General features: G+C 39.5%; 1 long non-coding RNA gene across 1 annotated transcript; it reads left to right on the forward strand.

Moving 5' to 3' along the window:
* Positions 1-954: 954 nt before the first annotated feature.
* LOC110343120 lies at positions 955-40849 on the forward strand. Its single transcript, XR_002385316.2, has 4 exons — positions 955-1011; positions 7680-7794; positions 34984-35048; positions 40010-40849. It is a non-coding gene; the product is annotated as an uncharacterized LOC110343120 (long non-coding RNA).
* The last annotated feature ends 31240 nt before the right edge of the window (positions 40850-72089 follow it).

Below are 72089 nucleotides of genomic sequence, written 5' to 3' on the forward strand. Positions count from 1 at the left end.
CCATCACAGGTTCACAGAGTGCTGAGTGCACCCTAGAGCATGTGGGATGTAGAAACATCCAGGAATGTGTAAGTCTTTGGAAACAGTAGATTAACACCAGCATGCACAAGTCGCAGGAGGGTCTTGGGTTAGGATGCTTGACCAGGAGGAAACTTTGGGGAAGCCCACATGGAGAGCTTTGCTGTGAAAGCAGTCATGTATAAATGTCGGTCGTGTTATCTGTTTATGCTCTAGACTTGTTGCTGAGAAGTATGAGTGTGTGTCACAGTGGTTGAGGACATGGAACCATGCTCCCTCGATTTAGACCTTTCCTTGCCACTTACTAAGTATGCCAATACATCACTCTATTACCTTGAATGAAGAACATAGTGGTACTGCTGTAATAGTGCTGGGAACAGGTAAAAACACTTTGTCCTAAGTACTGCCATTTTGACTTCAGACTCCATTTTATCTTAGGGTGAAACAAAGTTCAAATTCTCAAGCCCTAGGGGATCTGGGAACTTTCCGGTAGCTGACCAACTTCCCCCTTAAACAATAGAAACATTCTGTAATGCTTAGTTCTCTAAAACATTATGGCTGTTCCTAACAACGACAACAAAATGAATCTGATTGGTTGGACAGAAAAGGTTACATTCTGTGTGGATTGACAATGATGGAACACATAGGGAAAGCCTCTTCTAATCTTTGAATTCTGATTGGTGGAAAACTGTAACTGTGACTTGGCACAGATGTTTGTGGTTTTGTGTTTATAAATCCTGCTTCAACCCCTCCAAGATTTCAAGTCCTTGTCCTACAGCCCTGATCAATCAGCTACCCCGATTGCATAGTGAGGTATTAAAGACTTTGCTGTTTCATGATCCCATAGGTACGGTCTCTTTCCCTTCTTGTGGTGTACAAAGGATACTGTGTAACAATAGTGGTAGAGCAGGGTGTGGCACCATGTAGAATGTTTACCGCTCATCTCTCTGCTAGGTATGCTCCATGAAAGCTTTTGGAAGTTTGTATTCTGAGGTAGGAGATGGTTCTTGTTTTAAATCAACATACTTTCCAGGGTTATTAGGAGAGAAAACCAACTCACAGGTCATACTCTATTTCTGTACAACTCATTGTGGGTGCTGCTGTCTTCTTCATATTGAAATACATTTGCTTACATAGGTGAAGGTGCCTGTGGAGGCCAGGTGAGGTTGCAGGATTCACTGGAGCCCTTGTTTCAGGTGGTTGTAAGCTGCCATAGTAAGTACTGGGAACCCAACTGCTAGTCACTCAGCTGTCCCTCTAGCCCCTAGAACAGTGCCATCATGATAAATTATCAGTGTGTGAGCATGGCTGATATAAAGCCCAGCATTTGTATTTGTTCTAAGCAAAGTTTACTTTTTAAAACTTTTTTATTGAATCTTTAGGGGTTTCACATCATACACCCCAATTCTGTTCACCTCCCTGTCTCCCCAAAGTTACCCTTCATCTCTGCTGTAGCCAACCACGAAACAAAGCAAAAACAAAGTAAGTAAGCAAGCAAAGTCAATTTTCTTTGGCCCCAAATTCTGGCTTCACTGGTTTAATGAGCTTGGCATCTTTTTTTGATTGAATGAATTCATAATTAGAAGGTATAAATGAAAAAGAGGTACCTATCACCCAGAGTACAAATGGGAGACATGGTTTCCATGTCAATTCTTTTCAGTAGCCTTCTCCTGGACCGAACCACCCACTGCAAACACCAGACTGCTGTCTTTTTAAGGTGTATTTGATTACATATTTTATTTTCTCACTTAATTGCTTCGCTTTGTTTTTAACTCTAGCTTAGTGGGATTCTTTTAAGTGACTTCATAATATTGTATTTTATGGAGGTGTTGATCTTTTAAGGCTGCCATGTCAGATTCTTGATCTTTTTTGTAAAGCTGTGCATTATAAATAAAGCTGTGAGAACATCAAAAGAAAAGAAAGATTCCACTAATAACTATTTTTTATATCAGAGAGTGGACTATAACAAAACTAAAGGACACCTCTCACTTAATACCTTGTTTAAAGGTCTGGATGCCTCTAAGTAGTTTTAAAAGTCCCAATGGCATTGATAAGAATGGACATCTGAGGGTGGAGTATCTGAGGGGGACCCCCAAATGGCTGCCTTCCCTTATGAAGTTTGGGATAGTGTAGATCTTGTTGTGTCAGCTGTTGCATTGCCCTACAATGGGTGCAGAGACATATACCAAGGCCAAGTTCTCTATGCATAATGAAAGTCTGAATAAAGAGTCATGGGAGAAATTCTAGTGAGGCTGCCATCTCCTCTGTGGTACTGGGAGACACACCTGCTTGATGACTGTGATCCTATTCGTAAATATAGAGATGCCCTAAAACCAGGACAGCAATTTCAACTGGCTGCCATAGAAGTTGCATGGCCACTCCTATATGTAGTAAAACATAAGAGGGGGGCAAGATGTCTACCCAGTGGAAATTTGCTCATGTAAAAAAGGATGAGCTAAAGATATGTCTTGATGTTTATTATTGTTGGCAAGACACAAGGGGAAAAGGAGCACAAGGTAAAACTGTGCTAAAGAACTCTTTCTGGCATCCAAAAACTTGCATGGAATGAGTCTGATAGCAAAAAGAGAAAGAAATAATATAAAAATGACAGTAAAGAACTCAAGAAAGTGGAGTTTTCTACCCAGCTCTCCAGGACAGATAATGCTGTGTTCACCCACAAATTAAAGGGGTCAGTCTATCAGTGACCTCAGACTGTGATAGTGGCTTTGGTGAGTCCCATGAGAAAACATGAATTTTGTAAAGAAGTATTCAGCAGACATAAATGACTTAGACCAGCATGTGAACAAGTTCCAAAAAAGGGGAGATGTTTGAAGATCAAATATCTATGCTGGGTACATCTCTGTGCATCTAGAAAACCTGACTAGCAAAACTGGGTATGAGAAGTATGGGTGACTGTAACCTGTAATTCTCAATAACATATATTGCTTATTGCCTGAAGCTTTACATATAAAAATAAACAATCTTTTAACAGATGTGGCAGCATGAGGACAATGAAATTGTAACGGTATATGTATATGTAAATATCTTAATCAGAGGTAGAACTATATAGTGACAAAATATCCTTAAATGTATCAGCTTGCAAAATATCTTAACTTATGTATGTAGAAACATACATACATATAATATGATGAATTAACATTGTATTAGTGTGTAAAAACATTGTAAATAGAAAGAGGAACCTACACAATATAAGAAATATAATTTCAAGTTTGTAACGATACAAAAATAATTTTACGTAAATATCAATATACAAGAATCTATATCAATGTAAGTTGTCTATAACTAATAGTTGTTAAAATAATGTAAATGAGCTAAATATTGTAATTATAATACTAACCCAATAACTGTTTTGTTATATATAATTTTACTATGTTAAAGTTAAAACCTTTTTATTTTAGATAGGAAGAAGGAGATGATGGGGAATGTCCTTCTATATCTTTTATTAGTTGATGAATAAAGCTGTTTTGGCCAATGGACAGACAGAATTTAGCTAAGCAGGAATTCCAAAGAGGCAGGGAAAAGAAACACAAAGGAAAGGTGCTACATAGCCACCAGGGAGGTTGGACACCCAGGTATTCTCCAGTAAGACAAGGCTACATGGAGATACACACACACACAGACACACACACAGACACACACACACACACCTTAACATCAATTTGTTTGTTTCAAAGTGGTCTTTTCATTTTGCATTCTCTACAAAAGGAAACTTTCTCTTCAACACATCTTTCCTAGAATTTGGTGTGACCAATGCTTGCTTTAATGACCCCAATTGCTGTGTAGTGAGTGTGAATATTGTACTTTTCTAATAATTATAAGGGACAAGTGTCACTCATACATTTTTTCAGAGGGGAGTAGGATATTCTATTAACTTCTTTGTCATTTTCTTATGATTGGATTTTAAACTTACATTTTCATTCTCTTTGGGTTCTATAAGCTTTGTGTCACTAAAGACTGGAATATGCTGTCAGGTAGAACATGAGCAATGCCAATCCTTCCAGGGCTGCTTGATTTTCCAGTTTTGATGGATATGTAGACACATCTGTCTTGCAGAACTCATGGTATCACTCTTTTCTTTGAGTCCTAATGCTTTTTTGATAGATGAATGTATGTGCTGGTGTGTGAACAGTGTTGGTTTTCATGCTTCCGTGTGGCAGGTCTCATCACCTTCAAATGATGCCTCACCCATGCAATCCAATAGAAATGTATTTGAAACATGTGTGACTTACTCCTGAAGTCTGTTGGCTGCATAGTGAGAAGACTCTTGCACAGTTTCTTCTCCTTTCTAAAGAAATTTATTGAATTAATCAGTACTGATATTGGTGACCTCAAGAGGAATGAATTGGGATTGACTTCTGTAATAATTTAATGCTTTGGATTACAGTTTTGCTGTGAAAGTAAGGAAAGGGGGACTTTGATAGGCAGTGTCTTATTCTTTTGCATATTTATCTCCAGTACTTTTGGGTATAAATTTTGTATGTTGCACTTGACTGACATCTACAAGGATAGCATTCTATATCAGCACAGCAACACTCAGTTGATTTAAATACCCTTTAGGGATCATCAAGAGATAAACAGTCTGTCTCTAAAATGGACGAACTATTTCAAAAGGAAAGTTGTTGAACTTGATGTGAAAACTTCAGAAGATGTCATTGCTGTTTTTCTGAATATTACTGGGAAACTATTCTGAGTCTCTACTGTATTCATTCACATGTGTAGACTGGCAAATAAGATGTTCATATGTCTACAGAAAAACATCTAATCTGCATTTCAAATAACTTGTTAGACTATGTAAGGTTTTAATTTTTCCTGTTCAGCTGAGTACACTGACACATAAGCTTTGTTAAGTAAGTCAGCCTTTTTATTCATGTTTGTTCATTTCATATTATGTTCGGGTAGATCCTGAGGTCGCAATTAAAACATAGAATGGATATTAAATTTATATTTAGTTTATACTTCACTAAAGCAGGGATTTCTGTATCCAGCTAATATAACTAAGGAAGCTAGAAGCTGCATTTGTAAATTTACACATAAAGTTTGCACAACTGAGAAAATTATGGGAAACTTAAGGAGAACACATGTGTACATAAAGGATAGATTTGGATAGGAGGAGATAAAGAAGGGAGGAATTCCACACATAGCAAAGGACAGATTTCAAACAGAGTTAACACAGAAAGGCCTTTGGAATCCCTCCTCTAATTTTCAGCTTTTAGATCTGCAGTTAAGGTCCCTGAGGATAGCACATCCATCAAACATATTGACTTCTGTTTATCGAGCATTTGTTTTGCCTATGGCACTGTATTGTCTCTCCATGCTTGTACAGGTGCCCGATGTTCCTGCCAAGGACCAAGTCTCATGTTCCCTGTCCTGCTCAGAATATTGCCTTTTCCCTCTGTCTGACAATCATTCTTTTCATTCCATTGAATTTCCTCTAAGGAAACATGCTACGACTTCTCTCATTAAAGCAAAGAACATCAAAAGCAGGCTATGTTCCTATTAATCCAACAGTGGCTGACTATGAATGGAAAGGCCAAGAATCCAGAATTTGCATGATCTGCAAGGCTGGATGTCTCGGCTGGTCTTCAGTAGATGCTGGGATCCCAAAGAAGTAGGAAAGGACCCTAATGCCAGTGAAGAAATGCATTTGCTAGCAAGGTGAGAGCAAGCAGGCACAAAGAAAAAGCTTCCTTCTTCTACGTCGCTATATTGGCTCCCAGCACAAGGAGTAGCCGAGATTAAAGATGTGCCTTCCTGCTTAAAGGTCTAGATTAAAGACATGTGTCTTCCTAACTCAAAGATCCAGATTAGATCCTACTCAAATTAAACAAAAATCTCCTCTAATGTGTGCCCTCCTTTTTGGGGCTTTAATTCTAAATGTAGTAGAGTTAACAACCAGGAATATCCAACACATCATGTAACATGGATAATGCTCAAAACAATTCTATTAATGAAAACAAGCAAAATAAAAATTGGATCAAATAAGAAAAAGCGGAGTCATACTTAAGAGAAATGATCAACATGTCAGTCATCATTCACCCTGCATTTCAATTTTTCCTGGCATCTTTGAAAGAACACAGCGGCACTTGGCTCATGACAAATGTCTGAAAAGGACAAAACTTTGTGCTTTCTCCTAGAAATTGCAACACTGAATTTCATCTCCTCCTCTAGGAATGAACAAGCTCATCAGTAGACCCACAAGGCTGAAATAACTCAGGAGCACACCAAGCCTGGTAAACACCAGATGCTTGATTCGGAGAACCAGAGAGAGCAACTGGTCTTGCCACTTCTGGGTGGCACATTAAGTGACTCATGGGCTTCTACCCACAGAGACTCCTCCTGCTAATGTTCTGCTCTTCTTGATGCCGCTTTTTACCACATCATCTGTCAGAGCCGTGAGCAACTGACAGATTGCCTCAATGGATTCAAGACACTGTTGGCAGTCTGAGATAAAATCTGTCAACACTGGAGATTCCTCCCTTCCTGAAGTGTATGGCCTAGAGTGAGCAGTTAGGAAAGCAACCTTTATATGTTAGGATGTCAAATTTGTGTTAGGAGATGCTGAGAAGCAGTTGAGCCATGCAACAGGGGGAGGCAGATGCTGAGCCTCCCTATACCTATTTCCTTCACAACATCCTTGTCCTGCTCCGTGGTTTCCTTCAGTTCTTTCTTCAACACTGCCTTCTAAAGTGACTTCTTCCGTAGGACTGTGATAGTAGCTGCCAGTCATTCTTCATTATTGAAGGTCTTCTTCCCATTTCAGATAATTTTTAATGTTTTATTATTCCCCTTCACTGAAATGGCAGTCTTGGGCAAGTGGGGGCTTTTTTATTGTAGTTGAATCTCCAAGGCTTAGAGCATTCATAAACACAACTAGTGAGTACATTTTGGTGAATATCAAGTTGTAATAAACCACACATTTTAACGTCAGCTTTGCCTTGTATGGAAGATATTGCGCTCCATTCACCTTTTAGGTGAGAAATCAGGGCTCATGATATTAGTAAGTATTGGAGCTGTTTCAAGCACAACTGATCCCAGTTTTTGTTGTTGCTGTTAAATTTTGACTTGTAATTCTGGCTACTGAATATTATCTCTCACTGTGGAGGAGTCTTGGGATCACCATGGGGTCACAGTGTAGGCACCAACCAGCATGATGCTTGCACCCTAGGTACTCAGGCAGTACTGGATTCTCTACTCTTTGTCAGATGATTCCTCTTTACTTCTACTTCACTGTTTACTGTAAACTGTTCCAAATTATGTTTGAAATTAAAATGTTTAAAATCATGTTAACAAATTAACACTGGCTTATATACACCAGAAGAGTTTCTTGTATAAATACTCATGGCATGTACAGAAGGCTAGCTGGAGTCAGTTCTGGCGCAAAGAGCTTGTCACTTGCGATCATGAGAAAGTGTCTAGAAGTCTGTGCTACACAGATGAAATGCAATACTGACTGCCTACACAAAGGAAAACAGTGGAAAGATGAAGTAGAATAGCACTCTGAACACAACATTGAAACACGAAGTGGTTTTTAACAGACCAGATGGTGGGAAACAAATGAGTACTTAACATGCTGTAGTAGGAACAATGGGAGTTGGAGACCACATGGACCACGATGTTGATAACATTCTTATGTATTGTAGGTTCTAAATGTGAACATCCTGGGGAGAAGAACTTAGTCACCAGTCAGGGATGCTGAGAAACAGGAATCACTCAAATCGGTGGCTTCAACGAAGAGTGTTAGAAGAAAAGTAAAAGGTGAATATAAAAGAGAGATGGTAAATAGAACAAATAGAATAGTCACAGTATATGTGGTGATTTGAATAAAAGTGGCCCCCAAAGGCCCATAGGGAGTGGCATTATTAGGAGGTGTGGCCTTGTTGGAGAAGGTGTGGCTTTGATGGAAGAGGTATTTCACTAGGGAGTGGGCTCTGAGGTTTCAGATGCTCAAGCTAGGCCCAGTGAGTCAATCTCTTCCTCTTGCTTGTGTATCCAAATGTAGAACTCTCAGCTACCTCTCTAGCACCATGTCAGCCTGCATGCTACCATGCTTACCATGACAACAATGAACTAAACCTCTGAACTGCAAACCATTCCCAATTAAATGTTTTCCTTTATAAGACCTGCTGTGGTCATGGTGTGTCTTTACAGCAATAGAAACCCTTAAGAACACAGTATATGCTAATAAAAATTAATAATCAATAATACCCAACTATGAGTGTTTTGAGCTACAATAATGACTGCCATATAAGAAATACTCACAGATACATTATATGCTATGAGCAACGTGTAGAAGGAGACTTTCTCTGTCTATCTCAGTTCCACCAGACTGTTTTCTTCCCATCCACTGGGTCTCCACAGCTGCTATGAAATAACCACTCTGAGGCTTAATATCTGTTACAATCATTTGGCTAATGGCTTAGGCTTCTTACTGGCTAGCTCTCTCTTAATTATTACCCCATTTCTGGTAACCTGTGTATTACCATGTGGTCTTGGATTACTGGTGATATCCTGGCATCTTGCCTCCCCTGTGGATACAAGGCTTCTTTTCAAACCCACCTACTACCTTTGTTTATACCTGTTCAGATTTCTTGCCTGGCTTTACTTTGTTAAGCTATTGGCCAAAACAGCTTTATTCATCAACCAAAAAAAAATCACATAGTCTTAGCATATAGAAGAGCATTCCCCCCATGAAACATGGGAATGACCAACCACTGTATGGTCAGATTTAAAACTGACTCCACAAAATGAAACACACACATCATACTATTATCAATCCAAGAATCTATAGGTAGTCTGATTTTAGGCTCTGGGGGAGAACCTAATACCATCATGCTGCTAAATGATCACATTGTTTACACCAACTTCTAATGACTTATTATTATATGCATAGATCAATATATCTCACAACCCTCATTTGAGACACTGCCATTTGTAGTAGGTAGTGACTAATAAAGAAACCCACAACTGGCCAATTGTAGAGAATAAGGCTGTGGTATTCTTAGCCTTAAAGGGGAGGGACATACTCACATACATACATACATACATACATACATACATACATACATCACATTGATGCAGAAATAGGGAACAGAAACAGTATAAAAGCCAGAGATGGTGGATAACTACAAGAAAACAGTGTCTTCTGGACACAGCAGGACAGTTACACCTATGCACTGAGGAATTTTAATACCATGCCTAAAACCTGTGCAAGCCTAAGCCAGACCAAATCCTAGCATGGGAGTTCTCCATTTCTTCTATTCCTAGCCATGGAGTGTTTGACAACAGTTAGCTTCTACAAAAAGGAGAAACAGTTTTCTCTATGAGTGTAGTTCTTGGCAAGTTGAACACATTGCAGTGTGCATAATTCTTTGGAAGCACACATTGGTCTTGAAGACTTAAAAAAAAAGGATACAAATTTGGGTGAGGTAGATAGAGAAAGAAGTATATCTTGGAAGAGTTGAGGGAAGAAGGGTTGAATATGATCAAAACTATGTCAAAGAACTAATAAGAATTAATATTGAAAAAATATACTAGTAAAATTAAAACATCAAATCTGATCATCCAGAAGTAGCATTTGACCACATTTACCAGGCAATCTCTATCATCCTTCTACACATCATTGTGAGCACATAGTCTGTATATTTGTGTGTGTGTGTATTTTTAGACATATGTTTAATATATTGTAACTTAGATGATACATGTTATGAAAATATGAAAATAAAAAATTGGATTTTTACTTCAGCACTTCCTGTTTGTTAAGATATAATTTTAGGAGGACAACTTTTATTTTTAAGTGTTATTTGTAATTGTTCTTTTCCTCAATCTCTTGCTTGTATTTAACTCTTGTTAACTCTTACAATGTCTACCATTTATAGACAGGGTGACATTGGGATGGGAGTGTCATCAGAAGACCTATTCCTTCTTTTCCTAGCCATTGAGCTCTTGGCAATTGTTAGACAATCCTTAATCAAACTTGGGAGATCAGGAGAAGCAGAGCTCCCTGAGAATGGCGCACTGGAGCTCCTGTCAACATCAGAGATGAGGAAGGGACAATTATGTTCTCCCGAGGGTACCAGGGTCCATGGCCTGGGAGAGAGTTCATAGCTTCCCTCCAGAGAAGGAAACTTGTGGGTTATCATCTCAGTTTGCTTCTCTGTTGCTGTCATGACCAAAACAGAAACTTGGATATGAAAGGATTTATTTCCTCTAACAATGAGGTCACAATCCACCATTGAGGGAAGTCAGAGCAGGAACTCAATGTAGCAGCATGGAGGTTGAAATTGAAGCAGAGATCTTGGAGGAGCACTGTTTGCTGGCTTGTCTCCCATGGCTTGCTCATCTTCTTTCATATACAATGTAGGACCACCCATCTAGATACCATGCACAGTAGGCTGGCCTCTTCCATATCAACAATCATGAAGAAATTAAGAAAATGCCATGTAGACATGCCCAAAGGCTAATTTAATGGAGGCAGTTCTTTAATGGAGGTTCCCTCTTCCCAGATGACACTAGTTTGTGGGACGTTGGCAAAGAGTAACTGACACAATCATGCTTCGTAGGTATGTTGGCAAGCATCAGTGCATATGTGCAGATAAGCACCTCTCCAAATGACACTTCATTTTTTATTGTTTTAAGATAAGATTTTACATCATAGCCTAAACTGGTCTTAAACTTGTGGCAATCCCCTTGCCTCAGCTTTCCAAGTGCTGAGAGTACACGCGTGACTTACTATATCTGGATGAGACTTATACATATATTTTCAGATGATATTACCAAAGTTAGTAGACTCTAAACGTTAATAGGCAGTTCTATTTTAGCGCTATAGGCCTGTCATTTTGTTTTGATAACTGCTATCTACCCAGGGCTACTAAGTACTTGTGTCAAGAGCACGTTTTTTTAGATTTATTTTTTATGTGCATGGGTACCTGCATATATGTCTGTACCACGTATGTGCAGTGCTTGTGGAAGCCAGAAGACAGCTTAGATCCTCTGGAACTGGAGTCACAGTTGTGAGCAGCCATGTAAGTGCTAGAGACTGAACCTGGGTCCTCTGCTAGAACAGCCAACTGCTCTTAGCCACCAAGCCATCTCTCCATTTCCGCTACTGGACACTGGTCCAAATAGAGGTGTGTTGTATGTGTGAAATTTGTTTACTATACTTAAAGTTTTTCGCCTATGAAGAAGAGTAATCTAAGATACCTTAATAACTTTTAATGTTAATTTTATGTTGAAAACATATTTGGGACATTGAATTAATACATTGTGTACCTTCATGTGCTACAATAACTGTATAATTAAATGTGTAGTCTCATACATAGATACATATTGGATTGACATAATATTGAGTTCGGTTCTGATATTTCTTTTTGCTTCTTGGGAATGTGGATATTAAAACATCCTGTTGCCCATATAGCTCATATTGTGCTCTAACAAACAGCGGTACTCTGAGCTAGCGACCCAAAGTGGTTTTCTCTTTGAAGCAGCAGGGTACTTGGGAGCTTGTGTGAACTGAAGAGCATGAGGTTTACTCAGATAAAACGTCTCTTGTATCAAACTTCTCAAATGTGTTGTATGCACATTAATTGTGGAGAAGAACTGGTGTAGGGTTTGTGAATGACTTAATGGCTGCATTGTGTAGAGTGAAGCCTTTTCCTTGCCAGCAGCTTTGGTTTATCCCCCGACAGTCTCCTGGGCTCTGCCGTGTTGTAGTACCTAAATAACACACAAGACGCTGTATTAATTATGAAGCTGTTGGCCTTGCTTGTTTCTTACTGGCTAGCTCTGACTTAAGTATTCATCCCATAATTGTTAATCTAAGTATTTCTCTTACCGGTGAAGTTTCCGGGCTTCTTATCCCGATGGCGGTTACATCTTGACTTCATGTGTTTCTCCTATCCAGAGTCCTCCTTGACTATTATCCCACCTATCTTGCTTCCCTATTGGCCAACAGTGCCTTATTGACATATACACAGGACTTTCCTCATCATCTCCTCTTTTCTGTCTAAACAAAAAGAAAGGTCTTAACTTTAACAGAACAGTATCAAGTAAGAACATAGTTACAATATTTTCTCCGTCAACATTCAGCAAGATTTAAAGAAAATATCATCTATCCCATCCTTGTGAGTCCAAAGTCTGATATGTAGCTTATCTTTTATCATAACTAGGGAAAACTATAACTATCTGTCTTCAACTCCATCAAAGACCACAGAAGGATAATATATAAACACTAGAATTGACAGAGACATCTTGCTGCCTGGACAGACACCCGAAGTTTCTCTGTAATGTTGGGGCATCCATCTTCAGCCCATAGGCCATAATGTGTCCAGAAGACTTCTCAGCAAAGCAGGAAATTTCAAACTGTCCATCTGCATCAGCAGTCTGTCAGTCATTTTTCTGTGTCCTGCAGAAAGTCTCGTAGACTCTTCCATGAATCAGGAACCCTGAAGGACTATTTGAGTTCAGCAGTCACCTTCCTATGGGTCCTGAATGTCCAGTTTATACAGCAATAGTCAAACAGTCTAGGCAAGAGCAGTTTCTTGCCCAAATGGCTAATCTTGCCATGTTAAAAGCAAACTCCATAACTAGTTTCTTTGATGCCCATCTTCCTCTCAGATGTAATTGGTGCTGCCAGGAGCAGACATTTCTCATTATTAAGAAAAAACCTAAATCCTTTTAAATGCCATTTTCTGAAGGTCTTTGAAAGGTTTGAAGACTGTCTATCTATCTGTCTCAAATACATCTCTATATATCTAGAAAACCTAACTTACCTAACTATAAATTCTGACTATTATAAGTAGCTATCTATAGTCTGTATTTAATTATGCATTATGTTTTAAAAGAACAGTATAAGGACAATACTTAGTCAAGAGGAGAAATATACATATCACATAATTGACCTTGAATTTGTATCAATAAATGAAAAACCATACCCATACCAAGTATTCATTTCCATACCATAATTCCCTTTTTCTTTTAAAAAGAGATTGGTTGTGATCATCAACCAATAATAAGCAACCCCATTTAAATGAAAACAAAGATTTATAAGCAATATTGGTATTTGGATGTCGCTCATTCCAAATAAACATTTATAAGCAATATGGGGATTTGGACGTCACTCATTCCAAACTGCTTCATGCTGGAAGGGGGCACTGTTCACACCATGGGCATCATGACGAAACTCAGAAACCTGTAGAAGTCCCTATTTTCGGGATCTGTAAGGCTTCATCATCTTAGCTGTTTTAGATGTTGAATCACTTGGGCCATTGCTTCCAGGGGTCTTGGTTCATCAAACCACAGAAGCCTGGAAGGAATCCTTAGCTTTTCATCCTCTGTGGAAACATAAACTAAAACTCTTTTCCAAAGTAACACATCCTTATACTTAAATTTTGAAGTCAAGGCATTTTCAAAACATGTAAGTTGAGTTAATTCAGGAGCATTTATAATCAAGTGTACTTCAGTGGTTGTTCCTTCCTTAGCAATCAAAAAACTGAAAAACATTAGCATACAGTATCCAGACTCTCTGTGTATTTTCCATTTTTACGTGGCTTATTTATTTATCTATTATTATTCTATTTCTTTTACATATATTTATTTCTCTGAGACAGGGTTTCTCTTTGGAAACCCGCCTGCCTCTGCCTCTGCCTCTGCCTCTGCAGCAAATCCTACCGGCTTGCGCCACCACAGTTGACTTCTCTATTTACCACTATGCCGTTTCGTTTTCTCTCTCAGTCCTACGTATATTTTTAGACACACTGTAAACCTTTAGAGGTTTTTCTTCATCCAAGTCTGACTTTACTGTAAATCTTTATGTTTTTCTGGCCACGTGTCTCATCTGTAAAACCGTGGCTGTTTAAACTGCAGCTTTTCCAAGATGGCGGGCGTAAGCATGATTCAAGCTCATTGTCTCAGTCTATGCTGAGATCCAGCAAAAGCTGCCGGCTTGGATATGTGGTCACTGCCTCTTCCAGCTGTATGTACAACTTTTCAATCGTTAGCAGAGCCTCTTAAAAGAACCTTGCTGGGTTTTTTTGTTTTGTTTTATATGCTGAGTCAGAAAGACTCCCTTAAGTAAGCCACGAGAATCTCTGCTTGTCTCTAGCAAAACAGAGCCCACCTGAGAAAATGCTGCCACCAAGAACCCATGCTTTTCTCTGTTCTTTTGTTTCTAAAATTCCTTTAAAGCTTTTGTCATTCTACGTGGAATTCAATCCTGCTCCTGACAACCATTTATAGAATGAAGCCTTTTCCTTGCCAGCAGCTTTGGTTTACCCCTGCCAGTCTCCTCGGCTCTGCCACATTGTAGTCCCAAAATAACACACAAGACGCTGTATTAATTATGAAGCTGTTGGCCTTGCTTGCCTCTTACTGGCTAGCTCTGACGTAAGTATTTATCCCATAATTGTTAATCTAAGTATTTCTCTTACCAGATAAGTTTCTGAGCTTCTTATCCCTATGGTGGTTACATCTTGACTCCCTGTGTTTCTCCTACCCAGAGTCCTCCTGGACTCCTAGTCCCACCTATCTTGCTTCCCTATTGGCCAACAGTGCTTTATTGACATATACACAGGACTTACCCCATCAGCATTGAAGAGGATACTGCATCATGGAAATTAGTATACATGGAGAATTTATAGGGTAATAATATTTCTATGTCATAATTTTTGTATGGAGTGTGAAGCCAACATTTACTTTTTTCCTAATGTAAGTGCCATAGATGTACTATCTTATTGTATAAGGTAGAGATTTGGACAGACAATAAAGAATATGTCAAAATAAATATAAAATCCACATTAATAGAAGATGTTTGCAAAATCTTTGAAGCTATTGATCATATTCAATATTTTGATCAATACCCATATTGTAATTATAAAACAAGGTAGTACTAGGAGAAGATGAATATTAGATAAAATATGAGGAGGTGAGATGATTCTTAGCAACAGGATTAAAACATCAAGTTCTGACCAGCTGTTCCAGCAGGACCCGGTACAACAGGCCCTGCATAGGGGCCTGTGTTCCAGTGTCTGGGCACTGCCCGGGAATTGCACAGAGCTTCCAATCCTGGTGGGAGCCAAGTACCCTAGATTCAAGGTTTTCTCTCCCAACAATGAGACCAGGAAACCAGAGGAGCCAGGGAGACCAGGGGAGCAGCTGTTCTGGCTGGATCAGGTACAACAGGATCCTGCAAAGGGTCCAGGGGACCATGTGGGAGGCTAAGCACCCCAGATTCCTGGTCTTCTTCTCCACCCATGGGACCAGAAAGAGAACAAGGAATAGAAGAACTACCAGATTGTTGGACTTGCTAGCACCCACCAAAAGGGAACTCTTGTCCCCTAACCACCAGACCAGTAAGGGGCTCTTTCTGCACCCACTAGAAGAAGTGAGGGGAAAGAGACAATACAAAAACATACTCAGCAATAGAAAAACAAATATGACACCACCAGATTCTAGAGACTCCACACCAGCAAGACTCCAACATTCCAATGCAAATGAAGCAGAAGAGAATGACTTTAAAACCACTTTCATGAAAATGATAGAGGCCCTAAAAGAGGATATAGGAAAATCCCTCAAAGAAATGGAAGAAAAAGCCAACCAAAAAATGCAAGAAGTGGAAGAAAAAGCCAACCAAAAATGCAAGAAATGGAAGAAAAAGCCAACCAAAAAATGCAAGAAATGGAAGAAAAAGCCAAACAAAAAATGCAAGAAATGGAAGAAAAAGCAAACCAAAAAATGCAAAGAAATGGAAGAAAGAACAAACCAAAAAATTCATAAAAGGCAACAAATGGATGAAAAGATAAACTGAAAATTCCAAGAAACAATGCAAGGCTTGAAAACTGAAATAGAGACAATAAAAAAACACAACTGAAGAACAGGCAGGAAATAGAAAAACTGGGCAAACGGTCAGGTACTACCGATACAAGCATTACCAACAGAATACAAGAGATGGAAAAGAGAATCTTAGGTGTTGAAGATACACTAGGAGAAATGGATTCATCAACCAAAGAAAACCTTAAGTCCAACAAATCCTTAACACAAAACATCCAGGAAATATGGGACGCCATGAAAAGACCAAACCTAAGAATAATAGGTATAGAAGAAGGAGAAGAAAACCACCTCAAAGGTGTAGAAAACATATTCAACAAAATTATAGAATAAAACTTTCCCAACCTTAAGAAAGACATGCCAATGAAGGTACAAGAAGCTTACAGAACACCAAATAGAGTGGATCACAAAAAGTCCCCTCGCCACATAATAATCAAGACCCCAAATATACAGAATAAAGAAAGAATATTAGGAGCAGCTAAGGAAAAAGGTCAAGTAACATATAAAGGCAGACCTATCAGAATTACACCTGATTTCTCCATGGAAACTCTGAAAGCCAGAAGGTCCTGGATAGATATTCTACCAACACTAAGAGACCGTGGATGCCAGCCCAGATTACTATACCTGGCAAAGACAAAAAGGCAGCCCACAGAATGGGAAAAAATATTCACTAACCCCACATCTGACAGAGGGCTGATCTCCAAAATTTACAATGAACACAAGAAGCAAGTCTCCAAAACACCAAAGGATCCAATTAAAATCACTATAGATGGAGAAAACAAGATACTCCACGACAAAACTAGATTCAAGCAATACATATCCACTAACCCAGCCCTACAGAAAGTTTTGAAAGGAAAAATCAAACCCAAGGAAGTTAACTACAACCAGAAAAACATAGGCATTAGAGAATCCCTATCTACCAACAGCCAAAAGAACAAAGGGGTGAAATTCCACACATAAATCCACGAACAGCAACCATTCCCAATCAAGGAAGAATGAGCAATCAATGGTCATTAATATCACTCAACATTAATGGACTTAACTCACCCATAAAAAGACACAGGCTAGCAGAATGGATTTGAAGACAGAACCCATCCTTCTGGTGCATACAAGAAACACACCTCACCCTCAAAGACAGACATTACCTGAGAGTTAAAGGTTGGGAAAACATTTTCCAATCAAATGGGCCCAAGAAACAAGCAGGGGTAGCAATCCTAATATTTAACAAATTAGACTTTAAAATAAAATCAATCAAACCAGATGAAGGAGGTCATTACATACTCATCACAGGCGAAATCCACCAAGATGAAGTCTCTATCCTGAACATCTATGCCCCAAATACAATGGCATCCACATTGGTAAAAGAAACATTACTAAAAACTTAAATCACATATAAAGCCCCACACAGCTATATTGGGAGATTTCAACACACCACTCTCACCACTAGACAGGAATAACAGACAGAAACTCAACAAAGAAGCAAAGGGTCTAATAGAAGTAATGACCCTACTGGGATTAACAGACATCTATAGAATATTTCATCCACATAAAAAACAGTATACCTTCTTTTCACCACCACATGGAACCTTCTCAAAAATCAACCACATACTTGGCAACATATCCAATCTCAGCAGCTTCAAAAAAATTGGAATAACTCCACGCATCTTATCAGACCACCATGCTTTAAAATTAGAATTCAACAACAACACAAATTGCAGGAAACCTACAAACTGGTAGAAATTGAATAATGCACAACTGCACCATTTCTGGGTCAAAAAATAAATAAAAAAAGAAATTAAACACTTCCTAGAATTCAATGAGAATGAAGACACAACATACCCAAACCTATGGGACACTTTGAAAGCAGTGCTAAGAGGAAAGCTCATAGCACTACATGCCTACATGAAGGAACTAGAGAATAGTCCCATTAGAGAAATAACACAACTGAAAACTCTACAACAAAAAGAAGCAAACTCCCCCAGGAGGAATAAATGCCAGGAAATAATCAAATTGAGGGCTGAAATCAATGATGTGGAAACTAGGAAAACAATACAAAGAATCAATGCAACAAAGAGTTGGTTCTTTGAGAAAATCAACAAGATAGACAAACCTTTGCCCAAACTTACCAAACAGCAGAGAGTGAACATGCAAATTAACAAAGTCAGAAATGAAAAGGGGGACATAACAACGGACCCTGAGGAAATTCAGAGAATCTTCAGGTCATACTTTGAAAACCTGTACTCCTCAAAATTTGAAAATTTAAAGGAAATGGGGGGAGTCCAGGGAAGCAGCTGTTCCTCCGGCAGCATCAGGTCAACGGGCCGGCTTCCCGGCCTGTGTTCCAGTGCCTGCAGATTGCCTAGGAACTGCACAGAGCTCCCAATCCCGGCGGGAGCCAAGCACCCCAGACTCCAGATCTTCTCCCCCACCAACGAGACCAGGAAACGAGAGGAGGCTGGGAGTCCAGGGAAGCAGCTGTTCCTCCAGCAGCATCAGGTAAACAGGCCGGCTTCCCGGCCTGTGTTCCAGTGCCTGCAGATCGCCTGGGAACTGCACAGAGCTCCCAATCCCAATGGGAGCCAAGCACCACAGACTCCAGATCTTCTCTCCCACCAAGGAGACCAGGAAACCAGAGGAGGCAGGGAGACCAGGGGAGTAGCTGTTCCTACAACAGGACACAGCATAGGGTCCAGGGGACCAGGTAGGAGGCTAAGCGCCCCAGATTCCTGTTCTTTTTCTCCACCCACGGGACCAGCATTTGGACAAGGAATAGAAGAACCACCAGATTATTGGACTTGCTAGCACCCACCAAAAGGGAACTCTGGTCCCCAGACCAGTAAGGGGCTCTTTCTGCACCCACTAGAAGAAGAGATGGGAAAGAGACAATACAAAAACACAGTCAGCAACAGAAAAACAAATAAGACACCGCCAGATTCTAGAGACTCCACACCAGCAAGACCCCAACATTCCAATGCGAACGAAGCAGAAGAGAATGACCTTAAAAGCACTTTCATGAAAATAATAGAGGCCCTAAAAGAGGATATAGGAAAATCCCTCAAAGAAATGGAAGAAAAATCAAACCAAAAAATGCAAGAAATGGAAGAAAAAACAAACCAAAAAATGCAAGAATTGGAAGAAAAAACAAACCAAAAAAGGCAGGAAATGGAAGAAGAAATGAAGCAAAAAATGCAAGAAATGGAAGAAAAAACAAAGCAAAAAATGAAAAAAATGGAAGAAGAAACATACCAAAAAAGGCAGGAAATGGAAGAAGAAACAAAGCAAAAAATACAAGAAATGGTAGAAAAAACAAAGCAAAAAATGAAAAAAATGGAAGAAGAAACATACCAAAAAAGGCAGGAAATGGAAGAAGAAACAAAGCACAAAATGCGAGAACTGGAACAAAAAGCAAACCAAAAAATGCAAGAAATGGAAGAAAGAACAAACCAAAAAATTCATAAAAGGCAACAAACGGACAAAAAGATAAACAGAAAATTGCAAGAAGCAATGCAAACACTGCAAGGGTTGAAAACTGAAACAGAGACATTAAAAAAACCACAATCTGAAGAAAGGCAGAAAATAGAAAAGGTGGACAAACAGTCAGGCACTACCAATACAAGCATTACCAACAGAATAGAAGAGATGGAAGAGAGAATCTCAAGTGTTGAAGATACACTAGGCGAAATGGATTTATCAACCAAGGAAAACCTTAAATCCAACAAATCCTTAACACAAAACATCCAGGAAATATGGGACACCATGAAAAGACCAAACCTAAGAATAATAGGTATAGAAGAAGGAGAAGAAAACCACCTCAAAGGGGCAGAAGGCATATTCAACAAAATCATAGAAGAAAACTTTCCCAACCTTAAGAAAGACATGCCAATGAAGGTACAAGAAGCCTACAGAACACCAAATAGAGTGGACCACAAAAAAAAATCCCCTCACCACATAATAATCAAGACCCCAAACATACAGAATAAAGAAAGAATATTAAGAGCAGCTAAGGAAAAAGGTCAAGTAACATATAAAGGCAGACCTATCAGAATTACACCTGATTTCTCCATGGAAACTCTGAAAGCCAGAAGGTCCTGGATAGATATTCTACCTACACTAAGAGACCATGGATGCCAGCCCAGACTACTATACCCGGCAAAGCTCTCAATCACTATAGACGGAGAAAACAAGATATTCCATGACAAAACTAGATTCAAGCAATATGTGTCCACTAGCCCAGCCCTACAGAAAATTTTGGAATGAAAACTCCAACCCAAGGAAGCTAACTACAACCAGAAAAACATAAGCATTAGAGAATCCCTCTCTACCAACAGCCAAAAGAACAAAGGGGTGAAATTCCACACATAATTCCACCAACAACAACCATCGCAAATTGAAGAAGGATGAGCAATCAATGATCATTAATATCACTCAATATTAATGGCCTTAACCCACCCATAAAAATACACAGACTAGCAGAATGGATTCGAAGACAGAACCCTTCCTTCTGCTGCATACAAGAAACACACCTCACCCTCAAAGACAGGCATTACCTGAGAGTTAAAGGTTGGGAAAAGATTTTCCAATCAAATGGACCCAAGAAACAAGCAGGGGTAGCAATCCTAATATCTAACAATCTAGACTTTAAAATAAAATCAAACTAAAGAGATGAAGGAGGTCATTACATACTCATCACAGGTGAAACCCACTAAGATGAAGTGTCTATCCTGAACATCTATGCCCCAAATACAAAGGCATTCACATTCGTTATAGAAACATTATTAGAACTTAAATCTCATCTAAAGCCCCACACAGCTATATTGGGAGATTTCAACACACCACTCTCACCACTAGACAGGAATAACACACAGAAACTCAACAAAGAAGCAAAGGGTCTAATAGAAGTAATGACCCTACTGGGATTAACAGACATCTATAGAATATTTCATCCACATAAAAAAGAGTATACCTTCTTTTCACCACCACATGGAACCTTCTCAAAAATCAACCACATACTTGGCAACATATCCAATCTCAGCAGCTTCAAAAAAATTGGAATAACTCCACGCATCTTATCAGACCACCATGCTTTAAAATTAGAATTCAACAACAACACAAATTGCAGAAAACCTACAAACTCATGGAAATTGAATAATGCTCAACTGCACCATCCCTGGGTCAAAGAGGAAATAAAAAAAGAAATTAAAGACTTCCTCGAATTCAATGAGAATAAAGACACAACATACGCAAACCTATGGGACACTTTGAAAGCAGTGCTACAAGGGAAGTTCAAAGCACTAAGTGCTCACATGAAGAAACAGGAGAACAGTTATACCAGAGAATTAACATCACAGCTGAAAGCTCTAGAACACAAAGAAGCAAACTCCCCCAGGAGGAGTAGACGCCAGGAAATAATCAAATTGAGGGCTGAAATCAATAAAGTAGAAACCAGGAAAACAATACAAAGAACCAATGCAACGAAGAGTTGGTTCTTTGAGAAAATCAACAAGATAGACAAAACTTTGTCCAAACTTACCAAACAGCAGAGAGTGAACATGCAAATTAACAAAATCAGAAATGAAAAGGGGGACATAACAACAGACTCTGAGGAAATCCAGAGAATCATTAGGTCATACTTTGAAAACCTGTACTCTACAAAATTCGAAAATTTAAAGGAAATGGATGACTTCCTGGACAGCTATCACTTGCCAAAACTAAATCAAGAACAGATAAGCAATTTAAAAAGACCTATAACACCCATGGAAATAGAACCTGTCATTAAAAGTCTCCCAACCAAAAAAAGTCCAGGTCCAGATGGCCTCAGTGCAGAATTCTACCAGAAATTCAAAGAACAGCTTATACCAATTCTTCTTAAAGTGTTCCACACAATAGAAGCAGAAGGGTCTTTGCCAAACTCTTTCTATGAGGCTTCAATAACCTTGATCCCCAAGCCACACAAAGACACAATTAAGAAAGAGAACTTCAGACCAATATCCCCTCATGAACATTGATGAAAAAATACTCAATAAAATACTGGCAAATCGGATGCAAGAACACATCAAAACAATCATTCACCACGATCAAGTAGGGTTCATTCCAGGGATTCAGGGATGGTTCAACATACGAAAATCCATCAACGTAATCCACCATATAAACAAGCTGAAAAACAAAATCACATGATCATCCCACTAGATGCTGAAAAAGCCTTTGACAAAATCCAACACCCCTTCATGATAAAGATCTTGGAGAGATCTGGGATAACAGGGACATATTAAACATAATAAAAGCTATATACAGTAAACCAACAGCCAACATCAAACTAAATGGACAGAAACTCAACGCAATTCCTCTAAAATCAGGAACAAAACAAGGCTGTCCACTCTCTCCATTCCTTTTCAACATGGTACTTGAAGTTCTAGCTATTGCCATACGAAAACAAAGGGGGATCAAGGGGATACAAATTGGGAAGGAAGAGGTCAAACTTTCACTGTTTGCAGACAATATGATAGTTTACATCAATGACCCAAAGAACTCTACCAGGGAACTCTTACAGCTGATTAACACCTTCAGCAAAGTGACAGGCTACAAGATCAACTCAAGAAAATCAGTAGCCCTACTATATACAGATGATAAAAGGGCTGAAAGAGAAATCAGAGAAACATTACCCTTTACAATTGCCACAAACAACATAAAATACCTTGGGATAACGCTAACCAAACAAGTGAAAGACCTGTATCGTAAGAACTTTGAATCTTTAAAGAAAGAAATTAAAGAAGCCCTCAGAAAATGGAAAGATCTCCCATGCTCTTGGATAGGTAGGATCAATGTAGTAAAAATGGCAATCCTGCCAAAAGCAATCTACAGATTCAATGCAATCCCCATTAAAATCCCAGCACAATTCTTCACAGACCTTGAAAGAACAATAATCAATTTTGTATGGAAAATCAAAAGACCCAGGATAGCCAAAACATCCCTGCTCAACAAGGCAACATCCGGAGGCATCACCATCCCTGACCTCAAGCTCTGTTACAGAGCTATAGTCCTGAAAACAGCTTGGTATTGGCACAAAAATAGACAGGTAAACCAATGGAATCAAATTGAAAACCCGGGTATTAACCCACACACGAACGAACATCTGATCTTTGAGAAAGAAGCTAAAAATATACAATGGAATAAAGAAAGCATCTTCAACAAATGGTGCTGGCATAATTGGAGACTGGCATGTAGAAGAATGCGGATCGATCCGTGTTTATCGCCATGCACAAAACTTAAGTCCAAATGGATCAAAGGCCTCAACATAAATCCAGCCACACTGAACCTGTTAGAAGAGAAAGTGGGTGGTACCCTTGAACGAATTGGTACAGGAGACAGCTTCCTGAACATAACACCAGTAGCACAGATAGTGAGATCAACAATTAATAAAGGGGACCTCCTGAAACTGAGAAGCTTCTGTAAGGCAAAGGACACAGTCAGCAAGACAAAAAGGCAGCCCACAGAATGTGAAAAAATATTCACTAATCCCACATCTGACAGAGGGTTGATCTCCAAAATTTACAAAGAACTCAAGAAGCAAGTCTCCAAAACACCAAAGGATCCAATTACAAAGTGGGCTGCAGAACTAAATAGAGACTTTTCAATAGAGGAGTCTAAAATGGCTGAGAGGCACTTGAGAAAGTGCTCAACATCCGTAGCCATCCAGGAAATGCAAATCAAAACAACTCTGAGATACCATCTCACTCCTGTCAGAATGGCTAAAATCAAAAACACCAATGACAATTTATGCTGGAGAGGATGTGGTGAAAGGGGGACACTCCTCCATTGCTGGTGGGAGTGCCAACTTGTTCAGCCACTTTGGAAATCAGTATGGTGATTCCTCAGAAAAATGGGAATAAACCTACCACAAGACTCAGCAACTCCACTCTTAGGCATATATCCAGAAGATGCCCATTCATACAACAAGGATGTCTGTTCCACTATGTTCATAGCAGCACTATTTGTAATAGCCAGAACCTGGAAGCAACCTAGATGTCCCTCAACCGAAGAGTGGATAGAGAAAATGTGGTACATTTACACATTGGAGTACTATTCAGCAGAAAAAAACAATGGAATCCTGAGAATTGCAGGTAAATGGATGACACTAGAAGAAACCATCCTGAGTGAGGTATCTCAGTCACCAAAAGAGAAATATGGCATTTATTCTCTCATATATGGATTTTAGACATAGATCTGGGGAGTGCCAGCCTACAATCCCATGGCCAGAGAGTCTGGGAAACAGAACCTTCTCTCAGTGGCTGATGGAAGAAGAGGCAGACTCCCACGGCTAAGCACTGAGCTGAACTCAAGAAAGCCAGTAATAGAGAGGGAGGACTGATGAACAAAGGGATTAAGACTGGGCTGATTTAACCCCCAGAAACAGCTGACCTGACAAGGGTTAACTCTTGAATCCCAGGCTGATGCCTGGGAATCCAACATCGGACTGATCAAGACCCCCTGACTGGGGTTGTCAGTGAGGAGGCCTAGGTAGTCTATTGAGCCTTGGGTAGTAGATCAGTATTCATCCCAAGTCTACTCATGGACTTTGGACCCCCATACAACAATGTGAGATGCACTTTCAGCCTGAACTCTTGGGGGAGGGTCTGGGCCCTACCCTGGATGAAATGATAGACTGTGGACACCCCCATGGAGGCCCTCACTCTCCCTGGCAAAATGAGGGAGTATTGGGGGAGTAGGGGGAGGGCACAGGAGGAGGGGAGGGAAAAGGAGAGGGACCTGTAACTGACATGTGAAGCAACCTTGTTTCTAATCTAAATTTAAAATTAAAAAAAAAAGTCAAGTCCTATTTTTTTACAGGACTACTCTGAAGAATGGTTTCCTAGAATGTTCACCAGAGAGCAATGCCATATAAAATAGCCCATGATAGTTGTCATGGAATAGAGCCCAAGGATAGGTGATACTTATTCCTGAGTCCCCTTCAATCTACAATAAAAAGATTGATAAAAACCAGTAGTCAAGTATGAAGTTCACATCATTTAGAAAAGAAAACCAGGTGATACGAGTATTCCAGAGGAGGGCAGCAAAGCTAAGAAGACCGTGGAATAAACTCGGGCAGAAAGAACAGAGAATCCCATTTAACAAACTGCGTTGTGAATGTTTCTGTGTTGGAGGATCCCCTATTGTTATTTGACTTGCTAGAATAAGGAAAAGTGGAATTACACATAATTACATGCTTCTCTTGGTATTTATTTTCATTTGAAATGTTCATTGCAAGGTGTAGGGAAGTGGCATTTGACCTTACTGAGAAATTAATGCTTGGCTTCAAATGCCTGAACCTAGATGCTTACTTTATAAATCACATTGCTAGTTGCATCCATAATTGTATTGCTTTTGTTTGTTTATATTTTCGTAAAGGAGTGGCATGAAGTTATGGCTGGCAAACCAAAATGTGTGTTTATTGGAATATGCTCGTGGAAAGGAATGATAGTCAAGGATAATTTTATACTAGTAAATAGAAAAAGTTTAAGAATAATCGGGCTTTATAAAATATTTAATTTATGTTCTAATTTGTGAAAACAGACTGATTGGGCTGGGAAGCGAGAGTGCGGACAAGAGAGAAGGGAAGAGAGACATTTAACTCATTTTCTATTTAACCAGGAAGCATGGTATGCTGAGTGATGGCATGCTTTCTTTAGAGTTAACTTGAGAACTTATTCTGAGTCAAAAGGCTGTTTGCATTCTTCTTACAACTTCTAATTAGAAGAGTCTTTGAGTAATAAGTGAGTGTATTCTTTAGATGATGTCTGTGTGCTGCTATCAAACCATAAATTCTATGCTATAGATCTGTAAAAAAATAAGTGGAATAAATCTGAACATCTTAACATAAGGTAAGTGTATCAGTGCATCTTCAGATATACATACATCATCATATATCATAAGAGATTTACTTACGTGTCCATACTTTGTAGCAACTTGGTATAGTCATTCAAGTTCAAACATTTGAATGTAGGTGTTATTTGTTTGATTGTGTTTGGGGGGGACTGTGATTAACAGAAGATTCAGTAAAAAATCTACTCCAGATGAAATCGTAAAAATAAGGAAAGAAAAAACCTTTTAAACTGAAAGACAATAGTGAGTCCAGTGTGAATTTGATCTGCTTTAAATAGATGTGGATTGTACCTGATATGGCCAGGCATGCAATTGATCCTTGAATTCCAAATTTGTTTTCCAGAGTTTTCTTTTTGCTTTGCTCACTGGTATGAACTGGTATGAACCCCACTTGGGGTATTTCCCAGGTCCCCTACTTTTTCTCCAGCCCCTTCCATCAACTTGAGTAAGTTTTGCCCCTCTTTTTGAAGAGCTTTGTGTGTTTTCTAAGGCTGGGGCCAAACACCAAACCTCCCACTATGTGCCACAGCCCAAAGTTTCTGAAAATTTGAATTTCCCTGCATACCCATTTTTCCCTGTGCTCCTTGATCATATATATGGTCCTTGCATCCGGGACTCCAGCTTGAAGATTTTTAAAGTCTTGGTAGAGATTTGTATCCTTTATGTATATTTCATCAGTGTGCCTATTAGGATTTTTAACAACAATCTCAAATCACCCTAATTTTTACGAGGGTGTTTGGAAGATTGATTTTGTGAATTTCCATACAACTAGTGTGTGAAGAAAGGTTTGAGCCAGGGAAGCCAAGGAAACAGGCATGAGAGGTGTCTCTGGTAGAGGAACCTCACTCAGATCAGGTTTGAGCCTAGTTTTTCTCAAGTATAAAATGAAAACATGCAACGTGGTGTTAGGTAATCGTGCGGTCCCAAATGATGACAGTGCTGATGGCAATGACTGCCCCCCCCCCCCGCCCGGAGTTGGCTTTTGCTTGGTTGAACTCCCACCTGAGCTAGAGTTTGCTAGGAACAGAAATCTGAGGAGTTTTTCAGAAGCCCTTAACAGCTGGCTTAACACCGCTAACTGCAACTGTCAGCACATCTTCTGTCTGAAGCTCCCCAAGCTGACCACCTGGCTGTGGCAGCTTTGGCTCAGCCTCCCCCTACTGTATACCCATACAAGGCTAACAAGCTTTTGCCATGACTGCTATCCTCTATTATCTGAGGCACCTCTGCAGTTTTTAATAACCTGTTTTTCCTCTCCACGGAGAGTGGCTGTCTAGTGATTTCTTGCTTGAGGTGCCTCTGTACACAGCACAGCTGCTGTGAAGATCGGAAGCAAGTGATACCAAGAACTTCATTGAGTTTGATTATGTAAAAGTAACATGTTCTGCATAGCAAATGTTCCTGTGGAGAATGTTGGGTTTTTTCTTTTTTATTATAGTTTTATTATTTAAAACAATTTTTAAATTTGAATATATAGATATTTATTGTATTCTCCAGGAACATAAAATCAGTGAACTCATCTTCAAAAGAAAAAAATCTAGAAATACATTTGAATTAGAAGGTCTTTAATCTGGTGGAGATTAGATTGCTGTTACCTGATCTGTAGTCTACAGCTTTTTACCAGTTGATGAAATAAACACAGAACATTAGGACAATGTAATAGATGATTAAAATTCAGTGGGAAACATCAGAGCAAATTTCACTTAATAATAAGAGTGCTTTGTGACAGGTGCTGTTTAATGACCTACACATGTACAGGTATGTTGAGATAGACTTGATTGCTCTCATTGGCTGCTACAGTGAGTACAGACTTAGTTGGTAGAAAATGCAAGGGGTATGCAGTCACAAGGCTGGCCGAGATAAGTATCGTTGTGCATAATTTCACGCTTTTAGTGATATGATCCTGATCCAGTGACCTTTGTGAATTTGCAAATCATGTAGTCTTCATGATGATTACCAATAATTGATGCACAGAAGTGTTTTGGGAAGAGACAGTTATCAGTGTGGTTTAGTTGTGGAGACAGAAGCATTTCCTGTAACATGGAAGACTAGCTGAAATAAAAGAATTGTTGTTTTCCCCATAACTTATTGAGTGAGGCCCATGCTCTTGGATATGAAGGTGAATTTAGTTAAAGTGAAAAATCTAAGCCTGGTTTCCTTTAAAATATCAAATATGGAAGCATTAGGGATCTGTTGTGCCCAGAGGTTCTTAATTAGGCTCTCTCAGCCACAATTTTATTTTTCCCTTAAGCTATTTTCTTATTACACACACACACACTTTTTCATTGTTTATATAATCAGTCACCTTACCAGAATCATGGTTCACTCTAAACTATTGTGGTACCTCCAAAGAAGCTAGTTTATAATTTTTATGATTGTTGTCGTTACGTTAGGGAGTTGTAATTGCTATAATCTGTTTCTGTTTATAGGAATTAAATGAAATCTGTACTGTGGGTATCATTATTTGCATGTAATCTGAAATAGAAAGTACTGAAAAGAGGAATAGGAAGAAATAGTAAAGACTCAGCTTACATACTATATAGTCCATTATGGAAAAAAGGAATCTATTTTCTGACTTTTGGGGGCTAGAAGTGAACAAATATTCATTTACCCCAGATAAGGTACTAGCATCATACCAAAGAAATGATGTCATTCGAGTCTAGTTAAGTAAACTATTGAATTTATTGGTATTACATATGAAAGCATAGGTAGGAGGCTACTTGGGGGAGTATGGGTCAGAGGTTACCCACAGCTGTTTCACTGAAAAGCACATCCCAGCCTGAGTGATGCCTCACAAAACCAGCATCCACAGAGCTCCCTACCAACTGGCAGGCAACCCCACCAGAATCCCCTCTTCCCAGCAACATCACTGTTTAACCCCGAGGAGGGGGCCTTGTAAACCTTGTAACTTTCAGGACTTTCCTGAGCCTTGTAAACTTTATCACTTCCTGAGCCTTGTATGTGTGTTTCCTTTACTTTCTAAATCTCTATAGTCTCCCCCTCCTCTAAGAAAAAAGGTTTCGATTTGGAGAAAAGATCTACACAACAGAGCCAGGAACCTGAATATATATATGCCTTTTATGGTTTCCCACTGTAACTTTAATGGCATGTGCATTTTAAAAAAAAATTGTTTTCAACTTTAAATGTACAGTAGTGTTTTTTTTCAAGACAGGGTTTCTCTGTGTAGCTTTGGAGCCTGTCCTGTCACTCACTCTGTAGACCAGGCAAGTCTCAAACTCACAGAGATCGACCTCTGCCTCTGCCTCCCAAGTGCTGGGATTAAAGGTGTGTGCCACCACCACCCAGCCTAAAAGTACAGCATTTTAAAATATATCTTTGTTTTGTTGGTAGCTAAGAACTCATTTCAGAGTGTTGTTGAGAGCATCTTTTGGTCAAGGAAGGATAGGTCTAAGAGACTATGGTGAAGTCACAGCTTGACCGTAACCAGGAACAATAACAAAAAAGTGAAGCTGTGTCTTGACCAGCCAGTATCACCAACTGCATACAACTGGAGTTTCCTTTCATCATCTAAAGGAAAGGTGCAAAAGAATTCTCAGCAACTGAAAAACAAAACAAAACCCTTTTCTTTGAGTCAAGTCAGCTCCGGGTTTTCATCTTCGGGAGACTCATTCGTGATGCTTAGTAAAACAAATCCTATCTTCATGCTTATCTTTGGGAATGTCCTGAAGTCTTCAAATTTTCTTTGCTACAAACACATTTTCCTGGATACCGCAGCTGCTTGGATCTGGAAGCTTTAGCTGTCACATGAGTTCTATAAAGAAACAAAGCTTCCTTTACCCCTGTCACTAGGACTTTGTATGTCTGTGTCCATTGGCTTAAGACCATGCTGTCTGCAGTAAAAAAATTGACCTCTTCTTCCAAGACAGGTGCTGAATTATGAGATCTCTGGCTACAGAATGCCATTATTTTGTTAAACGGTTCACAATAAACAGTTCCTATGCAATGTGCAGATGTTTACTGAGGTCATTCTCATCATGCCTTGCAGTGTTTTAGTGAAATCTATCTAGACCAAATGTATGCCTAATAGTTTGAAAAGAATGTTTTCATTCACAGTATAGCTACATATATATTAAGTCTTGCAAGAGAGTAATTCATCTGGGTTTGCTTAGGGATGAAGAGGTAAATCTTTTACATCAAGGTCCTATAACTGACTTGATGAACGTTGCTGAGAAATCACCGACTTCTTTGGCCAAGCTTTGGAAAACAGGACTTACAAGATAGTTGTATGGCTTGATTAGCTGACTGTCAGTTTTTTGTCCTGCAGAAATCTGCAGACTTCAAGACACAGGCAAAACACCTGCCAAGAGGACATTTATATATGAAATACTTACTGCTTTTCATTCCCTCCTCATCCACATGGTAATTAACAAAGAGCTAGACTTTCTCAAAGACTTAATGGTGTGTGTGTGTGTGTGTGAGAGAGAGAGAGAGAGAGAGAGAGAGAGAGAGAGAGAGAGAGAGAGAGAGAGAGAGAAACTGGGGATAGTCACTGTTAGCCCCTGGAGGACACTGGTGGTCTGGCCCTCTCCTAAGGACCTTCAACTGCCCCATTCTACCCATAGAACGCTCTAACTGTGCTAACTTCCTCTACCCTACAGAGTAAAAACCCAGCCACTGGGCTTGAAATTCCACAAATCCCTACCCTGGAAAGCTCCACCTCACTATCTCCCCCCCCCCACTGAGAAAAACTATATGAACCCTGGCCTTTCCTTCTGCTCAGTTCTCTGCTGTTTCTCACCCAAGCAGAGGCAGTCACTCTCCTGTTTTTTTCTCCTCCCAATAAATCTTTTGTGTGACGTTTGATGTGCAGTGTGACTTTGTGGCATTTATTGGCTCCCAACCGCCAGGACACCTTCCCATTCAAGCTGTAACACTTAAGACATTGTGTGTTCAGACATGGGCAGTAGCTTTAACTCAGTATTTTAAGACAATGGAAATTAGTATATGTAAGGTGATTTTGAGTTTTAGGGCTCCTCGCTGTGGCTTTCCTTGTGTGAAAAAAATGTAAGGGAACCACCGTAACTTCCTCCTCTGTCTTTTTGTGGGGCAGAGCACTGAGAAACTATAGACATAATTTTTAAGGTGGAATTAACACACTGTGAAACATAGCATAAAACACTAACTTACAAATTTCTTTTTAGATGACCATGCCATATTTTGTCTGTTTTATTCAATCTCAAGATGGTCACTCTAATATACCCTAATTTTTTTTCTATATTTTCTTAATTTAAATTAGAAACAATCATATTTTACATATCTATCCCAGTTCCCTCTCCCTCCCATTCTCCCATGTTCCCCACCAAACCTCAACTCATTCCCATTTCTGCTCCCCAGGGAGGGTGAGGCCTTCCATGGGGGATCGTAAAACTCTGTCACATCAATTAGGGCAGGGCCAAGGCCCTACCCCATGTGTCTAGGCTGAGAGAATATCCATCTATGGGGAATGGACTCCCAAAGTCCATTTGTGCACTAAGGATAAATACTGTTCCACTACAAGAGGCCCCAAAGACTGCCCAGTTCTTCTGACACCAGATTCAGAGGACGTGGTTCAGTCCTATACTGGTTTCATAGTTGTCAGACTAGAGATCAAGAGCTTCCCCTTGTTTAGGACAGCTGTTTCTGTGGGTTTCCCCAGCCTGGTCTTTGCTCATCACTCTTCCATCTCTGCAACTGGATTCCAGTTCTGCTCAGTACTTAGCTGTGGGTTGGACCCATTCAGACAAATAACAGCTACAATGTACCTAAAACCCACAACCAAAAGACTACCAAATGAAACACCTCAAAGAAAAATCTCATAATTTATATACTGAGCCTGAAATATTAAGATATATTTTAGACACCTCTCACAAAAATTTCCTCAAACATTTTAATCTATTTTCTACATTCCTATGTCTTTTTTTCTTTTTCCAGTATTTCCAATAGAACATATGGAATGATTTATAATTTTATACTCATAAAAAGCCAGATAAAATTCCCAAAGAGAAAATGAAGTCTTTAGGGTGTTTTGTACACATTATTACTCTTCAGGGTATCTTTGTGGTTTCCCTTGCTAACAGGTTTTCATTACTTGTAACACATACAATAGTTCACATCATAAATTAGACACGAGGTATTTGTTACAGATTCCCTCTGACAGCCATATGCTACATGAATCATGAATACTTTACCAATGTTCCAGTGTGGAATGATAGGGACAGCACTGGCTGGAGATGAAACAGTGAATTTGATTTTCCAAATGTTTTAGATGAAAAATAAAAGCGGTTTGGGAGGGTGAAGTAAAGTATCCAGTCATAGACCTGGTAGGAGAGGCCATGGGCACCCACTCTTCTCCAGCAGCCTGTGCTTAGATGGTTCCCAACGTACTTCTTTTGTGCGGTGAGATTTACAAGGGAAGAAAACTTAATTTGACAATGCTTTAGAAGTTGGAGGGAAAGTAAAGGGAGAAGGGGAAAGTGAAAAGATGGAAAGAGAAACCCAGGTCAATCACTTTTTGAAATTATGACCTGGAAAGAAAATTTTGTCTTGGGAGGTTGTATGTGTGAGAGGGAGAGCAGGGAGAGGAGAGGAGAGGAGAGAGAGAGAGAGAGAGAGAGAGAGAGAGAGAGAGAGAGAGAGAGAGAGAGAGAGAGAGAGAGAGAGAGAGAGAGAGTATGCCATGTAGGAATTGCAGAGGCCAGAAAAGGGTATCATCAGATCCCCTGGAGCTGATGCTGTAGGCTTCTATAAGCCACCTGGCAGGAGTTCTCTGGAAGAGAAGTAAGTTTAAGTTCCCACCACTACGGAACCATTTCTCCAGTCCTGAGAGTCCTCTCTGTATACATAACCTAATGTTAAGGTGATAAGCCTTAATCTGATGTCAAATCAAGATGTTGGCAGCCATCTAAAAAGCCAGATAATGTGTGCTTTATTTATACTCTCAGCAGACTAAGGTGAGTTCCTGATGATAGGAAAGGCACACAGGTTCAGGATAAGCACTCTGTTGTCTCAGTGATCAAAACATCTGCCACCGATTAACAGCTAGAACCCATTTAAACCCATGTGACTGCTACACGCATGTGTGCAAGGAATGACCTACATTACATGCATATGCATGTAAATGTATGACATTTGCACACATTCATTGAAAGGTCTGATGATTGCAAGCTTAGTTTTTGTTGCCATCTTGCTATACTTTTTGAGCAAACTCCCTTCTTTTTTTTCTAGCCAGGAAATGAGGTTGAATCTTCCATGCCATTTGTAACCACATCTGTGAAATTTGTGAATCTGGAAAGTATATGCCTTGTAGATTTAGATTTTCTTTTGACTCCAGACTGCTCCAATAAATGGTGATTCTGTCTTGGGTTACCCGTTCCCACTTCATGCAGTTGCTTCTGTATCTTACTTCAGCAGATTCCAAGACTACCTCTAGCGGATGGCGACAACCAGACTAGCAGGTCCAGGTCCAGACAGATTAAATGTCTCACTCTAGAAATCAATGGCCAAATTGCAGGTTAAGTCACACGTTGATAGTTATTCCATGTACTGCTGAGAACTTTGAATCACATTTCTTCTGCAGAACTCCAATCTGAAGCAGAAGAGGTAGAGATGTGTTTTAGAAAAGTAAGCCAACAGCTCCTACTTTAAATTCTGAGTCATCCAGACAGAAGGCATACTTCTAATCGAAAGAGCAGAGAGGAAGAAAGCTTTGGGCTGTGTTTACAGAATTGAGCTCTGAACTCCAGAATTGGCTTCACTGTTTTAGAAAAATCTAAATGTCTCAAGCCCTGTCAGTTTTACCTGCAAAATGTGCCACTGTTGGAGGTTATTAGGAAGACAAAATAACATATATAGATAGCCCCACCAAGTGATTGTTAATAGTTAAAACACAGGTTCCGTTTTTTCAAATTCTTCATTGACACAGACTTCGATCTTTTGGTTGTAAATAAATGCTATAGTTTTAACCCCTATAATAATTAGAATGTTCATTTTTCAAAGCACAGGAAAAGCTGCTCTAAAAATTGGATTAAAAAAGAGAGATGTAAGCCAGTTGGGTGGTGGTGCATGCCTTTAATCCCAGCACTCAGGAGGCAAAGGCAGGTGGATCTCTGTGAGTTTGAGGACAGCCTGGTCTACAGAGTGAGTACAAGGAGAGGCTCCAAAGCTACAGAGAAACCCTGTCTCAAAAAACCAAAATAATAATAATACTACTAATAATAGGGATATAGTTATTTTATTTCTGTTTCTTGTAGCAACCCAGAATAGCAAAGAGTTCCTTGGTAAAAGATTGGTAGAGCTCTTAACCTTCTGTCTATGCTATGACAATGGGTCATCTTCCACCAGCAGAGGGTGGGAAAGAGACTTTAGCACACACACACACACACACACACACACACACACACACACACACACACAGGATTTTCAGTGCCCTTGTTAAATGGGTCACACAAAAATAGAAAGGAGGCTGGGAACTACAGAGTGGTTTTTGGGAGAAAGTCAATAGTTCAACTAAAACATTTACTACTTCAGAGGAAGGGGAAAACATATTATCATATGTTTATTATTACGTGCATATTATTTGTATGGGGAAAATAATCATTTCCTTTGTTAAAATGAATTTATATTAGGGGTATGCATTTATAGATTGGATATATTTTAACCCTAGGAAAATTCTTTAAAGGCAATATCTTCATTGTATTGTAGCCATATCTTTAAATGCCCTTTACAATAAGATAAACAACTTTAGTTTTGAGGTGTTTTATATATGTGTAGAAATGGTCATAGTAATAGGTGGATATTTGCAATTTTTTCTTTCACTCAACAGAGAGTAAGTGGCCAAGAGATGGTAGTGAACAAAGGGCATCAATTTCTCCCCTTGACCTCATGACTCTCCAGTAGGGGGAGCACATAATAAAATGAGGGACATTTCACAGACTGGGTAGTATATGATAGATGACAGAAGGGAGGAGCCCAAAAGGACTCACTCCATAAGCTGTCCTCTGGGCTGAGACCAAGGAGAAGGGAAGAAAGTTCAGTGCTGGCCCAGCTGGAAAGAATGCTGCTACATCAGAGGTTTGAGCAATGGCTTGTGCTCCAGCAAGCCTAAGGGGAGCAAGATAAGTCCAGGGTAGGACATACATACAAGAGTTGATCATATAGGGACTTCCAGGGGAGGAATTTGTTGGCTTCTAGTTGAGTATAGTGTTAATTTTATATGTGTTTTAAGGTGATTTCTTATATTTTGTTGAGCAGGGACTACTACACCACTGGATAAATCTGGAAAAGGAGTAAGGAGACCACTGCAACAACAAAGAGGGGTAAGAAGGAACACAGTGAGATGTGTTTGAATGGTAAATTGATTTGAAAAGCTTAGCATTCAGATTTATCTATGGATTTTTCTACATGATCCATAAGAAAGGGTACAGTAAATCTTAAAGGACTGAGCACTAGGCCACCAAAATAAGGAAAAATAAAGAGAGGAGACTGAATTGTAGGAACCACTGTGATTGAAGGAAAGGTAGGGAAATGGTGTCCTAGATGAGATGAGAAATGGCTACAGACAAGAAAAAGAAGTTCTATAGCATGGACCCTGAGGTTAATATCTAAATTTGTCAATAAAGGAGACCAATGATTTATCCATTTCCTCAGCATATGAATAAAATGTGGAATTCCATTAATGCCATTAACATGCTTTAAAAATTACAAAATATCACAGTGGGAATTAAGAAATGAGAAATAATCTAAGTATAGAAGATGCTCAATTTCCAGTTTATGCTGGAGAGGATGTGGAGAAAGGGTAAGGCTCCTTCACTGCTGGTGGAAGTGCCAACTTTGGAAATCAGTATGGAGATTCCTCAGGAAAATGGAAATGAGTCTACTACAAGACCCAGTCATTCCACTCTTAGGCATATACCCAAAAGATGCACATTCATACAACAAAGACATCTGTTCCACTATATTCATAGCAGCATTATTTGTAATAGAACCTGGAAGCAACCTAGATGCCCCTCAACTGAAGAATAGATAAAGAAAATGTGGTGAGTAGTATTCAGCGGAAAAAAAAAACCAATGGAATCTTGAAATTTGTAGGCAAATGGATGGCACTAGAAGAAACCATCCTGAGTGAGGTAACCCAGACACAAAAAGACAAACATGGTATTTACTCATATATGGATTTTAGACATGTATCAGGGGAGTGCCAGCATACAATTCCACTACCAGAGAATCTGGGAAACAGAACCTTCATCTAGTGACTGATGGAAGCAGAGGCAGACACCCACAGTTAAACACTGAATTGAACTCCTGGAATCCAGTGACAGACAGGGAGGAATGATGAGCAAAGGTGACAAGACTGGGCTTGTTTAACCCACAGAAACAGCTGACCTGAACAAGGGGGAGCTCTTGGACCCCCAGACTGATGACTGGGAGGACAGCATGGAACTGTTCCAGACCCCCTGAATGTGTGTGTGTCAGTGAGGAGGCTAGGCAATCTATTGGGCCTTGGGTAGTAGATCAGGATTTATCCCTGGCATACAAATGGACTTTGGGTGCCCATCCCACAATGAGGGATGCTCTCTCAGCCTGAACTCTTGGGGAAGGGCTTAGGCCTTGCCCTAAACCCTGAACGGGAAATGCCATACTTTGGAGATCCCCCATGGAGGGCCTCACCCTCCCTGGGGAACGAAGTAGGGATTGAGTAAGGTTTGGGGGGGCCTGGTAGGAGGGGCAGGAGAGGAGGGGAGGGAGAGGGAGCTGGAATTGACAAGTGAAGCAAGCTTGTTTCTAATTTAAATTAAAAAGAAAGATGTTCAATTTCAAGGCAGTATATACAGGTAATTCCAGGGCAGTTCAGGGGTTACAGTGTGCTCACCATGAGTGGTAGGATTCAAATTTTACTAAGTGTATACTTTCTGAGGATCTTGGAGACTGAGGCAGAGGAGACAGGCCATCCAGGGAGGTAGTCTCCTCCACTTGATTAATTTCTGATGGCCATTAAGCACCTGGAGCTGTTGCTTGGCCTTTTGCTTCTTATGCCAAGTGTCATCCATAGTGTTCTGCCCATTGGTGTTCAAGGAAGAATTCATAGAATCACATCTTCACGGTCTTTATAGCTACTTCTGAAATGTCACTTCTTGGGAGTCCTTTCTGCCTTTGGACTCAGGTTGGAAAGAGAGTCTAGAAAAGGGAATTTTAAGTCTGCTTTATGAGATTTTTAATTATTTTGATCTAAATTTTACATCTCCCACCCAAAACATACACTGTGATCCTTACCTGCCAAGGGTTTGGTATTAGAAGATGGGACTTCCTGAATAGTCCAGAAGGTCTTAAAAATAGGACTAGGACCTTGATGAAAAAGGCCACATAGGCAAATCACCCATTCCAATGCAGCAAGAAGGTACAGTCAGTCAGTCAACAGGAGCTAAGAATTCGGGTTCCTAGTGGCTACATCCTAAAAGGATGTTTTACCAGTTGTGGTCATCTGTCAGCCCAGTTTGGATGGCACATAAACGTTCCCTCTGTACTTATCTACCCAAAGTGTGATTACCAACTGGTAATGAAGTAGATGTCTATAGGTAATGCCAAATTCATAGTCTCTTTCACCAAAAACGAAAAGAATTGAAACGAATAACTTCCCAAGAAAATTACTTAAAGTTATAGTATATTACTTGGGGATGGATGTGTGTTCTATTGAACTTTGACATTCCCTAAGTGAACAGTTTAATAATTCTTTCATAGCTTATTTCAACTAATTTTTTCAACGAATGGGTCATATTTATAAAACTGTAGGTGAAAATAAAACAGTCTAAAATTGCATAACAAAATATTTTGTAAGTTTTTTTCAAAGAAGTAACACAATTTTTTTCCTGAATGTGTGCCATTAAAATGTAGATGGAGCAACATGTTGGATTCATTTAGAAGGGAAAGTGGGAAAATGTTACCGTGACCTTTCCCTGTAAACCTGACTGCCTTCCAAGTATTCTATTCACAAGCCTTCTTTGGCTTGAGCATTTATAAGACTAGCTTTGGGAGACTTTCTATTCTTGCCTGGTATAACATCCTGTGGTTCTATGTGTGTGGATATTTTGTTAATAGGCATCTATTCTGTTTTTCTTAAACATTAATGCAAGCTTGGATTTCAAAGGTTTACTTTAACTGTAAAATAACCAACCTTTCTGCAAATGTTATTGAGACCTTTAAAGCCCACTTCGTCACCAGCTGCGGATCACTTTTCAGAAGAATGGAAATAGCTCACACTCCCATTTGGTGACATAATGGAATTCAACTTCATTATATGGAAAAATGGAACACTCTATACATTTTTGCTTTATAGATAAAGGTTGGCATATAGTGTTTAAATAAAAGAAATTGATTCAAGATAACTTACATTTTATTTGGATTTAACTTTAGCCTGGCATTCCATATATTTTTAGAAAATCATATTTTCCACAGAGGGTGAAGCTCATTTCTTCCAAGTCTGAACTCTCTGCAGCTTCTCTTCCTCTAGGTATTTGCTTCTAAAATTTTATATAATATTTGAATTGAATTTTTGATGTGCATGCCTTTATTTCTTTCTGTAAGTTTTCTAGGAGTTTCATCCTCAAGAAACTTCATTTAAAGTAGGTCAAAGTCATGTATGCTTGGCCTAGACTTATAGCTTTATCATTGCAATCCCCTTAGTTTAAGAGTAATGGTATAGGCTTATATTAAAAAGAAGAAAGCCCTCATTTTAAGTACCCAGCTTTTTTTGGTGTGTGTGTGTGTGTGTGTGTGTGTGTGTGTGTGTGTGTGTGTGTAAATTCCTGAAATTCAGTTTCTTCAATTCTAAAATTTTCTTTTATCTATAAAAAAGAATTGCAGCTCTTTCATAGGTTGTTGCGTGGTTTATACAATAGTGCATTTAGAAAGATCTTCTCTTATGTCCATATTACTATCAAAAACATTATGGTTCCTTGTCTTTTACTGCTTTTAAATGGAATTAGTGCGAGTGTATATTTGTATATACATATCACATATCTAGACAGTCTGTTATCTATCTGCTGTGCAGCTTTTCTTGGAGAGACATGAACAGATGTCTATTTACTTCAGGACACCAATGAAAAAACCAAGGCAGTGATTTCCCCCAAGTTTAGCATAATGAATTGTGCAGGTTTGAGAAGTTACATTCAGGAGCATGAGTGAGCGATTGCTTAGAAGGGCATGGGTGTCTGAGAGCTAGCTCAATTGAAGAGCATGGCAATGACTAGGGAAGGCTTCATCCTGGGACCTGCTTGCACAGCGGCAAGCAGCTTGGCTTGAATCTCTTCTCTCCAGCAACTGCTCACTCCATTAATAACCTTTTTTTTTTGGTTTTTATGAGACAGGGTTTCTCTGTGTTGTTTTGGAGGCTATCGGTCCAGCCTGGCCTCGAACTAACAGAGATCCACCTGCCTCTGCCTCCCGAGTGCTCGGATTAAAGACGTGCGCCACCACTGCCCGGCTCCATTAATAACCTTAACGGGACATTATGAGTTTTACAATGTTTGGAAGCTTCCTGAGCTTAGAGATTTTATTTTCTGAGTCTAATAGCCTTGCCCCTCCTTCTAAAAAGGAAGTCCGAAGAAATAGCTCGTTACCATCTAGCTGTCTGTTTATATGTATGCAATGTATGTTTCTAGGGAAGAAACCTGGACTTTGGATTTAAAAATATGTGTAAATGTTTTCCTGCTTGCCTAATGCCTTTAAAGGTCAGGAGAGGATATTAGATCCCCTGAAACTGGAGTTATATGTAGTTATGAGCCACCATGGGGGTGCTGGAAATTGAGCCCAGGTCCTTTGGAAGAACAACCAGTGCTCTTGACCACTAAGCCATCTCTCCATTTTTATGCTGGTTTTGAACATAAGTATTTTGTTCTAATGTTGCAGTTCTCTTAGGAGTAGACCTCAACTGCAAGAGATGCCAGTATTATGATTCACATGGGCTGAAATAATTGCTGTTGATACTAAAAATGGTTAGAAATTTTCAGCTTCACTCAAAATTAAATTTGTTAGACTTTTAAATTTTAATTTAGACTTTATGAGTACTGAAAGGATTTCCAAGGCAGACAATAGTTGTTTATCATAAACCATCTAACCTTGTGTAGTTTCTTTCAAGTTCATGTACAGGTTCAGTGTTTCAAATTAGTCTTTCGTTTTATTGTAAGTTCATGACCTCAAAGAACGAAAATTAAACTCATGAAATTGGCTCTAGCTTCAACTTGAAAGCCAATTCCATATTTTTTCATGTCTTTTGTTTCCCTAGAAATATTCTATTTACTTCCTGGAATTTCTCAGAAGTCAGCGCAGTTTTGTTGTTCAAAGCTCAGAATCCACTACCACAAAGAAAAGAAGTATGCACCATCTTTTACTCAAACATGCTAATGCAATCCAGCGCTAAAGTCAGAGCTTTTGGATCAATAGAGGAAACACAGCAGCAGCTTACCAACGAACACCTGACACCAACCTGTGAAGGTTGATAAGAATTGTACAGTTACTATGATAACGTGCGATAAAGAATTTATGTTAGCTTTCGGGTTATTAAATTTTATTTACTCATATTATTAAAAGTTTGATGAATTTAGCATTATGAATAAATCAACTCATATAGTTCTATGAAATATGAAGCTATTTTTAAGAGGAAGAATGGACTCTCGCCTTTGTCTACTGAGGTTGGAGAATAGCCTTCTTAAAAAATGGCAGGTGGATTCTAACGGAGGCACAATCAAATGCTGTCTGGGAAATGGAAGCTCTGCAAAGTCCGAGCCCTGCGTGGAGGGATGGCTGCTGGGATGCTCTTCATTAGAGGGGATACTGGTGTCCCAGCCAGTGAAACAGTACAGGCATTCTGTCGCTACCCACAGGAGTTTACGCTTCTGGAGATTTTCAGGTATTGGATGGCATCTTCAACTCTCTTACAACTTTTCAGGGCGTCACACATGCATTCTACTCATTAGTGACTAATGGTCAGCAGGTTGGCTTAATTAAGATAAAACAGAACAGGTCCATTATTGGCTTTAGGAAGAAACAACACTGAGATCCATTTAGTAACAGTCTTGAGTAAAAGTCATTCACTTCAAAATAAAGTGAGCAAAATATTCTTAAATCTGACTCCACTTGCGTCTGCATGCAAAATCATCTGAAAACTGGTGCTTATTATTTTCATTTTCTGCAATATCTCCTAGTTGATCAACTGATTTCTGATTCTGTTGTTGGCTTCACAACAATCTCATTCCATTTGAAACAGGAAAACATTCTATGAAGGATCAGTAATTTGACCAAGGATAAATACTAACCTGCCAAGACATGTATAAACCTATTCTACAGAATAAGATTTGAAAAAGTCATGCTTCATACGTAGTTCTCATTGATTTCACTAGCACTCCACCAAGCAGGCAGCATAGCATCTGTGCTAGTTATAAGTTTGGTGTCCTTGACCACCCTCCCACCCCCTGGATTTCACTAGGTACAGTCTTTTAGAAGGAATTCAGTCAGTGAGTTTTCTGACTTTAGTCAGTTTTACTATGTAAGTTATAATGGTAACATGCTACTGTCAAAAGAGAAAAAATAAAAATTGGAATATTTACAAAAGAGATAGGCAAGTGGGTAGGCATTTAACTTAACCTGTACTGAGTTCAGTCTCCAAAGAAAGAGAAAGAGGGAGAGGGAGAAAACAAAAATGACATTGTGGTGGTTTGAATGCTCATGTGTCTGTATGCTGGGTCCTTAGTTAGAAATGTTTGGGAAGGATTGGGAAGTATGACCATGTTGGAGTAAGTATGGCATTATTATAAGGGGTGAGTCATTAGGGGTGGGCTTTAAGGTTTCAAAAGTCCACATCAGGCCCAGTCTCTCTCTCTCTCTCTCTCTCTCTCTCTCTCTCTCTCTCTCTCTCTCTCTCTCTCTCTCTCTCTCTCTCTCTCTCTTTCTCTCTGCCTTCTCTCTGCAGATAAGATGTAAATTCTCAGCTACTGCTCCTGCACTATGTCTGCTTGCCTGTCTACACATGCCCCATCACGATGATCATGTGCCCACCCTCTGAAACTGTCAGCAAGGCATGCTTCCCAAATGTTTCCTTTCATAAATTGTCTTGGTCATGCGATTTCATCACAGCAATAGAACAGTAACAAAGGCACTTTGATTTCCTCACATCAGGCGGTACAGTTTGCAGGTTGGTTTAAATAAATCAATTAAAAGCACTGTAGCAACGGTAAATAAAAGAGACCAGAGACCGATATTGGGGTTCAAGCTTCAAGCTGGAGATCAGAAGAGCAAAGCCGCTGGCTACTAGCTATTACCTTTACCTCAGCTCAGACCAAAGGGGAAATCCTCAGACTGCTCCCGACTTCGCTGGTCCTCAGATTCACTCAGACTGCTATGCTCTCCTCAACGTGGTTAGAGACTAATCCTTAGACCAAATGCCTCTACCTTTTATACCCCTCAAATTCTGGGATTAAAGACGTGAGCTCTGATTCACTCTCCTATAGCCCAGGGTGGTCTTGGACTCAGAGATCCATCTGTCTTTCTGCTGAGTCCTGGAATTAAAGGTGTCTAACTATATGGCCTGCTCTCTATAACTTGTGACTGACTTTGCTTTCTGAATCCTCGGGCAAGCTTTAATAAATCATAAATAATATATCACCACAAAGCACAGAATTTTTCTTTTTTCTTTTTACAAAAATAGTCATCAAAATATTTTGTGCTGCTGTAATTTTCTGCCCTTTTGAACAGTGTGTTATATATGTACCTCATTCTTTTTGTATATGAGTCCCATAATTTATTATTCAGCCGGTTCCTTAGAAGGGTGTATTCTTCTCCTCAATTTCTATTGTCCTCCATTTCCTCTTTACTAGTAATAAGTATGTAAACATTCTCTCTCTCTATATATATATGTATATATATATATACATATATATATATATATATATATATATTCTACTGCTTAAGATCCCTACGTGAGATTTCTAGGCCAGAATAACGTTAAAATTGCAACATATTTTTATATATTGCTGCAATAATGCTTGTATTGTCTTTGCTTTGTTTTGTATAGCTGCATTCTTAGTACACTGAGTTTATAGAAGGCAGACATTCTGTTAATCTTTAGAGACAACAAATACTTATTTGAAAATGAAAGTTTTGATTGGATATCTATATTAATGTGGCTATAGTTTTACTTCTCTATTTTCCTATACTTAATTTTAATTCACAATGTCACAGTGTCTTCTTGAATAATGAAGTCATTAACAATGGCCTCCTCTCTTCCAATGAGGAACCCTTGGAAATGTCACAAATTTCTTAAATGCTATCCTATTGCTTTGGCTATTTATTTAGTTTCTTTCTTATATTAAACTTCTATGTAGATTATTAACTTTTGATGGTCAAGAGTCATGTAAAATATTCTGTAGAGTTATTAGTGTTTTTATGCATAGGGTGCATGAATCCATTTATGTGCTTTGTATAAGTGTTGTGAAAGTATATTGTCCATATCTTCTAAATGGCCATTCTGTGTTGGGAACACAGTTAAAAGTGAAAGACAACAGCTTTCAAATGAGCTTTATATTAGAACCAAATGCTTTTTTCTCACCCTGTCTAATGGAATCAGACTCTGAGAGGGAGGCCTGTCCCTGATATCAAGTGAGGGAGGGTTAATACCCACTGCTGAATGGATAAGAGCTGTCTTTCTTAAAGTCATCTTTCTCTAGATAAATAAACAAATACAGAGTTTTTAATACCGATATGAGTTGAAATTTATATGAACAATAGGAGTTAGATGTCAATGCAAGTGATTCAGTTAGTTCACAGGCAGAATGAAACAAACTGGGTTTACTCTCAGTTATGAACTGAGTAGTATTCTGCCAAAATTCAGATCCACTGGAGTCTTTCTGACTTTATTTAGAAATAGGGTTGTGCAGATGTAATCAAATTAAACTGAAGTCATAGCAGATTGGTGTGTGTGTTGACTCAAATGACTTGTAAAAATAGGAGTGGAGATACACAAACACACTGAGAGAAAAAAGTCTTGTGAAGATGAAGGTGGAGATAAAAGAGACTCAAAGATTGTTGACAACTGCAGAAGCCTCAAGAGACAAAGGAGTCTTCCTCTGTAGAGCCCTCAAAGGACCATGGCCCTAGAACAGGGAGAGAACACATTCTTACAGTGTTAAGCCACTGTCAATCCTAGGAAACCAATATAATTACCAAACTTTTATTTGTATCCCCATGTGGCAAGTTATCATACCTTTAAAGGAGAAATTTTAAATCAACTTTATAGTAGAGGTCTTTTTCAAGGTGTAATGGCCAGGGCTGGAGAGATGGTTCAGCCGTTAAAGGCTAGGCTCACAACCAAAACTATAAGGTGTAATGGCCAAAACTGTCTCCTAGCGAAATTGTTTACTTAGTTACAATAGAATTTAATTTACTTTTGTTGAGTTTTCTAGGAATGCAATCAACCACACACAGATGCTCACAATAATGTTATTGTTTAGTAACTTGTGCTTTTTACTTTTTTCATGCTTTGTTAATCAGACCATAAAATAATATCACCTGTAATAAAAACTAATGCAAGAGTTGGAGAAATTGCTCAGTGGGTAAAATTCTTGCTGTCTAAGCATGACGACTTGAATTTGGATTCTTGGTAAACAGTTAAATTCCAGGCATGGCAGTGTGCATTTATAACCCAGTACAGGGAGAGAAGTGGGAAAAAGATGGATTCTAGAATTTGCTGGCTAGGTATCCCATCCAAGTCACTGAGTTCCAGGTCCACTAAAGGACACTTTCTCAAAAATAAGGTGGAGAGAGACAGAGTGGAAGACACTTAATATCAGCCTCTGATTTACACATATGCATGGATGGTACACCTATACACATATACAAAAGAAAAGAAACACAGGAAGCATGTATCAATTCTGCTTATTTTTATGACTAACAACAGTACTAAATCACATATAATAGTAATTGTCCTAAGTAAAGAACTTTCAGTGTTGAGAAAATACTCTTCTAGGATTCCTGGGTAACATGGTAGATTAAAGCCTCTCTAAAGAAACTGGGTGAAAGAAAATAGTCAACACACAACAATCAGTTCTCTTGAAAGAGACAAGATCATTAACCAGCAGGATATAGCCATGACTCAACAGCAAGAGAAGCTATAAAATCAGGCAAACTCACACAGAGTAAACAACATGCTATGGGATGATGAATAACGTGTCAATGGATAAGTCAAGAAGGGAATTTAAAACTTGCAAAGAAACAAGTGAAAATTAAAACACAATATACCCAAACCTATGAGAGAGAATGAAAGTAATCCTAAGAGGGCAGTTCATAGATGTATTGGAAAAACCAATGTGATCTTAAATAAATACCTTAATGATTCACCTTACAGCCTTGTCAAAGCAAGAATAAGGAAACATAAAAACAGATATGAAATAATTAATATCAGAGCAGCAGTTAACGGAATACAATTATATAGAATAAACGAAAGTTGTTTCTTTGAAAAAGTAAAGTATCACCAAATTTATGCCAAAGATAGCAAAAATATGAGAGACAAGATTCTGGATATATGTTACAGTTGTATAACTTGGTCTTCATGTGAGACTACTAACAGAGAGAGCAGGGCCTCTTTCTGACTGTGTTGTGTACATTTGGGACCCATTCCTCTTACGGAATTGCCTCGTTCAGCCTTCATTGAAGAGGAGCCTAGTCACTGCGAATTGATATACCATGTGTAACAAGAAAACCTGGAGACAGATATTGGGGTTCAAGCCGATGATCAGAAAAGCAAAGCAGCTCTTACTTCTACATCAGACTGAAAGGGCGATCCTGGCTCCACGAATCCTCAGTGTGGCTGGAGACTGAATGCCTAAGACTAAATGCTAGCTCTGAGACCCTGCTCCTGTCATGTATACCTCTCTAGTGCTGGGATTAAAGGCGTGAGCTCTGTTTATTTTTTCAGACTGATTCACTCTCATGTAGCCCTGGGTGGCCCTGAACTCACAGAGATCCATCTGCATGTGTCTCCTGGATCCTGGGATTAAAGGTGTGTGCCACTACTGCCTTCCTCTATGGCTGTGGTTAGCTTTGCATTCTGATCTCCAGGCAAGCTTTATTAGACCATAAACAATACATCACCCCAACCATGGCTGGTTGATATCCATGCTTGTATCTGAAGAGAAATAATGGAGGAGGAGTTGATGGAGGTGTGTATGGGGGGCAAGAACTGGGAGCAGAGGGCAAAAGGAGAAATTTTGGGGTGTAAAAACAAAAAGTAAATAATAACAACAACAACAAAGTTTCATATTAATAAATTTAGAGATGAAAAGGACAGTACAATAGATACCAATGAAATTCAGAAAGCCAAAAGCATAATTTTTTTCCTTTTGGTTTTTGAGACAGGGTTTCTCTGTGTAGCTTTGGAGCCTGTCTTAGACCTCTCATTATAGACCAGGTTGGCCTCAAACTCACAGAGATCTGCCTGCCTCTGCCACTTAAGTGCTGGGATTAAAGGCACGTGTCACCAAGCCTGGCCAAAAACTTTCATTATACAAAATTGGAAGGTCTACAAGAAATGAATGATTTCCTAGATACATGTTACTGATCAAAGTCAAACCAAGATGAGATAATAATTTAAACATATCTAAAACAGAGAAATAATGAAATTAAAGCAGTAATTAAAATTCTCTGAACTGCCGGGCGGTGGTGGCACAAGCCTTTAATCCCAGCACTTGAGAGGCAGAGGCAGGCGGATCTCTGTGAGTTTGAGGCCAGGCTGGACCGACAACCTCCAAAACAATACAAAGAAACCCTGTCTTGTAAAACCAAAAAAAAAAATTCTCTGAACTGAAAGTCAGGCTCAAATGGATTAACTATAGAATTTTACCTGCCTTTAAAAGAAGATAGAACAACAATCATTTAAATTATTCCACAAATTAGAAAATGAAGGGATGATTCCAAATTCTTTTTATGAAGGCATTATTACCATATACTAAAACCAAATAAAAACACAGACACAAAAATAGACCAAATGCCTCAATAGACATAGAAGCAAAACTGGTGAGCAACTCACATGCAAAATAAATTCAAGAATGTACCAAAATTATAGTTCACTGTGATAATGTCAGCTTCATCCCAGAAATGCAAAGATAGTTAACATAAGCAAATATAAATGCAGTATATTACATATGAACATTTAAGTACAGAAATCATATGATCTCAATGAAAGCAGAAAGGGCTTTTGACAAAATCAAACATCCCTTCATGAAAAGTCAGGAAGACACTCAGGATGGAAGGAGCATAGCGCAGTACAATAAAGCTATACATATAACAATTCTGTAGCTAACACCACCATGCTCAGCAGAGAAAAATTCCAAGTGTGTCCATTAAGATTAGAAGACAAAGTTGTCTATTCTCTTGTCTTCTACTCAGCATGAATTTTGAAGTCTTATCTAGAGCGACAAGCCAAGAGGAAGAAGTAAAAAGGATACAAGTGGGGAGAGAAGTTAGAGTATCCTTCTGTAGATAACACAATTTTATATAAAAGACCCCGAAGTTGCCAGTAGAAAACTCTTAGACCTGATGGACAGTTTCAATAAAATGGTTATGTGTTTGTTTAGTTTCTGTTGCAGTCATAAATGTTCTAACCAAAAGCTGCTTACTGGCTCCCCACAGCTTTCCCAGTCTGCTTTCTTAACTCAGAAACACCTGCCCAGGTGATACCACTCATAGTGGGCTGGGCCCTCCGACATCAGTCATTCATCAAGAAAATTCCCACAGGCCAGTCTGATGGAGGCAATTCATCAACTGAGGCTCCATCTTTCCAGGTGACGCTAGTCTGTGTCAAGTAAACAAAGAATAGGGCAGCACAGCAGGCTACAAAACCAATGCACAAAAATCAGTAATCTTCCTGTATACTAGTAACTGGTGCCAAGAAAGAAATCATAGACACAACTCCATCCACAGTTACCTTGAAATAACCCTAACCAAGCAAGTGAAAGACCTCTACAATCAAAACTTTGAAACTCTGAAGGAAGAAAGTGAAGAGTATGTTAGAAGATGGGGGGTACTCCCATGCTCCTGGGTTGGCCATCCTACCAAAAGCAATCTACATGATCAATAAAATACCTATAAAATTCCTGTATCATTCTTCATAGAAATAGAAAAAAGATCCTAAAATGTATGCAGAAGCACAAAAGATCCCAGGTAATAAGAGCAATCTTGTATAAAAAGAATTTTGCTGGAGGCAACACCATACCAGACTTCAAGCTGTAGTACAGAACCACAGCAAAAAACAATCCAGCGTGGCACTCGCGTGAAAAAAGAGACACACAGATCAATAAAATAGAACGGAGGACCCAGACAGAAATTCACACTGTACAGTTACAACCACTCACTACTTGACTAATATGTCAAAAATATATATTGGAGAAAGGCAGCCTTTTTAGCAAACGGTACCAGGAAATATGGATATGAATCTTAGAAGTATGAAATTAGATCCTTTCTCTCCCATAATTCATTCTATGATAAACAGAAGGAATGGAAGGATAGAGGGAGGCATATAACAACTTAAGGCTTCTTTTTGTCTCCTAGGACAAAATGATTTTTTTGAGACTGCTTGATGTCGTTGATTAGTAAGCCCAGATATCCTTAATTTCTGACCAGACAACTGTTCTTCCATAAGAAACTGAGAATGAGAAACTGCCCTCTGTGGTTTCCTTTGCCAGAGCTTTCTTTGTTCTGTGTTCTGCTGAATAATGAATGCTTGTTAGATTTGATCATACAGTCTGTGGGGGCTGTGGTTCTCTGCTTTCCATATTAAGTTAGTCTCTCTCTCTCTCTCTCTCTCTCTTTCCCTGGTGTATGTGTACGTGTGTATTTATGTATGTGTGTGTACATATGTATGTATGCTTTGTATGTATGTCCAATGAGTATGGGTGTTTGTGTTTGGGGTGTTTCAGCTCTCAGAAAACATTTTTTCACAGCAGGGTCTACTTCCTGTGTTCTCTGAAGATGAGAAAACATTGGCCATCATTTTGGACAGAAGAGCAAACTGCCATTGGGAGCCTGAGCTAAAAATAAAACCAGACATTATACACGGTCGTGGTTCTTGTCATATGGCATTACTGAGCTAATAGTCCTGTCACTTGCCCACCTTAAAATTAAACCAGTACTTCTGAAGGGAGGCCATATAGGAGCAACTCCTAAGTTCAGAATTTTGCTGCTGTCTGCTGCTACATGCCCGTGCCTTTCTCGTTCCCTCTCTTTTTCTCTAATTTCCATCTGTCTTGTCCTTTACTGCTAACCTTACTTGGGAATGCCTCACTCACCCTGAAGCTAGTTTTCAGGAGTCCATAGTGAGCCTACAGGTGCGGCTTCATGCTTCCAGAAATGATTCCTGCACTGGGCACTTCATCTCCTTGTTGGTGCCTCTATGTTTGCAAAGGTCCAAGGATTCTTTATGGAAAAGTTTCCAAGCCTTACAGATTCCAGCACTTATTAGGAGCTGTCATGTGTGACAAGCAGAAGACTAAGCAGGCAAGAGATGGCAGTCACTCTGTCCTCTCTTCTTGTCATTCAGCCAGGCCTTCCCTTTTGATGTTCCTCAGTTACGAGACAGAAATGTCTGGACACATGAATGGAGGTAAAGAGATACAGGAAGTGGCATCTAACACCTCTGTGATGTGGCCAGGAAAGCCTGAGAATGCTGTCCAGGTGTCCTCCAGTCACAGAAGCTTGGGACACAGTGTTCATCAGCTCACTTCAGGTTCGGTTTCATGTGCACCCTATCCACCATATCTAGGTGATGGTAGCCACAGGAGCAGTGAGAGAGGGGAGAAGGTCTTTACTGAGGCCTTCTTTAGATGGTGTGGGAATACCTCTCGAAAATGCCTAGAATTGAGCCAAATAAAAAAACTTAATAAATGAGACCAGGTGGTGGTGGCACACACCTTTAATCCCAGCACTCAGGAGGCAGAGGCAGGCAGATCTCTGTTAGTTTGAGGCCAGTCCGGTCTACAAAGTGAGTTCCAGGATAGCCAGGGCTACACAGAGAAACCCTGTCTCAAAAAGTTAAAAAAAAGATAAATAAAAACACAGAAGTAGAATTTTCTGTTTTTTTTCTGTTTTTTCTTTAATCTCCATTTCCCTCAACTTTTAACTTATTTTATTGCTGCTAAAGTAACAGCTATTATTGTTACTTTTAGGATGCCCAGTGGATACCAAACTTTACATGGGCCCAAGTCCCTTATATAAAGTAGTATGGTATTTTCATGTAGCTGACTCATACCCTCCTGTACACTTTTTAAATAAGTTGTACACTTGTGACTACACATAATATAATGTAAGTACTGTGTAGGTAATATCTATACTGCATTTTAAGAAGTGACATAAAAAGGTGTTTGTATTTTCAGTACATACACAACCATGATAGCTTTACCTACACAGTGCAAGGATGAAAGTCAAGGTAACCAGTGCTCCAACAGAGTGAATGATGAAGACAAGAGGCACGAGAGGAGGCCGTCTACAGACCAGCATGTCCCTCTGCACTTCAGTCACATGGGGTATTCACACACTGCTCCATGCTTGACAGACTCAAGTTTTGATTCTGTAAAATTTTAGACTTAAATAAAAACAGTTGGCTGAATATGAGTAAGAACGAAGAACTTATCATTATAGAAGGATGGCTATTCTCATTCTAGAAGTAACAGTATAACTTAAGACAGTTACAAGACTTGAAATATGTTTGCTTATTTATGTAGAAACCCTGATCAAGGTTCCATTCCTACCTGATGCATTCAAGATCTCTCTTTTCTTTCATAATCCAGAACAGTCATCTCTGTTTTATATTTACTCACAGTGGAAAATTTGGGAGGTCCAGTCCAGTCCAGATGATGGAGAATATTCCATATTTAAACTGTGACTCCACAGTTGGTAAGAACAGCACATGGGCAGTGTGATTCACTGTGGGGGATCTAATTTTAAGGTGGGGACCTTTCTGTCTCTAATCTTGTATAGAAATATAATCAAAAGGAACATACCATCCCTTAAAAGACTATCCATCTACTTATGGGTAGAATGGATTCTGAGATACTTATTTTCTTGTAAGTTGCAATTTAGTTCAAACAAATGGCTAAATATTCAAGGACAGAGAGAATGGAGGGAAATCAGCACAGTTTGGAAGAGGTGGTTAGGCTCAATACTGACTCTGCTGCCATCTTTTCTTCTTGGATTGCTTGCTTTGGTTCAGTTTTCTCATCACACAGTGGAATGATTCTGAATCTTTTCATCCCATGGTGTCATCACAGTTATCAAATGGCAGGGCATGAGCTTCTTGAATTATAGGGCTCTTCACAGTTGGTGATCTCTTGCCTTAGTACTAATTTGAAGAAGTGACTGATGGAAGTTGGTTGCTTCAAGTAAACTTAGTATCCAAAGAATGTGCAGTTCCTGACTGCTTTACAAAGTCTTGCCCATGGAACTAATAGTCTGCCCTCCTCATGTGGGATCTCTTCCTTCCTTCCTTCCTTCCTTCCTTCCTTCCTTCCTTCCTTCCTTCCTTCCTTTCTTTCCTTTTCTCTCTCTCTACTTTATCAGCCGGCTCCATCCTTCTTGCTGCTTGTTTAACAGAACTGAGGATCAAGTCAAACTCTTTTCATGCTCAGCAAGAACTCTACCACTGAGCTACCACCCATGCTGTGGTTTGTTTGGTTGTTTTGTTTTGGTCTTACTCTGTAGCCTAGGCTGAATCATGAAGTGTAAACAGAGTTTCTTTTCCACCAGGTACCACCTATCTTCAACCCCAAACAAGCACAGAGAGACATATATCAATTTATAAACCATTGGCTGATGGTTAGGGCTTCTTATTGAATAGCTCTGCCTTAGTAGCCCATTTCTATTAATCTATGTGTTTCCACATGATCTGGCTTACCAGAGAATGCCTGGACCTGTTACTCCTTTGGTGGCTACATGGTTGTCTCCTCTTGGCACCTCTCTCCCAGCCTTCTCTTTATCTTCTAGTCCCACCCGTCTTCCTGCCTCTACTGCCTATTGGCCAAACAGTGTTTTATTCATCAACCAATAGAGAAACATGTATACAGAAATACATCCCCTATCAATGAAGTTCCTGATTCCACTTTCCAAGTGGAAGGAGGGATCCAGGCCAGCTTGGTGCTGTGTCTGTGTTCTCCAGAGTGAAGGACTGGAATACAACCTGTTTCTTTGTTAATGAACCAACATGGACAACTTCTCATAACAACGTGGTGATGTCTGAGCATGGTAAATTGTCTCCCCCTCCTATAGAGAGACACAAAATTGAGGAGTTTTTCTACATGGGTAAAATAATCAACAAAGGTCATATGAATGAGGAATTTGTAGAATATTCCTATTGGAATAATATTTAGAGTCTAGTCATGAGAAATGAACAGTAGAAGATAAACTTGTTGCAAAGGCCATTTTCCCAGCACTAAGTATTAAAATATCACTTTTCATCATTTAGAAAGCAGGTTTTTTTTTACAAATTTCTGACTATCTCCATGTTCCCAATGAAAACAGAGATGGAATTATAACACATTATGTTAGCACATCCCTGACTAACAGCCAACATAGGAGACATAGGAATTCAATAAGTGCTCTGTTGGATTATACTGTGCAGCAACTAAATGTCTTCAGAGGTTCACACTCCAGGCAACAGGCAAAAGTCACATTAATTTAGATAAAGTTTAGCTAAACATAAATGAGCAGTTACATAATTAGGAGATCAACTGTTTCAGCATTCTGCCAACAGAAACATTTTCTTCTTAGAGTGAATTCCCCAGTGTTCATTCTAACTTTAATGACTCGAGTAATGGTTTTTATACTTTTCAGATAATTGAAGAACAATCTGAAAATCATCACATGTTATTGCTTATCCAGTGTTGTCAAATATATTGCTCCTAGTAGACTGTTTCTATGCAAATTTCCCCCTTTTTTATAAGGCAGTCACATTCCCAGTCTGCAAATAATAATAAAGGAAGTCTGCAGTGTATAACATGCACAGAAAGGGAAATAATTTGGAAGCATTTATGAAATTTATTTTCGTTTGTGTTTTATTTTGTGTATGTAAGTGTTTGCCAGCATGTATATTTGTGCAACATTTGTATGCCTGGTGTCCATGAAGACCATAAGAGGGCATCAGATGCCCTGGAACTGGAGTTGTAGATAGTTGTAAGCTGCTATGTGGGTGCTAAGGATTGAACTCAGGCCCACTGTAGGAGCAGCCACTACTCTTTAATGCTAAGACACCTTTCTAGGCCTTAAAATATTTTTTAAAATCTGTTAACCACTAATAGTAAGCACAAAAAGAACTAAGGCCAGCAGACTAGAAAAAATATTTTATGTCATCTCCAACTGAAAGAAGATGGACTGGGGAGAGGGAGAAAGAAGAGGAAAATCTTCCCAGTGATTGTTGAATAAAATTAAACTTTTCTTATTGCATTCAGAACCTTTCTCACTGGTATAAATGACTCATCCTCACTTGTACCATACACACTTGTGCTTATATTCTTACTTCACTGAATTTTATTATAGTCATAATGACATTTTCACTCTTACAGAGCACCTGTACTTGTCTACATTCATGCCATTTTATATATTATCATGAAGTTTCCTTATTCCTTTCTCAACTCCCACAAGACTTGAAATCTGCTTAGGTCTACTGCCAGAAGATCATAAAGTGGCTTACTGTAGTTCTGTTGTCTACTTCTTACTATTTGTTTAATTGGAAATGTGAACTAAAATAAGTTTAAATATTTAGCACCCTTTGGTGCCCAATGTTGGCTCCTTTACAGAGGTCCACCCTCACTAACAGTATTTTCAAGTGTGAAGTATAAGCTAGGTACATTGGGTTTTTTAAATGTTTTTATTTAAACTAGAAACATGCATGCTTCAAATGTCAATCCCAGCTCCTCCACCCTTCCTTGTCCCTCCAAACCTCCTCCAAGCCCAAACCCCACATCATTCCCCAGGGAGCATGAGGCCTTCCTTGGAAGGATCTCCAGATTCTGTCCTTTCATCCAGGGCAGGACCTAGGCCCTTCCCTATGTGTCCAGGCTGAGAGAGCACCCCTCCATGTGGAATGGATTCCCAAAGTTCATTTGTATGCCATGGTGAACAATGATCTACTACCCAAGGCCCCAGAGATTTCTGAGGCCTACTCACTGACACTACATTAATGGAGTCTGGATCAGTCCCCTGTCCTCTTAGCCATCAGTCTAGGGTTCAAGAGATCCCCCCTGTCCAGTCAGCTGTCTTTGTGGGTTTCACCAGCACAGTCTTGATCCCTTTGTTCATCACTCCTCCATCTCTGTCACTGGGCTCCAGGGGATCAGCTCAGTGTTTAGCTGTGGGAAATGCCTCTACTCCCATCAGTTACTAAATGAAGGTTCTAGGATGGCATGTAAGGTAGTCATTAACCTTATCATCAGGTAGGGGCTATTAATGTAGTCTCTCTGCTATTACTTAGTTTTCCAGTTGGTGTTATCCTTGTAGACCTCTGGAGATCTCACTAGTGTCAGCTCTCTCCTCAAAGCTATAATGACTCCAACTATTATGGTATCTCTCATCCTGCTCTCCTCTATTCTTACCCCAAATCAACCTTCCTGCTCCCCCATGTCTTCTTCTACCCTCCTCTTATCCCCCTCTCTTTTTCCTGGTTCCCCCTACTCTCCCCCATGTTCCCAATCTGCTCAGGAGATCTTGCCTCATTCCACTTCTCTGGGGTATAATGTATCTCTCTTGGGAAACTCCCTGTTTCCCAGACTCACTGGCCCTGGGATTGTAGGCTGACACTCCCCTGATCCATGTCTGAAATCCATATATGAGTAAGTACATACCACGTTTGTCTTTTTGTGACTGGATTACCGCACTCAGGATGATTTCTTCTAGTGCCGTCCATTTGCCAGCAAATTTCAAGATTCCATTGTTTTTTTTCCCACTGAGTAGTATTCCATTGTGTAAATATACCACATTTTCTCTATTTACTCTTAGGTTGCTTCCAGGATCTAGATATTACAAATAATGCTGTTATGAACATAGTGGAACAGACATCCTTGTTGTATGAATGGGCATCTTTTGGTTATTTGCCTAGGAGTGGAATTGCTGGGTCTTGTGGTAGACTGATGCCCATTTTCCTGAGGAATCTTCATACTGATTTCCACAGTGGCTGTACAAGTTGGCACTCTCACCAGCAATGGAAAAGTGTTCCTCTTTCTCCACATCCTCTCCTGCATAAGCTGTCATTGGTGTTTTTTATTTTAGCCATTCTGACAGGAGTAAGATTGTATCTCAGGGTTGTTTTTATTTGAATTTCCCTAATAGATAAGGATGTTGAGCACTTTCTTAAGTGTCTCTCAGCCATTTTAGACTTCTCTATTGAGAATTTTCTATTTAGTTCAGTCCCCCACTTTTTAATTGGATTCTTTGGTGTTTTCGAGATTAGTTTCTTGAGTTCTTTGTAAATTTTGGAGATCAGCCTTCTGTCATATGTGGGGTTAGTGAATATGTTTTCCCAATCTGTGGGTTGCCTTTTTGTCTTGATGACTGTGTCCTTTATCTTACAGAAGCTTCTCAGTTTCAGGAGGTCCCATTTATTAATTGTTGATAAAAAATCTTGCCAGGGACTTTACAGGCAGGCTGATGGGAAGAAAAGGAGCTCATACTGAAAAATGTGGGTACCAAGCTTGAAGCAACATGGCCAGTGACAAAAGAATCTAGGTCTTAAGGATACTGGATCAACAGAAACCTAAGATTATATTATAGAAAAATTTTCAATGACTGGAAGTTCTTTCTTGGGATATGAGATTTAATGCCTTGTAAAGGATTCTTAGAGATGAATCTAACATTTTGATGTAATTAAATTTGGTATTTCAAGTTCATGCAACCAGTAGAAATCTTTTTTTTTCTTTTATTTTCCAGTTTAAATTTAGATAAGAAACAAGGTTGCTTCACAAGTCAGTTCCAGGTCCCTCTCCCATTCCCTCCCCTCTTCCCGTGCCCTCCCCCCAACCCCCCCCCGTTATCCCTTCATTCCCCCAGGGAGGGTGAGGCCCTCCATGGGGGTGTCCATAGTCTGTCATTTCATATAGGGCAGGGCCTAGACCCTTCCCCAAGAGTTCAGGGTGAGAGTGCACCTCACATTGTTCTATGGGAGTCCAGAGACCGTGTGTATACTTGGGATGGGTACTGATCTGCTGCCCAAGGCTCAATAGATTCCCTAGGCCTCCTAAATCTTAAATAAGTAAGTAAATGTTGTGGTGTATAAAGAGGGAGCGACAGGAGGCTCCAAGGATTTGTCAAGTCAGGGTGAGTATACTATGTAAAAGCAGAAATAACAAGCAGCAGGATATTGGAAGAGGTGAGAAGCTTCTTTACATGCTGGGAGACTAAAGCACAAAGGTGGAATTAAAGATGTGCAATTGCTGTATTGATGAGCAAAGAGAAGAGTTTCAGCCAGGAGTCTTGATCTATAGAGACCTTCCGAATAGTTGATAAAAATTGATGATCCTCAGGCAAGATAAGTGGGAAGTGAACAAACATTCTGCTTGACTTGTATAAAGGAAATAAAGAGTCTAAGGGCAGCAAAGAGCTCACGTTCGAAAGGCTAGACTCTATGCTGTTTAGCAGATCAGTGGGAATCTGGCATCATGGGTAAAGGAAGGAGAGATGGGAATGAAGAAAGATGGGAAGGAGGTGAGCATGAAGGAAATCGATGAGGAGGCAGGAAATGCTAGTTAAAAATAGGCACCATGGATGTACTTCTTTCCTTGAGTAAGCACAAGAGAAAGTCTCATTTAGGCTACTTTTTACTTAGAGAATGAAAGAAAGGCATAGACAGTTGAATAGATCTGATGTGCCCATTTAGTCTGAGCATAGAGAGGAAACAGCTGTGCATTTTTTCTTTACCATTAAAAGCAAATACAGTCAGCTATAGACATTAAAGGAATTGCACTCTTCATATCATGATTCATTCCCTTGGATTTATTCTGTTGTATACCCTAGGAAATCATGGCTTTCCCAGTTGTAATATAAGGTTACAATTCCAGATGCTTAACAGCCCATGAACTTTATTGCAATATTTTCTTTCCTCTCCCTTTTCCTTCCTCCCTTCCATTCATGATGGTTCCCTAAAATGCATTAAGCTATTTGCTATGTAATTTGTGAAATTCAGATAGTTTTCAAAGCAGGCAAGAATAAGAAATAGATTAAAGCCTGAGATTCCACTTGATTTTGGCTAAACAAATGTCCCTCTCAAAATAATATACCTAGCAACATGTTAGCAACCTAAAACCCATACCTGCATCAAGATCCATGTATACCTGCTTAAAAGGAGAAAACTAAGCTAATACTCTTATAAATCCTTTGGTAACACCATTTCTCTTCAAGCACATCCTGGTACACTCTCAGGACTACACACAATAGGTCAATACAGTAAATCAATCCAGCTTACTCTGGTTTTGAATACATACACAATAATGCAAAACGATGTTTCCAAGTGAATTTATATTAGGACTTCCTTGTTTACCATCTTATGCCTATTCATAGCTAGACATGAATATGATTAAACTCAGATATATTATGGGAAAAGACATGCACTGTGAGCATAGATTAATAGAAGCAGGTTAATTTCAGTTATAAGAGCTAGTTGGAAAGAAGCCTAAGTTAGGACCAAGCTCTTTCATAATTAAAATATTTCCATGTCATTATTTGGGGGAGATCAGTCCAAAGAAAGTCTGATAAGAAAGCCCTACAACAAGCCCCAAACAATATTCAGGGCCTTAAGTATCTACCTTCATTCAAGTGGCCTGCTGCCCACTTGCAATATATTCTGATTTATTCTGTTGATTTGCTTTATTTCTTTTCTACTCAGCAAGTTGTTTGGGATTATATTTTCTTCCTGAATAAGAAGCCAACAGGTCACCCACCCCTACTCAGGCCCATTTCCTCCTATCCCCTCCTTGGAATTCCATGGGTTGTCTCCATAAGTAGTAATCCTACCTCAGTAGGCCAGAGCATCCAGAGTCTGCCCACATCGAAGTCATGGACCCTCTACACCCTCCCAGAGAGGTCAGTGTGGCCCATATTCTCCCATCCCCTCCTTGGAGTTTCCTGGGTCTGCTCCGCTTGTAGTAATCCTGCCACACCAGGCTGGACCATCCAGAATCTGCCAACATCAAAGTCTTGACTTGCCTAGAGAGGTCCCACCTGCCCCCACTGGAAGAAGAGATGGGAAGATGACAGTGTAAGAACACATTCAACAACAGAAAAGCCAATATGACACCACCAGAGTCTATGGATTTTATGCCAGCAAGACCTGAACATTTCAAAACACATGAAGCAAAAGAGAAGGACCTTAAAAAACAAATTTATGAAGATGATAGAGACCCTCAAGGAGGAAATGAGAAAATCCCTTTAAGAAATGGAAAAAAAAAGGAAACAAAAAAATGCAGGAAATGGAGGAAAAGACAAACCTAAAAAAAATCTAAGAAATAAACAAATATCTTAAAGGAAGGAAAATCAAGAAAAAACAACCAGCCCTGCCCTTGATGAAATGAAAGACTATGGACACTCCCATGGAGGGCCTCACCCTCCCTGGGGGAATGAGGGGATAATGGGGGGGTTGGGGGAGGGCACGGGAGGAGCGGAGGGAAAGGGAGAGGGACTTGGAATTGACACGTGAAGCAACTTTGTTTCTCATTTAAATTTAAATGTAAAATGAATAAATAAATAAATAAATAAAAAGAAAAAACAACCAGACAAGTGAAGGAAACAATTCAAACAGTTCAAGGCTTAAAGAGAAAGAGAAACAAAAAAGAAAACAGAATAAGAGAATGTTGGAAATAGAAAAGCTGGGTAAACAATTAGGAACTACAGGTATAAGTATAACCAATAGAATACAAGAGATAGAAGAGAGAACTCAAGGTGTTGAGGACTCACTAGAGGAAACATAGTCATCAATAAAAAAATCTTAAGTGAAACAAATCCCTAAAACATAATATCGGGGAAATATGGGACACTGAAAAGGCTGAAACAAAGAATTATAGGTGTAGAAGAAGGCAAAGAAGTCCAGTTCAAAAATACAGAAAACATATTCAATAAAATCATAGAAAAAAGCATACTAAAGAATTAACAAGATATTCCATGACAAAACTAGATTCAACCAATATGTGTCCACTAACCCAGCCCTACAGAAAATTTTGGAAGGAAAACTCCAACCCAAGGAAGCTAACTACAACCAGAAAAACATAAGCATTAGAGAATCCCTCTCTACCAACAGCCAAAAGAACAAAGGGGCGAAATTCCACCCATAATTCCACCAACAACAACCATCGCAAATCGAAGAAGGATGAGCAATCAATGGTCATTAATATCCCTCAATATTAACGGCCTTAACTCACCCATAAAAAGACACAGACTAGCAGAATGGATTCGAAGACAGAACCCTTCCTTCTGCTGCATACAAGAAACACACCTCACCCTCAAAGACAGACATTACTTGAGAGTTAAACGTTGGGAAAAAATTTTTCAATCAAATGGACCCAAGAAACAAGCAGGGGTAGCAATCCTAATATCTAACAAACTAGACTTTAAAATAAAATCAATCAAAAGAGATGAAGGAGGTCATTACATACTCATCACAGGTGAAACCCACCAAGATGAAGTGTCTATCCTGAACATCTATGCCCCCAATACAAAGGCATCCACATTCGTTAAAGAAACATTATTAGAACTTAAATCTCATCTAAAGCCCCACACAGTTATAGTGGGAGATTTCAACACACCACTCTCACCACTAGACAAGAATACCAGACAGAAACTCAACAAAGAAGCAAAGGGCCTAATAGAAGTAATGACCCAACTGGGATTAACAGATATCTATAGAACATTTCATCCACATAAAAAAGAATATACCTTCTTCTCACCACCACATGGAACCTTCTGAAAAATCGACCACATACTTGGCAACATATCAAACCTCAGCAGCTACAAAAAAATTGGAATAACTCCATGCATCTTATCAGACCACCATGCTTTAAAATTAGAATTCAACAACAACACAAATTGCAGAAAACCTACAAACTCATGGAAATTGAATAATGCTCAACTGCACCATCCCTGGGTCAAAGAGGAAATAAAAAAAGAAATTAAAGACTTCCTCGAATTCAATGAGAATGAAGACACAACATACCCAAACCTATGGGACACTTTGAAAGCAGTGCTACGGGGAAGTTCATAGCACTAAGTGCTCACATGAAGAAACAGGAAAACAGTTATACCAGAGAATTAACATCACAGCTAAAAGCTCTAGAACACAAAGAAGCAAACTCCCCCAGGAGGAGTAGATGCCAGGAAATAATCAAATTGAGGGCTGAAATCAACAAAGTAGAAACCAGGAAAACAATACAAAGAATCAATGCAACGAAGAGTTGGTTCTTTGAGAAAATCAACAAGATAGACAAACCTTTGTCCAAACTTACCAAACAGCAGAGAGTGAACACGCAAATTAACAAAATCAGAAATGAAAAGGGGGACATAACAACAGACTCTGAGGAAATCCAGAGAATCATTAGGTCATACTTTGAAAACCTGTACTCCACAAAATTCGAAAATTTAAAGGAAATGGATGACTTCCTGGACAGCTATCATTTGCCAAAACTAAATCAAGAACAGATAAGCAATTTAAATAGACCTATAACCCCTATGGAAATAGAAGCTGTCATCAAAAGTCTCCCAACCAAAAAAAGTCCAGGTCCAGATGGCCTCAGTGCAGAATTCTACCACAAATTCAAAGAACAGCTTATACCAATTCTTCTCAAAGTGTTCCACACAATAGAAGCAGAAGGGTCTTTGCCAAACTCTTTCTATGAGGCTTCAATAACCTTGATCCCCAAGCCACACAAAGATACAACCAAGAAAGAGAACTTCAGACCAATATCCCTCATGAACATTGATGCAAAAATACTCAATAAAATACTGGCAAATCGGATCCAAGAACACATCAAAACAATCATTCACCACGATCAAGTAGGTTTCATCCCAGGGATGCAGGGATGGTTCAACATACGAAAATCCATCAACGTAATCCACCATATAAACAAGCTGAAAAACAAAAATCACATGATCATCTCACTAGATGCTGAAAAAGCCTTTGACAAAATCCAACATCCCTTCATGATAAAGGTCTTGGAGAGATCTGGGATAACAGGGACATACTTAAACATAATAAAAGCCATATACAGTAAACCAACAGCCAACATCAAACTAAATGGACAGAAACTCAACGCAATTCCTCTAAAATCAGGAACAAAACAAGGCTGTCCACTCTCTCCATACCTTTTCAACATGGTACTTGAAGTTCTAGCTATAGCCATACGACAACAAAGGGGGATCAAGGGGATACAAATTGGGAAGGAAGAAGTCAAACTTTCACTGTTTGCAGACGATATGATAGTTTATATCAGTGACCCAAAGAACTCTACCAGGGAACTCTTACAGCTGATTAACACCTTCAGCAAAGTGGCAGGTTACAAGATCAACTCAAGAAAGTCAGTAGCCCTACTATATACAGATGATAAAAGGGCTGAAAGAGAAATCAGAGAAACATCACCCTTTACAATTGCCACAAACAACATAAAATACCTTGGGGTAACGCTAACCAAACAAGTGAAAGACCTGTATCGTAAGAACTTTGAATCTTTAAAGAAAGAAATTAAAGAAGCCCTCAGAAAATGGAAAGATCTCCCATGCTCATGGATAGGTAGGATCAATGTAGTAAAAATGGCAATCCTGCCAAAAGCAATCTACAGATTCAATGCTATCCCCATTAAAATCCCAGCACAGTTCTTCACAGACCTTGAAAGAACAATAATCAATTTTGTATGGAAAAACAAAAGACCCAGGATAGCCAAAACAACCCTGTTCAACAAGGCAACGTCCGGAGGCATCAATATCCCTGACCTCAAGCTCTATTATAGAGCTATAGTCCTGAAAACAGCTTGGTATTGGCACAAAAATAGACAGGCAGACCAATGGAATCGAATTGAAAATCCGGGTATTAACCCACACACGTACGAACATCTGATCTTCGACAAAGAAGCTAAAAATATACAATGGAATAAAGAAAGCATCTTCAACAAATGGTGCTGGCATAATTGGAGACTGGCATGTAGAAAAATGCGGATTGATCCATGTTTATCGCCATGCACAAAACTTAAGTCCAAATGGATCAAAGACCTCAACATAAATCCAGCCACACTGAACCTCTTAGAAGAGAAAGTGGGTGGTACCCTTGAAAGAATTGGTACAGGAGACAGCTTCCTGAACATAACACCAGTAGCACAGACAGTGAGCTCAACAATTAATAAATGGGACCTACTGAAACTGAGAAGCTTCTGTAAGGCAAAGGACACAGTCAGCAAGACAAAAAGGCAGCCCACAGAATGGGAAAAAATATTCACTAATCCCACATCTGACAGAGGGTTGATCTCCAAAATTTACAAAGAACTCAAGAAGCAAGTCTCCAAAACAGCAAAGGACCCAATTAAGAAGTGGGCTGCAGAACTAAATAGAGAGTTTTCAATAGAGGAGTCTAAAATGGCTGAGAGGCACTTGAGAAAGTGCTCAACATCCTTAGCCATCCGGGAAATGCAAATCAAAGCAACTCTGAGATACCATCTCACTCCTGTCAGAATGGCTAAAATCAAAAACACCAATGACAATTTATGCTGGAGAGGATGTGGTGAAAGGGGGACACTCCTCCATTGCTGGTGGGAGTGCCAACTGGTTCAGCCACTTTGGAAAGCAGTATGGAGATTCCTCAGAAAAATGGGAATAAACCTACCACAAGACCCAGCAACTGCACTCTTAGGCATATATCCAAAAGATGCCCATTCATATAACAAAGATGTCTGTTCCACTATGTTCATAGCAGCTTTATTTGTAATAGCCAGAACTTGGAAGCAACCTAGATGTCCCTCACCCGAAGAATGGATAGAGAAAATGTGGTACATCTACACAATGGAGTACTATTCAGCAGAAAAAAATAATGGAATCATGAGATTCGCAGGCAAATGGATGACACTAGAAGAAACCATCCTGAGTGAGGTAACCCAGTCACAAAAAGAGAAACATGGCATGTACTCTCTCATATATGGATTTTAGACATAGATCTGGGGAGTGCCAGCCTACAATCCTATTGCCAGAGAGTCTGGGAAACAGAAACTTCATTTACTGGCTGGTTAAGTACTGAGCTGAACTCAAGAAAGCCAGTATCAGAGAGGGAGGACTGATGATCAAAGGGATTAAGACTGGGCTGGTTGAACCCCCAGAAACAGCTGACCAGACAAAGGTTAACTCTTGAATCCCAGGCATCAGCCTGGGAATCCAGCATGGGACTGATCAAGACCCCCTGAATCTGGGTGTCAGTGAGGAGGCCTAGGTAATCTATTGAGCCTTGGACAGCAGATCAGTACCCATCCCAAGTATACACACGGTCTCTGGACTCCCATAGAACAATGTGAGGTGCACTCTCACCCTGAACTCTTGGGGAAGGGTCTAGGCCCTGCCCTATATGAAATGACAGACTATGGACACCCCCATGGAGGGCCTCACCCTCCCTGGGGGAATGAGGGGATAACGGGGGGGGATGGGGGGAGGGCACGGGAGGAGGGGAGGGAAAGGGAGAGGGACCTCGTACTGACTTGTGAAGCAACCTTGTTTCTTATCTAAATTTAAAATGGAAAATAAAAAAATATTAATAAAAAAAAAAAAAAAAAAAAAAACGAAAACCTGTACTCCACAAAATTCGAAAATTTAAAGGAAATGGATGACTTCCTGGACAGCTATCATTTGCCAAAACTAAATCAAGAACAGATAAGCAATTTAAATAGACCTATAAACCCTATGGAAATAGAAGCTGTCATCAAATGTCTCCCAACCAAAAAAAGTCCAGGTCCAGATGGCCTCAGTGCAGAATTCTACCAAAAATTCAAAGAACAGCTTATACCAATTCTTCTCAAAGTGTTCCACACAATAGAAGCAGAAGGGTCTTTGCCAAACTCTTTCTATGAGGCTTCAATAACCTTGATCCCCAAGCCACACAAAGATACAACCAAGAAAGAGAACTTCAGACCAATATCCCTCATGAACATTGATGCAAAAATACTCAATAAAATACTGGCAAATCGGATGCAAGAACACATCAAAACAATCATTCACCACGATCAAGTAGGTTTCATCCCAGGGATGCAGGGATGGTTCAACATACGAAAATCCATCAACGTAATCCACCATATAAACAAGCTGAAAAACAAAAATCACATGATCATCTCACTAGATGCTGAAAAAGCCTTTGACAATATCCAACACCCCTTCATGATGAAGGTCTTGGAGAGATCTGGGATAACAGGGACATACTTAAACATAATAAAAGCCATATACAGTAAACCAACAGCCAACATCAAACTAAATGGACAGAAACTCAACGCAATTCCTCTAAAATCAGGAACAAAACAAGGCTGTCCACTCTCTCCATACCTTTTCAACATGGTACTTGAAGTTCTAGCTATAGCCAACGACAACAAAGGGGGATCAAGGGGATACAAATTGGGAAGGAAGAAGTCAAACTTTCACTGTTTGCAGACGATATGATAGTTTACATCAATGACCCAAAGAACTCTACCAGGGAACTCTTACAACTGATTAACACCTTCAGCAAAGTGGCAGGTTACAAGATCAACTCAAGAAAGTCAGTAGCCCTACTATATACAGATGATAAAAGGGCTGAAAGAGAAATCAGAGAAACATCACCCTTTACAATTGCCACAAACAACATAAAATACCTTGGGGTAATGCTAACCAAACAAGTGAAAGACCTGTATCATAAGAACTTTGAATCTTTAAAGAAAGAAATTAAAGAAGCCCTCAGAAAATGGAAAGATCTCCCATGCTCTTGGATAGGTAGGATCAATGTAGTAAAAATGGCAATCCTGCCAAAAGCAATCTACAGATTCAATGCAATCCCCATTAAAATCCCAGCACAATTCTTCACAGACCTTGAAAGAACAATAATCAATTTTGTATGGAAAAACAAAAGACCCAGGATAGCCAAAACAACCCTGTTCAACAAGGCAACGTCCGGAGGCATCACTATCCCTGACCTCAAGCTCTATTATAGAGCTATAGTCCTGAAAACAGCTTGGTATTGGCACAAAAATAGACAGGCAGACCAATGGAATCGAATTGAAAATCCGGGTATTAACCCACACACGTACGAACATCTGATCTTTGACAAAGAAGCTAAAAATATACAATGGAATAAAGAAAGCATCTTCAACAAATGGTGCTGGCATAATTGGAGACTGGCATGTAGAAAAATGCGGATCGATCCATGTTTATCGCCATGCACAAAACTTAAGTCCAAATGGATCAAAGACCTCAACATAAATCCAGCCACACTGAACCTCTTAGAAGAGAAAGTGGGTGGTACCCTTGAAAGAATTGGTACAGGAGACAGCTTCCTGAACATAACACCAGTAGCACAGACAGTGAGATCAACAATTAATAAATGGGACCTCCTGAAACTGAGAAGCTTCTGTAAGGCAAAGGACACAGTCAGCAAGACAAAAAGGCAGCCCACAGAATGGGAAAAAATATTCACTAATCCCACAACTGACAGAGGGTTGATCTCCAAAATTTACAAAGAACTCAAGAAGCAAGTCTCCAAAACAGCAAAGGACCCAATTAAGAAGTGGGCTGCAGAACTAAATAGAGACTTTTCAATAGAGGAGTCTAAAATGGCTGAGAGGCACTTGAGAAAGTGCTCAACATCCTTAGCCATCCGGGAAATGCAAATCAAAGCAACTCTGAGATACCATCTCACTCCTGTCAGAATGGCTAAAATCAAAAACACCAATGACAATTTATGCTGGAGAGGATGTGGTGAAAGAGGGACACTCCTCCATTGCTGGTGGGAGTGCCAACTGGTTCAGCCACTTTGGAAAGCAGTATGGAGATTCCTCAGAAAAATGGGAATAAACCTACCACAAGACCCAGCAACTGCACTCTTAGGCATATATCCAAACGATGCCCATTCATATAACAAAGATGTCTGTTCCACTATGTTCATAGCAGCTTTATTTGTAATAGCCAGAACTTGGAAGCAACCTAGATGTCCCTCACCCGAAGAATGGATAGAGAAAATGTGGTACATCTACACAATGGAGTACTATTCAGCAGAAAAAAATAATGGAATCATGAGATTCGCAGGCAAATGGATGACACTAGAAGAAACCATCCTGAGTGAGGTAACCCAGTCACAAAAAGAGAAACATGGCATGTACTCTCTCATATATGGATTTTAGACATAGATCTGGGGAGTGCTAGCCTACAATCCTATTGCCAGAGAGTCTGGGAAACAGAAACTTCATTTACTGGCTGGTTAAGTACTGAGCTGAACTCAAGAAAGCCAGTATCAGAGAGGGAGGACTGATGATCAAAGGGATTAAGACTGGGCTGGTTTAACCCCCAGAAACAGCTGACCAGACAAAGGTTAACTCTTGAATCCCAGGCATCAGCCTGGGAATCCAGCATGGGACTGATCAAGACCCCCTGAATCTGGGTGTCAGTGAGGAGGCCTAGGTAATCTATTGAGCCTTGGACAGCAGATCAGTACCCATCCCAAGTATACACACGGTCTCTGGACTCCCATAGAACAATGTGAGGTGCACTCTCACCCTGAACTCTTGGGGAAGGGTCTAGGCCCTGCCCTGTATGAAATGACAGACTATGGACACCCCCATTGAGGGCCTCACCCTCCCTGGGGGAATGAGGGGATAACTGGGGGGGATGGGGGGAGGGCACGGGAGGAGGGGAGGGAAAGGGAGAGGGACCTCGTACTGACTTGTGAAGCAACCTTGTTTCTTATCTAAATTTAAAATGGAAAATAAAAAAAAATATTAATAAAATAAAAAAAAGAATTAACAGCACAGCTGAAAACTATAGAACACAAAGAAGCAAACTCCCCCAGGAGGAGTAGATGCCAGGAAATAATTAAATTGAGGGCTTAAATCAATAAAGTAGAAACTAGGAAAACAATACAAAGAATCAATGCAACGAAGTTGGTTCTTTGAGAAAATCAACAAGATAGACAAACCTTTGTCCAAACTTACCAAACAGCAGAGAGTGAACATGGAAATTAACAAAATAAGATATGAAAAGAGGGACATAACAACGGACTCTGAGGAAATCCAGAGAATCATCAGGTCATACTTTGAAAACCTGTACTCCACAAAATTCGAAAATTTAAAGGAAATGGACAACTTCCTGGACAGCTATCATTTGCCAAAACTAAATAAAGAACAGATAAGCAATTTAAATAGACCTATAACCCCTATGGAAATAGAAGCAGTCATCAAATGTCTCCCAACCAAAAAAAGTCCAGGTCCAGATGGCCTCAGTGCAGAATTCTACCAGAAATTCAAAGAACAGCTTATACCAATTCTTCTCAAAGTATTCCATGCAATAGAAGCAGAAGGGACTTTGCCAAACTCTTTCTATGAGGCTTCAATAACCTTGATCCCCAAGCCACACAAACACACAACTAAGAAAGAGAACTTTAGACAATTATCCCTCATGAACATTGATGCAAAAATACTCAATAAAATACTGGCAAATCGGGTGCAAGAACACATCAAAACAATCATTCACCACGATCAAGTAGGTTTCATCCCAGGGATGCAGGGATGGTTCAACATACGAAAATCCATCAACGTAATCCACCATATAAACAAGCTGAAAAACAAAAATCACATGATCATCTCACTAGATGCTGAAAAAGCCTTTGACAAAATCCAACACCCCTTCATAATAAATGTATTGGAGAGATCTGGGATAACAGGGACATACTTAAACATAATAAAAGCTATATACAGTAAACCAACAGCCAACATCAAACTAAATGGACAGAAACTCAACGCAATTCCTCTAAAATCAGGAACAAAACAAGCTGTACACTCTCTCCATACCTTTCCAAAATGGTATTCGAAGTTCTAGCCATTGCCATATGACAACAAAGGGGGATCAAGGGGATACAAATTGGGAAGGAAGAGGTCAAACTTTCACTGTTTGCAGATGATATGATAGTTTACATCAATGACCGAAAGAACTCTACCAGGGAACTCTTACAGCTGATTAACACCTTCAGCAAAGTGGCAGGCTACAAGATCAACTCAAGAAAATCAGTAGCCCTGCTATATACAGATGATAAAAGGACTGAGAAAGAAATCAGAGAAACATCACCCTTTACAATTGCCACAAACAACATAAAATACCTTGGGGTAACGCTAACCAAACAAGTGAAAGACCTGTATCACAAGAACATTGAATCTTTAAAGAAAGAAATTAAAGAAGCCCTCAGAAAATGGAAAGGTCTCCCATGCTCTTGGATAGGAAGGATCAATGTAGTAAAAATGGCAATCCTGCCAAAAGCAATCTACAGATTCAATGCAATCCCCATTAAAATCCCAGCACAATTCTTCACAGACCTTGAAAGAACAATACTCAATTTTGTATGGAGAAACAAAAGACCTAGGATAGTCAAAACCACCCTGTTCAACAAGGCAACATCCGGAGGCATCACCATCCCTGACCTCAAGCTCTATTACAGAGCTATAGTCCTGAAAACAGCTTGGAATTGGCACAAAAATAGACAGGTAGACCAATGGAATCGAATTGAAAACCTGGATATTAACCCACACACGTATGAACATCTGATCTTTGACAAAGAAGCTGAAAATATACAATGGAATAAAGAAAGCATCTTCAACAAATGGTGCTGGCATAACTGGAGGCTGGCATGTAGAAGAATGCGGATCTATCCATGTTTATCGCCATGCACAAAACTTAAGTCCAAATGGATCAAAGACCTCAACATAAATCCAGCCACACTGAACCTGTTAGAAGAGAAAGTGGGTGGTACCCTTGAACGAATTGGTACAGGAGACAGCTTCCTGAACATAACACCAGTAGCACAGACAGTGAGATCAACAATTAATAAATGGGACCTACTGAAACTGAGAAGCTTCTGTAAGGCAAAGGACACAGTCAGCAAGACAAAAAGGCAGCCCACAGAATGGGAAAAAATTATAAACTAACCCCACATCTGACAGAGAGTTGATCTCCAAAATTTACAAAGAACTCAAGAGGCAAGTCTCCAAAACACTAAAGGATCCAATTACAAAGTGGGCTGCAGAACTAAATAGAGACTTTTCAATAGAGGAGTCTAAAATGGCTGAGAGGCACTTGAGAAAGTGCTCAACATCCTTAGCCATCTGGGAAATGCAAATCAAAACAACTCTGAGATACTATCTCACTCCTGTCAGAATGGCTAAAATAAAAAACACCAATGACAATTTATGCTGGAGAGGTAGTGGTGAAAGGGGAACACTCTTCCATTGCTGGTGGGAGTGCCAACTTGTCCAGCCACTTTGGAAATCAGTATGGAGATTCCTCAGAAAAATGGGAATAAACCTACCACAAGACCCAGCAACTCCACTCTTAGGCATATATCCAAAAGATGCCCATTCATACAAGGATGTCTGTTCCACTATGTTCATAGCAGCATTATTTGTAATAGCCAGAACTTGGAAGCAACCTAGATGTCCCTCAACCGAAGAGTGGATAGAGAAAATGTGGTATATTTACATAATGGAGTACTATTCAGCAGAAAAAAACAATGGAATCCTGAGATTTGCGGGCAAATGGATGACACTAGGAGAAACAATCCTGAGTGAGGTAACACAGTCACAAAAAGAGAAACATGGCATGTACTCTCTCATATATGGATTTTAGACATAGATCTGGGGAGTGCCAGCCTACAATCCCATGACCAGAGAGTCTGGGAAACAGAAACTTCATTCAATGGATGATGGAAGAAGAGGCACACTCCCATGGCTAAGCACTGATCTGAACTCAAGAAAGCCAGTAACAGAGAGGGAGGACTGATGACCAAAGGGATTAAGACTGGGCTGGTTTAACCCCCAGAAACAGCTGACCTGACAAAGGTTAAATTTTGAATCCCAGGCATCAGCCTGGGAACCCATCATGGGACTGATCAAGACCCCCTGAATGTGGGTGTCAGTGAGGAGGCCTAGGTAATTTGTTGAGCCTTGGGCAGTAGATCAGTACTCATCCAGAGTATACACATGGACTTTGGACTCCCATCCAGCAATGTGAGATGCACTTTTACCCTGAACTCTTGGGGGAGGGTCTAGGCCCTGCCCTGTATGAAATGACAGACTATGGACACCCCCATTGAGGGCCTCACCCTCTCTGGGGAAATGAGGGGATAATTGGGGGATTGGGGGAGGGCACGGGAGGAGGGGAGGGAAAGGGAGAGGGACCTGTGACTGACTTGTGAAGCAACCTTGTTTCTAATCTAAATTTAAACTTAAAAATAAGTTTAAAAAAAGAAAAAAACATTCCCAACCTAAAGAAGGACATGCCTATCAAAGCACAAGAAGCTTATAGAACACCAAATAGAGTGGACCACAATAAAAGGCCCCTCACCACATAATAATCAAAACACCAAACATACAGAATAAAAAAGAATATATTAAGGGAAGCAAAGGAAAATTGCGAAGTAACAGCAAGGCAGACCTATCAGAATTACACCTGTCTTCTCAATGGAAACTCTGAAAATCAGAAGGTCCTGGGTAGATGTTCTACAAACCCTAAGAGACCAGACCAGACTATTATACCCAGCAAAGCTTTCAGTCACTACAGATAGAGAAAACAAAATATTTCACAAAACCAAATTTAAAAAATACATATGCTAAATCCAGCCCTACAGAAAGTATTGGAAGCAAATCTCCAGCCCAAGGAAGTTACCTAAACTCACAAAAATATAGGCGATAGATAATCAAAAACCAAAAACCAAAAAAGAAAAAAAGTGTTGAAAATCTACACACAATACCACCACCAGTAGCAAATCCATAACTAACAAGAATTACCAACCAAAGGTCATTAATAACCCTCAATATCAATGGTCTTAAGTCCCCTATAAAAAGACACAGGCTAACAGAATGAATATGAAAACAGAATCCATCCTTCTGCTGCATACAAGAAACACACCTCAAATTCAAAGACATATGTTACCTCAGAGTAAAGGGTTGGGAAAAATTTTCCAATCAAATGGTCCTAAGAAACAAGCTGGCATAGCTATCCTAATATCTAACAAATTAGACTTCAAAATAAAAATTTATCAAAAGAGATGAGGAAGGGCAATTCATATTCATCACAGGCAAAATCCATCAAGATGAAGTCTCAATTCTGAACATCTATGCACCTAATACAAGGGAACACACATTCATAAAAGAAACATTACTAAAACTCAAATAACACATAAACCCCCATACACATGTAGTGGGAGACTTCAACACCCACTCCCAGCACTGGAAAGTACTACCAGACCGAAACATAACAAAGAAACAAAGGAAATAACAGAAGTTATGACCCAATTGGGATTAACAGACATCTATAGAACATTTCATCCAAACACGAAAGAATACATCTTCTTCTAAGCACCACACAGAACCTTCTCTAAAATCGACAACATACATGGCAACATAGCAAACCTCAACAGATTAAAAAAGTTGAGTATCCCCCTGTATCTTATTGGATCATGATGCCTTAAAGCTAGAATTCAACTATAACACAAATTTCAGAAAACCTACAAACTCATGGAAAATGAACAATGCTCAATTGCATTACTCCTGGGTCAAGGAAGAAACATAAAAAGAAATTAAAGACTTCTTAGAATTCAATGAAAATGAAGACACAACATATCCAAACCTAAGAGACATGTTGAAAGCAGTTCTAAGAGGAATGATCATAGCACTTAGTGCCCACATGAAGAAACTGGAGAATAGTCACACTACTGAATTAACAGCATACCTGAAAGCTCTAGAACAATAACAACAACAACAACAAAACCCTCACCCCCTCACCCCAGAGCGGTAGATGCTGGGAAATAATCAAATTGAGGGCTGAAATTAATAAAGCAGAAACAAATAAGACAATATAAAAAAATCAATGAAACAAAGAGTTGGTTCTTTGAGAAAATCAACAAGATAGACAAACCTTTATCCAAGCTACTCAAAAGGCAGAGAGAGAACATGCAAATTAACAAAATCAGAAATGAAAAGGGGGACATAACAATGGATACTGAGGAAATCCAGAGAATCATCAGGTCAAACTTTGAAAACCTGTACTCCACAAAATTAGAAAATCTAAAGGAAATGGACAATTTTCTGGATAAATATCACTTACCA

The sequence above is a fragment of the Mesocricetus auratus genome, unplaced genomic scaffold (assembly GCF_017639785.1).
Source record: "Mesocricetus auratus isolate SY011 unplaced genomic scaffold, BCM_Maur_2.0 Super-Scaffold_100014, whole genome shotgun sequence".
Lineage (NCBI taxonomy): Eukaryota > Metazoa > Chordata > Mammalia > Rodentia > Cricetidae > Mesocricetus > Mesocricetus auratus.